General features: G+C 64.4%; 1 protein-coding gene across 1 annotated transcript; it reads right to left on the bottom strand.

The window, feature by feature from the left end:
- Window positions 1–14782: 14782 nt before the first annotated feature.
- Window positions 14783–55373, bottom strand: KIF26A (kinesin family member 26A). Its single transcript, XM_036844180.1, is given in 18 exon segments — window positions 14783–16021; window positions 16196–16346; window positions 16713–16733; window positions 16840–17045; window positions 17991–20934; window positions 21558–21720; window positions 22062–22224; window positions 22360–22543; window positions 22656–22918; window positions 23208–23301; window positions 23882–24094; window positions 28282–28471; window positions 34871–35061; window positions 41750–42184; window positions 54625–54705; window positions 54707–54835; window positions 54837–54872; window positions 55226–55373. Coding segments are annotated over 18 exon segments (5781 nt in total). The 5' UTR covers window positions 55367–55373; the 3' UTR covers window positions 14783–15845.
- Window positions 55374–69510: the final 14137 nt, after the last annotated feature.

The raw sequence follows: 69510 nt of genomic DNA, 5'->3' as shown, positions 1-69510 counted from the left end.
GGTCGAGGGACTTGCCAGGGGCCACACACCCGGGTGGCAGAGCCCTCCCTCTTCAGACCATCTGACCACTTCTAGGGGCTGGCCTCGCGCAGGGCTCTGCAGCGGGGACAGGGTGAGACAGACCCGGCACCACGGCCCAGCATAATGACGTATATGCTTCACAAATGGCTCACGAAAGCCCTGAAAACTTAGCAGCTCTCACTGGCCAAGAGGAGCCGGCTCCCAGCATGGTCCCTGCCTCCATACCTGCCTGACATAAATGAATGAATGACTGAACGAATGGACGAATTCTGTGTCTCAGCCCAAAGCTTCCTTCTGGAGCTGCCTGTGGGTCCCCTGGACTGTCTTAAGCATTTCAGACTAAACAGGTTCCCAAAGCAATGTTGGCAATCCTGTAGTCCCAGGGCTCCCACCTCACCAGCCTCCTAAACCAGAAGGGCTGTGGGTGAGGCCATGGCCAGAGGCCCAGCACGCCGAACACCAGCAGTGTGCTGGGTCCAGTTCCCCATCCACTGGTGGAGGGTCTACGGAGAGACCTGGAGCTGCAGGGCAGGGATGCTGTGAGGGCTGAACGAGGTCTCGGGTGCTCAGTGGACCGCAAGGGAGGTGGCCAGCACTCCGCTTTCCTCCCGAGGCCCCATCTCAGCCTGGCCACCCCGGATGGGCCTCCCCTCCCCTGGCAGCCAAGACAGCAATGGAACTGAACTGCCCGCCTCGCCATACACATCCCCTGCAATTACACCTACCATCCTTTCTGCCAGGAGGACACTCACCCCTGCCTGTCTAGTCCTCTCTGCCTTCCAGGATCTCACTAAGTGTCTCCTCTTCCAGGAAGCCTTCCCTGACTACCCCTGCCCCAGAACCTCCCTTCCTCCGAGCCCCCCCACATACGTTCTCTGACTTCTTTCCTGGCCTAGATTGCCTCCCAGACTGCAGGTCACTTGCTAGACCGTATGTCCTGCTTCTGGGGCCTACAGGAGCTCAGCCTGAGCAGCAGTGGGACAGGCACCTCTCCCCAAAGGCACAGCATCACTCCCGTGTTGATTGGGTTTGTGGGGCGGAGGCTGGGTCTCTGTGGAAGGCGCCCCCACCACCCTAGCCTTAGCCCGACCTTGACTGCTCACCGCACAGGGTATGGCGTCCCCCTCGGCCACAGAGCTCCCGGGGGCTGAGCTGAGCAACAGAGGATTCCATGCAAATATTTGTTTCGAGAAAGAGCAGGAGACCCTCAGGTGCGTCCACGAGGAACACATCAGACGGACTGCGAAATCCACTGCAGGATTGGTCGGCTCGACCACGTCGGGAAGCAGCTCAGCAAACAAAGCAATGACCAAAAGCAGACTAAAAAGAGCAGACCAGATTTCACGGGAAATACATGTTGTCTTTTTGAGTGAAATGCTGAGTTGCGAGTACAGAGTACCTTCTGGCCTGTCACTGAGAGACGCCCCCCCTTCCTCCCTCCCCAGGATGGAGACACCTGGGTCTCTCCCGGTCATGCCTGAGAGCCGAGGGTCAGGACTGGTGTGGCCATGGGGTTGGGTTGGAGGCCTCAGGGGGCAGTGGGGAGCCCAGGTCACCCCAGGTTCTGGGAAGAGGATGGCGTTCCCACAGTGGGGCGGAGGGCAGGGTGAGGGGTGGGTTTGAGGGAAGAGAAAGCACTGGTTTTGATCCCGCAGGCCTGGGGAGTCCAAGGGGCACAGGGCAGAGGCCAGGGGTGGGGGTTAGGGGCGACAGAATCACAGATCCGGGGGCATGAAGCCACAGGGCGGGGCAAGGTGGTCCTGAGGGAGAGGGGAGAGGGAGGAGGGCCACCAAAAGGACAGAGCAAGGGCACCCGCAGGGTGGGGCGGCTGAGGAACATCCAGGGAGGAGGGGAAGCAGCAAGGGGAGGGGCCCAGATGGCAGGAGGAGTGGCAGCACGTGGCACCTTCCTCTGCAGCCTGTCTGTGACCTCGGAGTGGGGAGGGGGAGGCTGGCTGGCCCTGAGCAAGGGGCCCCAACCCCTCCTCGATCTCCCCTGCCGGCCTTGCACTGGGGTGACCTCCGCTAGCAGGGCTGGGTCTCACCCTAGGCCCCGCTCCAGGGCTGTGGGGCCATTTGCAAGTCTAATTGCCCTGCTCCCGCTCTGCCTTTCACACCCCATATATTGGCACCGGAGCCAGAGCCGAGATGCCTGCCTGGGTGAGCTGTGTCTATAAGCTCACAAGTATGGGGGCCCCCTCCTCCCCCGACTTACAGCACAGGAGCCAGGAGGGAGAGCCCCCAAGGGGCAGGCAGGAAGGTGTGGGGAGAGGGCCTAGGCCAGGCTGGGGCCAGGGGCCTTCCTGGAGGAGGGGGCTGGGAACACGCAAGGACAGGGCTCTCTCCCCACTCTACTTCCCCACCTCCCGCAGCTCACATTGGGGCCACGCTCCACCCCGCCACCCCCCTTCCCACCCCCTTCCCCATCCCGGCCGCCCCCCAGGCTCCTTCCTGCAGCATCGGCATGGGAGCGGGGAGAAGAGTTAGAATGGAGGGACTGGGGTTCAGGCAGGGAGCGGGGAGCAGGTGGGGCCTCACTCCCCCAGGGCTAGGAATTGAGAACTTCAAGGTGGCCACAGCTGAGCAAGCGCACAGTGGGGACCCCGAGAGTGGCTCTGGGACCGCATAGGTCTCAGCCCTGCCCCCTCTCCTCCATCCTGCCCGCTCCACCCTGACTTCAGCCCTAGAAGCTTCCCCGCCCCTCCCTCACTGCCCCCTCCTAAGCCCCACACCTGCTGCCTCCATGGGGACCCCTGGCCCACCGCCTTTGGGGATGCCCTTGGGGTCTGGGCCAGTCTGCCCAGGACTCTAGGCTGGGAGGCCAGGGGCCCCTGGAGGTCCACCTGCCCCTTGCATGGCCAGCTGGGGCCAATAGAAGCTTCAAACAGAAAATCCTTGTACCAAACTCCAGCTTCCTTCAAGGGAAACTCCAAAGCAGCCCAAAGACCTGAGCTAGACCCTCAGATCCCCAGACCCTCAGATTCCTAAATCCTCCCACCCTCAGATCACAGACCCTGAGACACCTAGAGCCTCATTGCCCCAGACCCCCGACCCTCAGGCCCCCAGGCCCCCAGGCCCCCATACCTGCGGGCCCTGAGACCCTCAGACCCCAGACCCCAGACCCCCAGACTGTCACAGGCACAGAGTGCCCCCAGGCCGAGGCAGGAAGGTCTCACTACCCCAGGCGCCACCGAGGAGCAGCTGGGACAGGAGTTGACGGTTTGGGCAGAGCTCACGCTGAAGGCCTGGAGTAGATGAAAAACTTCTGGAAGCTGCCATCAGCCACCCAAAGGAACGGCCCCCTCACCTGTGCCTCACTCAGGCCTCACCTACACCTTCCTCCCTGCAAGGCAGGCTGTCCTGACCCCAGCACTGGGCGAGGGGACACAGGGCGCCTGCCAGTCGGGGGGCAGGAGACACTGCCCTGCTGCCTGGGGCCCCGTGTCAGGAGGGGGTGCTGATGGGGTTGAGAGGGAGGCACGGAGGCCAGAGCCTCCCAGAGAGCATGGCAGGTGGAGGCTGGCTCTGAGGGGGGGAGGGAGGCAGCCTGAGCCAGAACAGCCCCCCGACCCACCCCCTCCCACTGCTCCGACCCCTCCCCTCCTCCCACTGCCCCATTCCTGGTGCCTGGGGACAGAAAGGGGGCCTCCTGGGGAGAAGCCACCTGGTGATCTAAGTGCCAGGACCAGGCCTGGAAGCCAGACGCGTGGGTCCTGGCTCATGGCACCCAGGGAGGGCCGGCCAGGGAGGGCTGGGGCCGGTGACCATGGCTTGTGAGGACACTAAACAGGCCAGGGACAGAGCCCATCATGAGGGACAAAGAGAGAGGGCAGAGGAAGCAGACAAGGGCAGGGGGACAGACAGGACAGGAGAGGGAGGCGATGGAGACCTTCGGGCCTGGGCCCAGTCCTGACCCCTCCAAGGCCTGGGAGACCTTGGCACGACCCCGCGCCCCCCGCCTCAGCTGCCCTCCCCTTGCTGAATGAGGCTGTCCAGACTCTGCCGTTCGGAGCCGACAGCTGGCCCCCCGCCTCCACCAGACCCCAGGAAAGGAGCAGGAACTACAGGAACTGGGGGGCAGCCAGGAGCCAGGCCCCTCTCTGCCGTGGAGCCACAGGGGCTCTGGAGATGAACATTTCTGGAGAAACAAACCCAGAGGAAGGATGAGGAAATACTCATTCTTCAAAGGTGCGTGCCCCGCAAACGGCAACCACCCAGCCGGCCAGATGGCTGCCCTCGCCCTGGACGGTCCTGGGGCCCGAGCACCCACACCCATCTCCCGCAGCCTCCTTGACCCCTGCTCCTCCCAGCCCCGGGCCCCCAGCCCCTGGGGGGGCTCCAAACAGGAGGGGTTCCCCTGCAGAGCTTCGTCACCTCAGCTTTGACTGCCAGGAGCCTGGACCCCCGCCTGCCCCCACGGGAGACGGAAGGAGGGCTTCTCATCCCACCCGGCCCAGGACCAGCTCAGCTGCTGTCAGCCAGTGTGCCTAACTGGGGGAATTCTTAAATTACACTTAAAGACCCCCATGCAACCCAGCGGGGAGGCTGGTGAGGGGGCAGCTGGTCCACTGGCCTCCACAGACCAAGGTGCCCACTGGGCCCTGCTCTCTCAACCCCAGCGTCAGCCAAGGGCACCTGCCCAGCCCGGCTGCAGCACAGAGCCCCACCCTCTTCCCGGCAGCAGCTCAGGGGCCCTCCTGCTGCCCTGTTGGTCCAGAATCTGGACTCCTCATCCCAACAGCCCCAGGCATCCAGCAGTGCCAAGTGTGGGACACCAGCCCGCCCATCCTCTGCTCAAGTGTCACATGCTCACTGCTTGGACGGTCACCACTCCTGCCACTGAGCCCCTGAGCTGGCCGGCCGGCTGTCCCTCCAGGACCAGGGGAGGTGGGGAAGGAGGCCGAGAGCCGGGCTCCTGGTGGGAAAGACTCCCCCAACATCGGGATTCCAAGAACTTTGACATGACAAGCACAGAGCGTTGCAGCCAAACTCCCACGTGTGTGTGCGCACCTGCATGTGTGTGCGTGCGTTTATGTGTGCCCGTGCACGCCAAGTAATAAATCTGTCCTTCTGGGGGAGGCGTGCTTCCCACCAAGCTCATTATCTTCCTCAGCTTATTAACAAATCGCATGGCCTGACACGCGTTTCCCCCGGGACTAAATCTCCCCATCCGATCAGCATAATGTGAAATAAGTAAACACTGCGATGCAGCCGCGCTCGGCCAGCGGCCACCTCCCCGCCTGCCACCCGCCCGCCCCAGCCCTGGGCCCTGCCCAGGACTGGCTGAGTCTGGACCTTCCCCCGAGGGCTCAGAGCCGTGCCAGATCCCCAGCCCTCGCTGTCTGTCACGGCCCATGGAGGGGCCTGGGGTCCCCGGGACTGTCCCCAGGGCCTCCTGGTTCCCCTCGCACATCTGCCAGCCCTGGGAAACTGCCCCCCCGCCCCTGCGTGAAGCTAACTGGGGGTCTTCAGGGCAGGTCCTCGGGGTCACCGTGGTGTTTATAGGGAAACAGTGAACTGTGGGTAGAAGGGCCCACCCTCGGCTCACACAGGGCTGGAACATGAGGCCAGCCTTGCCCTCCCAGGCCAGGCAGGGGCACCAGCGCACTTGTCCCGCTGCCACTGCTTCCCAGATTCCCGATTCCCTTCTGGCTGATGGAGGAGAAGATGGTTTTCTCTCCAAGGAGGAAAGATCACGGCAGGGGGGCCAGCAGGGAGATGGGACCGTGAGATGCAACCCCCCCCCACCGGGTGCCTGGGACTCGGAGGAGGGGTCACCTGCCGGGCCGCCCAGCTCACAGCCATCTGCTTTGCTGCTCTGAGCCAACCCCACCCCAGACCTGGGGACCAGGAGGCGTGATTTCGGGGCCTCCCTCAGGCTGGGGTTTCCAGGCCCAAAGGGCTCGAGAACGGGAGTCCCCAGCTGGAGCTCACCAGGCCCTGGGGGCACCTCGGCATCCCCCCAGCATGACACAGCCCAGAACAGTCCATCCTTGGGAGATCCCAGGCCTCCCACTGCCCGGTGCTCCCCTCTGAGTGGACCAGTGCAGGGTCCGGAGGCTTGAGAGACACGTGAACATCTAGGCTCACGTCCCTGAAAGGGTCGGTCCTGCCCGGCCTCCGGGAAAGCCGGGAAACCCCCAGAAGGCCCCAGAAACCCGAGCCCAGAAGCGGATGCAGGGAGCAGAGATGCCAGCCCACAGCTGCCTGAGTGTGGCCCTGAAGCCCAGGCAGGGCCGGGAGGTGCCTGACCTCGAAGGACAGGCTCTGGGTCGCTGAGTGCTGCCTCGGTCCCCCTCACTGCCACCCTGAGGGACGGCCTGTTTGTCCCCTTCACCTTCCCAGTGAGGAGACTGAAGCTCAGGGAGGTGAGGCCACACCCCGCCCAGCAGCACACGGCAGGAAGTGCAGGGACGAGGCCGCAGACCTGGCTCTGTCCTGCTCCAGAAACGGAACTGGGGCAGCACTGTGCTTCCTGGCTGTGGGAGGGATGCCCGCCAGCCCGTGCCTGAGACCAGCCTTTTGTGAAAGGCTCAGCAGATGAGGGTGCTGGCTGAGCCTGGATCCCCCCCGAGGAAAGTCTCAGGCTCAGCCAGAAAGAGCCACCGGCAGACTATCACTTACAGAGGCAAGAGCAGCGCCCCCCTGTCTGCAGGGCGGTTTAGGGACCAGGACCCCAGAAATGGGCCACACATGTAGGCAGCGGGTGGTCTTGAAGTCGGGAGTGGCCAGCAGGCCTGGGGGCACAGTGGGCCCTGGTCAGCGATCTTCCCTGCAGCCCATCCAGGCAACGGCCACCCAGGTACCCAAAGGGGCTGAGGCTCTTGTCGGGGTTGGAGGCTGGGGGCTTGGTGGGAGCTCAAGGAGGGGTTGGTGAGACAGGCATGGAGGCTCAGGGGATTCCAAATGTGTCCTGCTAGGACAGTCACCGATGGTGACCAGCAGGGACCGGCAGGTGACATCACAGCTAAGTGGGCCCCCAGGCGGGTCAGTTTCCCATCCCAGGGCTGCCACTGCGCATCCCCTCGGGAGACCCGCAGGGCCCTCGTCCGAGGCTGACCCTCACGCTGGACCCACCACCCTGCCTCTAGCGCGGCCCCCTCCCTCCACGAGCTGCCCCTCCCCCTCGGCTCCACTCATCCCTGTAGGAGCCCCGGAGCTCGGCACGTCATTAGAACTGTGTCCACTTCTGGGCAAATCAAATCACCCAAAGATGAACGGCGAGAAATGGAGCCGGGACCTTTGCTCCTGGGAAGGAGGCCGCAGGCTCCCCGGGGGCTGGAGCGACACGGGCAACCCCCCGGGGGAGCCTGGCTTTCGGGGTGTGCTGCGCACCCCGGGTGGATGGGGGCGGGACCATGAGCCAGCCCTGCCCTGATGTTAGAACAACAGAGGCAGGCGCTTGCTGACACAGGTGAAGAATTGTGCACGTGGAGTCCCCGTGACCCGCACTATGGCCTTGTTGCCCTGTTTTGGAGATGGTGAAACCCCAGGTGCAGAGCTGGGATTCGCACCCAGGCGTGGCGCCAGAGCCCACCTGTACCCTTGACGCTCTGCCGGCAGCCTTGGGAAGAGCAGTGCAGGACGGCCTCCTCACGTCTCCAGGCTCCAGGCCACCACCCACAGATCCCTCCTGCCCCCGCGCCCGGAAAGCCCCGGTTCCCTGCTGCAGGACCTGGGTCCCCATCTTCTGTCCCCCTTGGCTCAGCCCAGCCCAGGGCTGGGCACACAGGGCTTGGAAGTCCCCACCACTGACTGTGTCCCACGCGAATTCCTTCCTGAAGCCACATTGCAAGGACGTGGAGCAAGCACCAGCCTCTTCCCGACCTCAGTCTGGGGCCCAGATGGTGGCTGATCCGGGCCCGGTTCAGGGGACACAGTGTGGCTGGAGGATGGGCAGGCGGGGCCGGCTCAGGGGACACAGTGTGGCTGGAGGATGGGCAGGCGGGGCCGGCTCAGGGGACACAGTGTGGCTGCTGGATGGGCAGGCGGGGCCGGCTCAGGGGACACAGTGTGGCTGGAGGATGGGCAGGCGGGGCCGGCTCAGGGGACACAGTGTGGCTGGAGGATGGGCAGGCGGGGCCGGCTCAGGGGACACAGTGAGGCTGGTGGATGGGCAGGCGGGGCCGGCTCAGGGGACACAGTGTGGCTGCTGGATGGGCAGGCGGGGCCGGCTCAGGGGACACAGTGAGGCTGGAGGATGGGCAGGCGGGGCCGGCTCAGGGGACACAGTGTGGCTGCTGGATGGGCAGGCGGGGCCAGCTCAGGGGACACAGTGTGGCTGCTGGATGGGCAGGCGGGGCCGGCTCAGGGGACACAGTGAGGCTGGTGGATGGGCAGGCGGGGCCGGCTCAGGGGACACAGTGTGGCTGGAGGATGGGCAGGCGGGGCCGGCTCAGGGGACACAGTGTGGCTGGAGGATGGGCAGGCGGGGCCGGCTCAGGGGACACAGTGAGGCTGGTGGATGGGCAGGCGGGGCCGGCTCAGGGGACACAGTGAGGCTGGTGGATGGGCAGGCGGGGCCGGCTCAGGGGACACAGTGAGGCTGGTGGACGGGCAGGCGGGGCCGGCTCAGGCTGTAGATCATCCCCGTCCAGCCCCGAGTCCTCAGCCGAGGCTCATCCTGCCTCGTAAAGATGCCAGCGAGCCTGGGGCCAGCACAGGCAGGCCCACAAATCAGCACCAGGCGCTGGATTTAGAGCGTCACCCCTCTGCCAGGCGGAACAGCCTCCCCAGGTGGCCACCAAGGCTGCAAGAAATACGGCCCCACGTCTCAGCTGCTGGAGAAACAGGAGAGATTTATTCCAAACCAAAGAGGTCTGTGTCCGCTGTCTGGGCGTCTCAGACACAGCCCGGCAGTGGCTCCCTCCACTGGAGGGGAGATCAAGGCACAGGAGGGGGACCTGCCCGGGACCCACAGTGCCACGTCTGTCTCAGGCCCCATACCCAGGGGTCCATTCTGGGGGTGCTCGGGTCACCAGCTGCCCCCAGGTTGGGAGTTTTCTCTCGGTGGAGCACCTAGGTCGTCTTCAGAGGACATTTGAAACCATTTATTAACCTGGACCATGTTTTCCCAAATAGCTGAGAAAAGCAGGAGCCAGTGGGGGGAGAGGCTGCCTTCCTCCAGATTGGGGGTGTGGGCAAATGGCTGTCCCTGGAGATGGCTGGAGGCGGTGGGCAGACCAGGTGACCAATGGCAGGAGGCCTGGCTGCCCAGGGGGTGGGGGGCATGTCCCAGCTCACCTGACATTCCCCAAGTGATGAGAGCGTGAAGGCGGGTATAGGGTGACCTCACCCTGGAGCCGCCCTGTGGGTCCTCAGGGACGTCACTGCCCCTTCTCCAGCCCCGGGGCCGGGCCGGGTGGCCAGGTCACACCAGCTATTAGACCAGCATCGTCGGCACTGAGGCTGCAGCCCCAAGCCCTCGAGCCAGCAGGCCGCCTCCTGGGTCAGCCACTGAGTCCACCGTGAGGCCCAGAGCCTGGCACCCGGCCTTGGAGGAGACGGACCCAGCCTCGGGCAACCCCCAAGGACGCCATCACCACTCCCAGGTCTCCAGCGCTGCTCAGAGTTGGGGCCTGGGTGCCTCTGCCTGTCCCCCGGAGCCCCCCTCGGCTCCGGGAGCCCCAGGAGGGGGCCTAGGCTGACTGTTCCCCCCACCTGGGCACTCGGAGACTGCAGCGCCCCCAGGGCCTCAGCCCTCACAGCTGTCATTTCAGGGGCTCGGGGCCTCCCAGTGCTGGAGACCCAGGCCCACGGGCACAGGATGTCCAGTGGGAGGCTGGTGAGGACACTGTGGCCACCGACACAGAGTCAGCAGAAAGGCCAGGCCGGGCGGGGCGGGGCAGGGAGGGCGCCCCGAATTTGCCACTGGATGTCTGGCGGGCCGCCCATTCCAGCCTGGGCCACCTGGGGAGGGCACAAGGGCCTCCATGCAACCATCGAGGACTTTAAAAATGACTCTGGCCAAATGCAAGGGCTCCCAGTGGCCAAAGCTGGAGGGATTTTAGTAACAAAATTAAGTAGTATTGGATTATAACCCAAAGTATAAAATAAATATCCGCAAGTCCATACCAGTAGACGTAAGTGATGGTATAATTAACAGCTATTAACAGATAATTCCAAATCATTTACGTAGGTGCCACCGCCCTTCCACGGTGTTACCCTGGGTGGGACCCTGGACCAGAAAAAGGACATTAGGGAAAATCTGAACAAAGAATGGACTTCAGTTAATAATAATTATCATTATAACAAATGTACAACACCACATTAATGTAAGATGTTAATATTAGAGGAACCTGCGTATGGGGTATATGGGAACTCTCTCTACTATCTTCTGAATTTTTCTATAAATCTAAGATAAAGTTTATTTTCGAAAGGTGATTCTGAAACAAATACAGGATAGCAGGAGGCTAAGGTTTGGTGCAGCTGGGTGGTGGGTACATAATGAAACTCTGTGCTTGTCTCTGTGGGGGTTGTTTCTCCAAGTAAAGAGGGGGGAGGGGGAGGGGAGAGGAAGGGGGAGGGGAGAGGTGGGGAGGGGGAGGGGAGGGGAAGGGAGCGGGGAGGGGGAGGGGAGGGAGGAAGATATACATTCATGAAGGTCTCCAGGTCCGGCTACCAGGTCCGGCTACCAGGCCCGGCTACCTGGCCCGCCTTTGTTTGGAAGGCTGAGCAGAGCATTGGTGGTTTTTAATCTGGGATGAAGTAACCTGGTCAGAAGGAAGTTTGAGGAGGACCCTCTGGCTGCCCAAGGCTGGAGTGGGGCGTGGAGGCAGGTGGTCCCCGGGCAGGGCAGCGGAAACAGAGGGAGGGTCCACAGGGCAGGCTCCAGGTACAGGGTCTGCGGAGGCCCCACCCTGGCTCCCACCCCCTCCCGGAAGACCCCTCCCCGAGACCTCCAACGTCCCTGTGTGCCCATCTGCCCCTGTGCCAGGCCACGCTGGGCTCTGGGGAAGGGGAGACGCAATGCCCCTTGGCCCTTTGCCCCGCTGGTAGGGAGATAGTCCCTGGGCCTGGCCTTAGTGTCCCCAGCCACAAGGGGCTGGGGGGGCACAGGCCTTCCAGGGTCCCCAGCCCTGAGTTCCGAGTGGGGAGGGGCCTCCCTGAGCTCTTGGCTGCTCCATCCCCACCCCCACCCCCCACTCTACAGACCTGACCCACAGGAAGCCGGGCTTCTTGGCCAGCCCAGGGAATTCCTTCCCGGCCCCCTCCCAGCCTCCTGGGTTTCCTGTGTGGAAACGGGCCCTGGATCCCGCCTTGGTAAACACAATATCAGGAGGGAGAAGTCACCCTTCGAGCTTCCTGTTTGCTGGGAGCAGACTCCAGGGCCAAGCCCCGGTCCCCAGGGGCTCCGGGCACCCTGTTGGGGCAAGTAGCGGGGTCTCCACCCGTGAGACAAACCCTCCCCCACCCAGGGCTGCAGGGAGATCCCACTGGGGTCCTCGAACTCCCCTGGGACCATGGGGCCAGGGATCCCAAGCGAGTGTCATGCACCCCAAGACAGGTCGTGCATGCACCCCTGGATGGCACCGTGCACCAGGAGGCCGGCCAGGGGTTTTGGCACTGGGGGGAGACCCAGGGGTGGGACAGACGCCCAGCCATGAGCACACAAACGGTGGCATAAACAGAGGCGGGAACCAAGGCCGCTGCGCTCTGCTGCCCCTGCCCCAGACCTCAGGAGAGCACCAGGTGCCCCCCAAGGGGCGGGCGGGCGGCGGGTCACTGCTGTTTATTTAGGACCCATCACTCCACCCCCGCCAGGCCACAGGGCTCAGGCCCAGTGGGAGCCCCACGGGGGCGGCTGACGTGACCTCACCCCCATTTCCCAGGGAGGACACAGGTCAGGAGGGGACAAGGCCCCACAGCTGGCGTCACTGGGGCCAGAGCCCAGGAGACAGATGGCCCCACGGGCAGAGAAGGGCCCGAGGCAGGCAAGAAGCCTGCTGCAGACCGGGCTCCAGAAGGCCCTGGGCGGCCTGCCAGGCTCCCACACCTCTGCTGTCACTGCTCTGACCCCTCCCGCCACCGTCCCCACTGCTGCCACCCTCCCCAGGGCCACGGCTTGGGTGACCACAGGAGGCGGCTCAGAGGACCGGACGCTCGCTCTCGAGGATCCAGACTCTTCCCCTGGCACCTGAAGCACTGGGCGGGGCTCAGCACGCCCCTTGGTCCAGATGAGGCCCAGGAAGGAGGGGGCAAGTCTCTCCCGGGGGCCGCGGGCCCAGTGCTCAGTTCCCGCCCCGCCAGCCCGCCCACCCTCCCTGGCTCAGGCCTGTTCCCAGCCACCGCTGGGCCTGGTGAGCCCCCCGCCCCTGGTCACCCAGCCCAGCCCGACCCCCCCCCCAGCCCCACCTCCCCACGTGGCCTCCTGGTGTCCAGGGCTGGGGTGCGGGGCGGGCAGAGCAGGCCTGAACTCACAGAGTGAGTCAGGCGGGCACCTCGGAGGCCGCAAGAGACCTCGCCTGGGTGGGCTCATGCCCCTGTCCCGAGCGGCCCAGGCAGCCCCCCGCCCTCTGCTGCCACCCCAGACTCGGCTGGTCCGGCCCTCCACCGGGCACGCCCCTCTTCCTCCCCTCCCAGGAGGAGGGACCTGCCCACGCTGGGTGTTGGCTTCCCCAGATGTTGAATGAGAAGGATGCCCACAGAGCCCTGCCTGCGGCATGACAGGGGGCGGCCCGGGCTTTGCTCAAGGAGCTGGGTCCCGCGCCGCTGCAGCTTTCCCATCCGTAAAATGGGCATTCTCGTCCTCACAGCTGCTCCCCCAGCCCGAGTTCCCAGCCTGTAATGACAGGGCTGAGGGCTTTGATGGTCCCGAGGAAAGACCGCCCAGGCTCCCAGGCTAGCCCCAGGACAGGGGCTTCCCGTCCAGGAGAGCAGGCACTGCCCTCCCGAGCCTCCCCTGGACTGGGGGAAGAGGGCTCCGCTGGCCCCGAAGGTCAACTGCCCCAGCCTGGGCCTGCTCCACAGAGAACCCCCACCCAGGACAGGTGCTGGGGCGGGGGTCCAGGAGGATCAAGGGCAGGAGGGGCCTCCTCGGGGAGAAGCAGGCTCTGGGCCCCTCAGTGACTGGGGGTCAGGTAGGGGAGCAGGGGTTTCTATGCGGAAGAAAGGGACCCACCCAGCATGCCCCACGCACCATCCCATCCCCCACACGGCCCAGGTGAGATGGTGCAGGGCATGCTGGGAGCAAGAGCACAGCCGTCAGAATGGATCCCAGGCTCACAGGCCAGCCCTGGTCCCCGAGCATGGAGCCCTGACCCACCCAGACCCCAGCACCGCCCTGGTCCCTCAGGATGGAAGGGCCACCTAGCCGGGCCAGCACCTCCACACAGCAAGGTCAGACCCTGGATCACCGGATCCACAGACCAGGGGGGCTTCTCAGCCCCTCCTTTCAGATAACAGGCCCTGAAAGGAACTATCTCCCCATCCCACCCTAAGTCCCACCACACCTGTCCCAACCCCCGAGAACCCCCCAAATTCAGTGACAGAGAAGAAGGCTTGGGAGGCATCAGGCTGGCCTCAGAACAGAGAGGGAGAGCCTGCAGGGTGGGGTGGGGGGTCCAGGGTCCCGGTGCCTCTCAGCCGACGTGCGACCCCGATCCCAGGGGCCCCAAATGCCATCGACAGCAGAGAGCAAGGAGGCAGCCCGGGGCGGGGGTCTCGGTATGGGCGACCCTGGGGCTGGACCACGGGGGCCACACGGCCACACGAAGGACCGGGCCTGTTTGAGGACAGGGAGGGTCCAGGGAAGCATCTTGCAAACTGTTAAGTGCTCTCGGTCTTGGACCTGCTCTGTCCCAGAGGGACGCTCCTTGAGGCAAGACCTCGTTCACTTGTTCGCTCGTTCATGCATCCAGCATGTGCCCCCGGGGCCCCACTGGGGTCCAGCCCTGTGCCCGATGAGGGGGTGCAGCCAGGACTCAGACCCCACCACGCCCCCGAGGGGCCCCTGCGAGGCCGGCAGACGAGCTAAGACCAAACAGGGTGTGACGTGCCGCGCGGATGCAGCACCGGGCAGCCAGGCCACCAAGGAGGGGCCCTGACACTCGCCGCCCGGAGGGGGAGTCCCAGGCGTACGTAGGCGCTGCGAGAGGCCCGGCTGGCTGGGAGGGGCCTCGAGGTGCCCGCGTGGGTGCCTGTGGTGGGGACACCCAGATGGGGCGGGGGCGGCAGACAGGGAGTACCCAGGGCCGTCGGGTAGGGCGGCCTGAGCACAGCAGAGAGGGGCGGAGTGGGGAGGGTGGCTGTGCTAGGTGGGGACCCCCTCCAGCTCAGGGGGTCCTGAACCTTGACGTGCCCGTGGAGTGTCTGCTCGTCTACCTCCTGGAAAGGCAGGTGGGGGTCTCCCGAGGGGTCACCATGGCCGCTGCCAGGATTTGCCCAGCTAACATAACCTCTGGGAAGGGGGCCAGGAGCCCACCAGAAAATGCTGCTTCCCATCAGCCCAGCCCCTGCCCCTGGCTCCCTGCCTCAGGACCCCGAGAGCCGGGCAACTCAAGACAGAGTGGCTGGGGAGGGGGACAGAGAGGAGGTGGGGGCTTGAATCCCAGCCTGCAGGAGGACCTCCTCCCGGTCAGTGCCTTCTCGCCTACAGCGCCGGTCCCTGCAGGGGCTGCCGTAGGGTCTGTGGGCAGAGGGAGCGTCCCCTGCGGACCCCGAAGCCCCCGGATCCCGCAGCCGCATCCCTCCAACGTCCTGCAGCCCCCTCGCCCCAGGACCCTCAGAGGACTGCACGCCCAGTGAACTCAGGAGCCGCGTGAACAATGGATGCATCTTTTATTCACAAATAAAAGCTGCAGCAAGATATTATCTACACATTTGTACAAAGGTTTGGACAACCCTAGAAAATACACGACGATCAGAACACAGAACCCGTAGTGACGGGAATGTCCCGCTCGTCAGCAAGCTCACCCCTGGTCTACATTTGGCAAGAAGTGCCTCCCAAGGACCCTCGCCCTGCTTGGGGAACCCCCAGAAAGAGTCCGGCCGGAGTGACACCTTCCATAGAAAACCATAAAAACATAGATCATTTGTCTTCAAATTTCGACTGCAAATACCTCATTTATAGGCAAAACGATATAAAAATACGAACCTAACAGAACCTTTACAAAACCCTCCCCCTCCCCCCCATTTTTGTGTGTGTTGGTTTGTTTTTTGCTTGTGGTTTTGGTAAGAATTCCTGCCGTGGAAGAAGGCGCCAGGTGCCTTCAGCTCAGCCCTTGGGCGCCGCCCTCCCGGTGACCTCAGAACAGAACAGGTCCTGGGGAGAGGAGGGTCGGCCATCCCCGCCTGGAAGACCCCACCGGCTCAGTCTGCGCAGAGAACACATGCAGGCCGAGGGTCTGGAGACCACCAAGGCGGGCTCTGCTGAGAGGAAACAGCTATGAAAGAAAAGCAACCCTGAATCCTAAACCAGAGCCCGGCGAGCCCGGGGCTGTCTTGCTACATGGAACTGCTTGGCTGTAAAGAAGGCGCGATCAGATCAAACAGTCGGGCCGGCGGCCCCAGCGCACCGTCTGCTGGTGTCGTGAGTCCTTAGCACCAAACGCGAAAAGGAGAGAAATCCAGTCCAAGGTTAAAGGCACTTGCGTTGCTGTCCGGGGGCGATAGTCTTCCCGTGTCTCGCTCGCTCGCTGCTCCGTCCACGTGCTCGGCCGGCCCCTCCCCTGCCTCACGCTCCATTGCCTCCAAGACCCGCGGGTCCCCACTCGACCCTCCGCATCCTCGTCCCTCCAACCCCTGCCACATCCTCGCTCCATCCCATGTCCCGTCCTCGAGCCCCCGACACCCCCGTCCCCTCCCCCGTGTCCCAGTGCCCAGCCTCAGACGTCCACCTCCTGCGGCCCCGGGGCAGCGGTGGCGGCGCTGATGTCGAAGCAGGTGACCATCATGACGCGGGCCTTGCACAGATTCACGCACTGCTCCAGGGCGGCCGTGGCGCGCTCCAGGGCCGCCAGGTACTCGGCCGACTCGGGCTCCAGCTCCGGGTCCACCTCGACTAGGGACGGACGGCAGACCGCTGGTCAGGCCGGGGTCCCCGCAGGGCCCAGGAAATGCTTCTCTCCCTCCCAGCCTCTGGGTCCCCGCCTGGGGCGGGGTGAAGTGGCTGGACTGGGGGCGCAGGTGGGGCGCACGCCTCCCGGGGCGTGGGGGGATGAGCGGGGAGACTCACACTGCTCCAGCCAGCGGCCGGGCTCCACCATCAGCCGGCCCTGGGTCTCAGCCAGCTCCTCGCGGAGCGTCTCACGCTTGGCCCACACCTCCTGCAGCCGCTGCTGCCTACGCTCGGCCAGCCGCAACTTCGCACTGACGCACACCGGGCCCTGGGCGGCGGGGACGGCGGCGGGTGGGCTCAGGCACGGAGGACGGCCTGCTCCCAGGGGCTCCGTGAGCCTCGCTCCACCCCCGGGGCCCGGGCAGGCACACAGCAGGGCCTCAAAGGCGGGCAGGGGTAGGACCTGGGCCCCTCCTGCCCGAGGGGGCTCACGCCACGTGCTCCCAAAGCAGCCCGTGCCTGTCTGGAACGCGGGCCCAGGACGAGTGGGCACAGCGGTGGGAAGCACGCCCACACCCCGGCGTAACTCCAGGGCACGAGAGCGGTGGCCTCAGGACCCCTCCAGCCCCCCACTCGGCCCACAAGGGCCATCGGGAGATGCCAGGGGTTCAGGGCCGAGCGGGGCCTTTCCTACCTTCTCTGCATTCTGGGAGGGCTGTGGACAAGAGGGCAGGGTGAGGTCAGTGGGCTGCCCTGCCACACCCCAGGGGCCCACCCTGCCCTCCCAGGACCGCCTGCCCCCGGCCTGCCCCAGCCCCGACCTCGGCCGGGTCCTCCCCCGGGGGCAGGCGGTGCCGCTGCAGGCGCTCCACGTCATCAATCTCGTACACCTTGATCTCGAAGGGTTCCTTCAGCGAGCCAGCCAGGGGCAGCGGCAGGTCCACCCACTGGCCGGGGAGGCTGGGCTTGCGGCCCAGGGCAGCGGCATCGGGCAGCGGGGCCGGGATCAGCCGTCGCCGCTGCAGACCTGCAACAGAGAGCCGGGCGCTGGGTGAGCAGAGGCCGGACCCCAGCCCCCAGCCCAGGACCGAGAGGGGCGCCGGGCTGCGGTTCTGACAGGCAGAGCCCACGGGGGCCTCCCAATCCTGAAACGCTCAGCCTAGCGCCGGCCGGAAACCCGGCCACCCCTGCCTGCCCCGTGGAACAGATGGGTTCCTGTCCGCCGGCCCCTCCCCCAGCCGCCTCCCGCCTGGACGGCCACACCCTCCCTACTGGACAGCAGCCTCAAGGTCACACCCGCCAGCCCTGGAGGCAGCCCTCCGACACCCTAAGGGGCCACGCGGCTTCCTAATCGCAACCGTCTCTACCCTGGACAGACTCCCAAGCCAGGCCCACGCTTGTGGCACCACCCACATCTCCCAGCACACCCCTCCCTGCTCCCCACGCCGGCCTCCTGCTTTCCCAGCCCACCTTCAGCCAGGGCGTGCCTCCCCTGCCCCTCCGGAGGACATCAGCCAGTGGCCAAACCCCCCAGCCACACACAGCATGAGAAACAGGCCCACCCTACCCGGGTCCCCAGAGACAGAAGGTCCAGGAGGCGGAGGCAGGAACGGCACAGCAGGGGGCTCCCAGGCAGCCGGGCACCAGCCCCGGAGGGGAGCCCCAGGCTTGGAGCCCCAGACCCAAGTCCTCGCCCAGCTCCCCCCGCCTCAGCAGGGTGCCCCGTGTGAGCCCACCCCTGCCACCCGCTCCGAGGGGACGGGGACCAGCCTCAGAGGCAGCGTGGGGATCAGAGAAGGGCACACGCCGGGCGCGTCCACAGACGGTAGGGGCTGCACACACCTAGAGCCTGAACAGCCCCAGGCACGTCTGTGAAACTGTCGAGGGCCGCGTACACTGGGATCCACGGAGGTGGTGCCCAGCTGTCAAGTGCGGCCGGGCCCGGGCCCTGCGGGGGCTGGGCCACACCCACCTGTGGCCCTCTTCTTGGGGGACTTGAGGCTGCGGGAGCGGGCGCCCGGGGACGCGGCCCCGCTGTCGCTCATGGAGTCGGGGGCCGAGGAGGCGCTGCCGGTGGCCTCGCTGTCGCGCATCATGCTCTCGTAGCCGCTGCTGCCGCCGCTGTGGTAGAAGAGGGCCGTGCGGCCCATGGCGGGCGGGAGCTCCCCGCTCAGCACGCTGCTGTTGTCGCTGCCGTGGCCGCTGCTGTAGCGCTGCGGCCGCCGCGGGGCCGTCACCTTGCTGTACGGAGAGGGCAGCACCGGGCCCACGGGCAGCCGCTCCTCGGACACGTTCACACCGCTGTCGTTGCCGCTGTCCGAGTCGGCCGAGCCCCACAAGGGGCCACTTCGGCCGTGGCCTCCGCCGGCTGCCAGCTCGTTGACACGGCTGTGGGCGGCCCGGAGCGCCTGCTTGGTGCCCATGATGGTGCCCCGGCTGGCCTTGGCCCCAATGCAAGGCACTGCTCGCGGGGCGACCCTGGGGCCCGTCACCGGGCCCCCAGGGGTCCTGCCCGCCGCAGGGGCCAGCGGCTTCACCGAAGCACCCAGAGCCCTGGACCCGCCTGCCGCCGGGCTGCGGCCCTTGCCCCCGCTGGTGGGGGGCTTGGGGGCCCCCACGCCCTTGGCCGGGCTGCTCCTACAGGCAGGAGCGGGCCCAGGCGTGGGGCTGGCAGGCGGCACACCCAACCTGGGCACGGCCCGGGCCGGCCTCCCGGGGCCTTCCCTGGCCTTGCTGCTGCCGTGCGCCAGGCCCTCGCACCGCTCCAGAGACCCGTGAGTGGCGGGACGGCACCCCGCCTCCGCCTTGCCAGCCCGGGCCTTCAGGCTGGACGTGGCCCTGGGGATGGAGTGGTCGGCCCGGCCGCCAGGCCTGGCCTCCCCCTCCCCTCGGAGGAAGGCAGCAGCCCCGGCCCAGGCCAGGCTGCCGGCCTGGGGAGGGGCCGGCGCTGGGCTGTTCTTGTGCTCCAGGCTGGACTTGCGCACCGGCGGGGCCGGGGGGGCCACCCCGCCAGGCCTCGGGCAGAGGTCCCCTTTGGAGGCCACACTCTTCTTGCTGCTGGAGGCGGCCTTTGGGCTGCCCGGGCAGGCCGCTGCCTCGGCCGAGGCGTCCCCGAAGGATGTGGAGGGCGTGGTCACACCCAGCGTGGTGGCCCCCCTCCGCAGCGGTGGGATCTGAGCCACGGCCTCTGGCCTGTGGGCTGCCCTGCCCACCTCACAGCCGTCCACCACCCTCCGGGCACAAGCCAGCATCGGGGCCAGGCTGGGGCCCCTGCTGGCAGAGGCCAGGGGCAGCGGGCCACATTCGTCCGCCCGGAGCAGCCACGGGTCCTCGAAGAGGCCTCCGGGGCCAGGCGGGCCCGGGGCCAGGCGGGGGCAGCCCACACGACTGGCCGCTGAGGTAGTCCTCGGTTTGCGGGGAAGGCTGGAGTGGATAGTCTGTGCCGGGGCGGCCCCCCGTGGAGACGCGGCGTGGGGCTCCCGGCCAGGTCGGCTGGCAGCTGCCGTGGCCTCCTCCGTGGGACAAGGCCTCTGGGCGGGGCCGGGACTGTCGGGTCTGTCACGCTCTGAGAACTGAAAGCTGCCGTCCTCCAAGGGGCCGTCCAGGGTCGGGGAGCCCAGAGGGTCAGGCCCCGCGGGCGAGTCAGGGCCGGAGGGGTCTGGGCTGGCCCGCGAGGGAGGCCGCGGGGCGGGGCCGGGGCTGTCGGCCGCGCACACGCTGACCTGGCTGAGCCACGAGCTGATGGAGGAGCCGCGGCTGCCGCCAGCCCCGGCCGCCCCGTCCAGGGCCGCCCCGTCCAGGGCCACACCGTCCAGGGCCGCCCCGTCCAGGGCCCCACCGTCCAGGGCCGCCCCGCCCAGGGCCGCCCCGGGGGCCTGCGAGGTGCACGCGTCGAACTCGTCGTTAATGCTGCTGATGATGCTGACTGGCCTCGAACCCGAGGCCAGGGCCTGCAGGGAGCAGTTGCTGCTGAGGCTGGCCAGGCTGGAGGGGCGCCCGGGGCCAGCCAGCGCCCCCAGGGACAGCTCCTCCACCAGCGTGAACACCAGCTCGTCCTCGCCATTGAGCTCCACGGGCTGCTGCAAGGTCACCGTGGTGGTCAGCAGGCCCCGCTCCAGACGGCGGCCGCGTGCGGATGGGCGGGGGCAGCCCTCCTGCCCACTCCTGCCCACGGGGGGTGTCCGCACCACACCCACACCGTCGGCTCCCCCAGGCTCCTCTGCGGCCCCGCCAGCTTCCGGCTGCCGAGGCAGTGGGGGGGCCGGGCTGGGCAGCGGCCTCCTGCCTCTGCCCCCCGTGGCCTTATCCGGCACAGGCAGCTCAGGCCTGGCACTGCCGTCCTCTCTCTGGTCACCACCAGCCTTGGAGGGCTCCGGGGCCCCCCGGTGGGTATCTGGGCCGGGGCTGCCGCGAGGCGTGCTGGCGGCCAGTGGGGAGCCCACGGCTTTCCTGGGGGCCGCGGCCTCGGGCAGCGAGGGCTTCCTGCCCCCGCGGGCCGGGCTAGCCTGGGCTCCGCTGGTGCCCCCCAGGCCTCCTTGGGGGCCCTCGCTGCCGTGGATGCACTCCAGCCGCTCCTGCAGCTCCGCGAAGGTGCTGCAGCGGAAGTGGTCAGCATCACGCGGGCCCTGGGAGGGGCGGCGGCGGCTCAGGGAGGGGATGATGGGCACAAAGTCGGGGGGGCCCTCGCTGTCCGTGAGCTCGCGGTCCGACAGCGCCGCCCCCCGCGGCCCCACGTAGATGACGGTGTCGCCGGACTGCTCGCTGCTGGACGAGTAGTCGGGGTCGCCGGGCGAGCTGGCAGCCAGGCGCTCGGGGTCTGGGGCTGCCGAGCGCGGGTGGAAGGGTCGCAGGCGCGGGGGGCGGCGGGCACGGCCTTCCTCGCAGGAGCTGTCCCCCCCCGAGGAGCTGGACGCGTACTGGGGACAGAGCAGGCCCACCTGAGCGGCCTCCCCGCCTGCCCCCCCTTCCCCTGCACCCCAGCCGCACACACCGCGCTCCAGTGAAGGAAGTGACAGCGCAGCCACCGGCCGTGTCCCGTCAAGCACTGGACCGGCACGAAAGGTCTCAGGCCCCGAACATAACCGGACCTCCTCAGCAACTTCCAAGGAAGCGTTAAGCCGAGTCACAGGGAGGTGAGAACACGTGCCCTCAGCACACGGCGAGTAAGGGCAAACCCAGGATTCAGACCCAGGGCACCCCGGGGCGCCCCTAACTCCACCCTCCGGCCCGACGGAGAGCTGCCTGGGGCATGCCCTGCTGGACCAGGCCTGGGACGGGTACGGGCCACGGGCATCCCACCAGGCTGCCCTGAGCACACACCTACCCCTGGGCCAGGCGGACAGAGGCCAGACAACCACAGCCCCCAGTGCGATCAGGTCCGGTTCTGCTTGGGGCGACCTCAAGCGTGGGCCCCGCCGCCTCTGGGCAAGGCCATGTGGGCACAGCCCTGTGAGCCCAGGGCACGCGGGGCCCCAGCACCCCCACCATGCAGGCTGGGGCCCTCGGGGAGAGGGAGGGGCAGGCGGGAGGCGGAGCCAACCTTAACCTTCTTCCTACGCAGGCGGTGGAGGTGGGCGGCCAGCTGGACGGTGCTGAGCGTCTCGGCGTGGCGGGCAGGCGCGTCGGAGACGTGGGCGATCATGGTGGTGCGGCAGTTGGCGGTGGCCAGGGTCTCCCGCAGCAGCATGGTGAGCCTGTGCTCCCTGGGGGCCGGGGAGGGGCGGGGGTCAGGGGCTGAGGGCCCATGAGGGATGCCGGGTGGCAGGCCGGGCGTGTGGGCTGCCGCAGGGCTGGAGGGAGGGAGGTGGGCCTCTTGCTGGACCAGGGCCAGGCCTGGAGCCTTGGGGTCGGGGCTGACCCCCACCTCTGTTCCCCATGCCCTGGGCGCCAGGACCCCTCCCCCAGCCCTCGGGCAGCAAAGCCCGTCAGGTGATGGAGGAGCAAAGAACCGAGGGGCTCAGGGGCCACAGACACACTGGACACGCCTGATGTGGGCTGGGCTGGGCTGGGTCCCCAGGGCCCCGGCCAGGAGCCCACCACTCACCTGTAGGGCACGTGCTTGGCTCCGCTGACCAGGGCCAAGATGACGCTGCCCAAGGCCGACAAGGACAGATATGGCGGGCCCCCGGGGGCCTCCCCACCCCTACCGGGTGCCCCCTCACAGCTGCCGAAGTCGATGAGGTGCAGGCGGCTGCGCCCTCCAGACACTGAAACCACAGGGCAGGAGGGTGAAGGCTCGGCCGCAGGGCACCCAGACCCTGCCCCGCGGCCCACGCCCGGGACAGTCCTGCCAAGAGGGAAGGCGGCCGGACCCACACCACGCAGGCGCCACGGCCACCTACTTCCACCCCTGCCGCATTTCTCCACACGGTACTGGTACACGTGCAGCGTGAAGAGCATGTGCGAGCTGCCCAGGGCATCCTCGCCGCCGCTGGCCCGGCTGGTGCTGCGCGCAGCCAGCGCCGCGTCCAGGTAGAAGGCCGCCTTCTCAGCCGTGGGCGCCCGCAGCTCGCTCTGGTTCTGGAGCTGCCGACAGACGGACAGCGGGGACGGCGCCTGAGCGGCTCGCGGCCGAGCCGCCGCCCCGCGCGGCCCCCGAGCCCGCGGCCCTGCTCCCCGCGCGGCGGCCTCGGCGTACCTGCGCCCCGCAGACGGGGTCCTCCCGCAGGTGCACCCCCGGGGACTGGGCATCCTGCAGGCTGCTGGAGGCCACCTCGGCCAGCAGGTCCCGCAGGCTCTGGTCCCGGCCGCACACCTCCACGGCCGAGACGCGGACGGAGAAGCGGGCGCCCACCCTCTCCTTGCGCTCGTCAATGAGCCTGAAGAGCCAGGAGATGGCGCAGGGCACGATGCCCAGGCTCTGGGGCGAGCTGTCCTTCCCGATCATGGTGTAGGACTTGCCTGGGGGCCAGCGTGACAAGCCCTCAGAGCCCAGCCAGACCCGGCAGCTGCTTCCCTGGCCCTGCCCGGGGCCCTCAGGGCCAACCTGGGGCCACTGAGACCCCAGGGGCCTCTTCTGACCCACTCCATGGCTCTACCTTCTAAGCCTACAGGGTTTCAGCTTCCTCTCCACAAGACCCCGCCCCAGGTGCCCACCTGCTGCCCATATGGGATATGCCCACCCCCCACCCCACCCCACCCAGAAATGGCACCCAGCGACTGCAGAGAGGGGATGGTAAGGGGCATTTACCAAGGCTCGTGTGGCCGAAGGAAAAAATGCAGCCATCGGCCCCGCTGACCACCGACTGGAGCACGTCGGCCACTGTCCCCGAGCAGACCTCGGCCTGGGGGAGGGGCACAGAGTCAGGCGGCCACCCGGCCTCCCACCACTTCTGTCTCATCACACGCAGACAGTGAGTCCACGAGGTGGCCGGGAGGGCACCCAAGACAAAGGACACAGAAATCTCCACGTGGACACACGACACACACAGACCGGACACGGACACACACACACAGCGTGAACCAGCCAGACACAGCTGACAGGCACACGCAGTGTACACGCACACAAGACAAAGGACACAAAAATCTCCACGTGGACACACGCACACACACGGAAGTCACAGTGCCCTCGCGGCCACGCCGGGCACAGACCACGCCGCACGCACGCACGGCACACACGGGACGCGTGGAGGAGCAACTCTGGGAAACAAACCACCACTCGGAAAGCTTCCATGGGGCGTGGGCTCTGAAAAACCTGGCCTGAGAAGCACGCCAGGAGCTGGGTGGAGACACCACGAGGGCCGGGAGGCCAGCTAGGAAGGGGAAACCCAGCCGGCCCCCTCTCAGCGCCTCCCCCCACCCCCCAGCCCTGGCTCTGCACGAGGAGGCCCCGCCCCCGCCCGAGGCCGCCACTGCCACCCTCACCTGCTCCGAGTCCTGGGGGAAGACGGCATCGAAGGCAAACATCTTGGGAACGGCAGCCGCGGTGGCGTGTCGGGGGCCCGTGCTGCCTGGGGGCCCCGTGGCCGGGTCATAGAGGGTCACCTGCTTCTTCCTCGGGTCCACCTTCAGGAAGGACGTGGGCTCGGCCGAGCGCCGGGCCCCCTGCGCAGGCCAGATCCGCAGCGTGACCTTCACCTGGGGAGGCGGGCGGGGCGGGCATCTGAGCGGCTGCGACGTGCAGGGCAGGAGGAGCCTCACGCGCGCCAGGACAGTGGGCCAGGCCCCGGCATGGGGTCCCCGCCGCAGGAACGCGGCGCCGGCACCCCAGCTCCCGGCCAGAGCGCCTCCCGTACGAGGTCAGCCAGGCAGGGAGAAAACGAGGGCCAGCGAGAGGAGGGGCTGGCCGGGAACAGAGCACGTCAGCACAGAACCGGGAGCACGGGGGGGGGGGGCACAGGACGGAGGGCGGGCGGGCCAGAGGGAGCGGACCCCAGCTGCCCCCATGAGCACAGAGACAGAAGGACGAGGACGGTACCCCGAGCGCACCCCCCTCGATGTGGGGCTCCTCCACACCCTCTCGCTGACTCCGAGGCAGAGCCAGCACCAAAGGAGCTGAACCCAAACACACAGGCCTCTGAGAGCAGGGTCACCCCACACAGGCACACCCCAGGCCCGCCAGCTCCCCGCTGGACCAGCCATCATGGCGACCCACCCCCCAGGCCCGCACAGGCTTCAGAAGGGGGAAGGAAACGCACTCAGAGAGGTCGACTGTCTCACCCGCGTCACACAGCCTGCCAGTGGGTCTCCTGAAATCCCAAACCCCAAATCTGAGGGCGGAGAGAGAGGGGCAAGCAGATCGGGGCAGCAAGACCCGGCCCAGCCAGATAGGAAGGCACAGGCCCCGGCCCCGCCCACAGGGTCCCCTCAGAGCCCCACGCACGCTCCTCTGAGGGCGTGTCCTCCACCCCTGATGCGGAGGACAGGGGCTGCCTCAGAGCCGGGGCCTCCCCACACCCCCCGACTCCCGACCTCGGGCTCCACGCACAGCAAGGTGCAGCCCCGAGGAAAGACAGCCGTGCACCGCGGCCGGGCAGGCCCCGCGAGCAGCTGACTCCCTGCTGAGGGGAGGGACAAGTGCCCCACACCCCGGCCCCCCACGTGTCCGTCCAGCCTCACCTCCTCCAGGGAGCCCTTCCTCCCAGCTCCCAGCCCCAAGCCAGAGGCCTCCAGAGCCCTGGGCGCCTCCTCGCGTGTCTGCACCCCAGGCGCGGGGCAGGCAGGAGTGTGTGGAGTGAAGGAAGGACGAACGCACGGAGGGGCACGGGCCTGATGCCTGCGGTGCCCTCGGGGAGAAACGGGATCTGGTGCTTCCGACCCCAGAGCCGCTGGGAACCCCAAGGACACCTGGGGAGACTCAAACCCCACGGACACCTGTGGCAGGCCTCCGGGTCAGCAGGACGCCAGAGGCAATCCCACCGGCACAGAACCCGGGAGGAAGAGGGCAGGATGATCCCAGAGGACATGGGGATTCTGAATCCCCAGGGCAGGGGAGATGGTGGAGAGACGGAGGCTGGGGTGGCACGGGGGCCCGGGGTGGCGACAGGGCTGGGCTGAGCTCAGGGCCCGACAGGCCACCAGGCAGCCTCTGCGAGTCCCCCAAACACAAAAAAAGATGCAAGGCTTGCCCGTGCTCCCCACCCACGTTCATGCCAGCTCCGGGGGCTGGACCACCAGCCCCAAGGCCCTCACGGGTACAGAAGGCTCAGAGGGGAGGGGGGCCAGGAACCAAGATGCAGGAGCCCAGAACAAGCTACACTGCAAACACCCCAAAACCCGCACGGAGAACCAACACCCTGGGCCACGCATCTTGTGTGTGGCCAAGGGGGGCCAAGTGCTGACAGGGCAAGCCACCCTGGGGGAGGGCCCCTCCCAGGAGAAGGCACCAGACTCCGGTTTCCGCTGGAGGACACCGCCCTCCGCTCTCCGGTGAAATCTCCGATTTCTCCACTACAGTGTAAATCAAATTACCAGCCTCATCTCAGAGCCAATATTTTTCACGGGTTTAATTGTAAGTGACAGATACATAACTCCGGCGAAATTGGTTTACCGTGGGTAGTTCACACGAGGCACCATCTACGTCCCTTCGGCATGTGGCAAATTGACATGCAAAATCGCGCCGCGTAAGGAGAGGGGGTCCTCCGGGGAGATGCGGAAAGACATACTTTTCTATTGAGCTCCTCCAAACCTGGGCTCCATTAGGCGAGAATCGATTCTCTTATTCCCCGACGACATGAACAAAACTATTTCATTTCCAAACGCCACTGCCAAGCAGATGAAAATGTGCACTTCCCAGTAATTTTGGGCAATTTTTTTTCAGCATGAACTCCTGGCCGCTTCAGGAGCCAAATGGGTTCTGTGGATTGGAGAGCGTTCTCGGCGGGGAGGGGACATCGCGTGCGCCAGCCCCACGCCACGCGCCACCATCCCAGTTAAATGCCCGGGTCACTGTCTGCGAGAATCCTTTCATTACCACAGGGAAATGACAGGGTCTTCGCGCCACACAAGCATGTCTCCCCCCACTAAATGTTCAGATATTGCAAAGCCCCACTGAATAGCTGCCAGGTAGGGAAAAAATACATTTTGCATAAAAAGGGGCTTCCATTCCTAAGAGACGGCCCAGGCAGTCGTGGGGGGAGGGGCCGTCATACCGCAAGATGATGAATTATCTTAAGTGGCACATTAATGTCAGGAATCGAGTATAATCTAACTTTCTTCTCTCTGACAATATTAAATGCCTTTCAGGAGGCATTTCTAACTATGTGCTATTCGTGCAAATAACATCCAGGGAGCTGGGGAGGGGGCTCTGGGGGACACGGTGAGAGGACCAGGACGGTGGCCACGGGCTCCCTGCCGCAGGGGACCAGGGCACAGCGGTGGTCTGCCGGAGAGAAGGGAGGAGCCCCCGCCCTGGAATACTTGGGTGGGGGGCCTGACCCCAGTGGGACGGGGAGGCCTGCTGGAGCCCCAAGTAACACGGTGGCAGTAAGAAAGCAGGGTCTGTGCCACGAGGCTCCTCAACCCTCCAGCCACCCAGCCCCTACCCCAGACGGGCCGAGTGACCAGGCCCAGAGTTGCTTAGAGCCCCTTCCCCACGGCCAGCTCGCGGTGTCCTCCCTCTGGCCCCGGCACTCCCACCGCCCGAGCAGGGCCCAGATTCCCCACTTCAGCAAGCTCCCGAGGGACATGTCTACCTCCATCTCAGGGTGTGTGGGTGACGGGGTGAGGGAAGGCTTCCTGGACGTCCGGACACAGGGACTGACCTCCGGGAGGCCGAGCACAGAGGCTACAGCGGGAGGGCCAGGGGGAGGGTGGGGTGGGGGCCTGGGGAGCAGCTCGGGCCTGGGCAGGGTGCCCCCTGCAGACCCGTCGCTAGGAGCAGAAGCCCCCTGGGGTGTGTCCTAGGCGGCACGACAGACTGAGTCCAGGGGTGCGTGGAACCCGCCCCCCCAACTCTGCAGGGGTTGGGCTTCTGGGCGCTGGAAAGGCTGGACCCAGTGCCCGGTGGGCGGCCGCCACTCTCAGAGGGGCGCAGAGTGGGCAGAAGGCCAGGGAAACGCGATGGGGTGCACGCTCAGGGTTGGGGTCCAGTCCTCACCCCAGAGCCGTGTGGCCCTGGTGACAGGCCCAACCCCGCTGTGCCTTGGTCTCACACCCTCCAGAGGCACAGAATCCCCCCACTAATGCACTCACACAGAGCCGCACACGCAGGCCCCGACCCAGACTTGGGGGGCAGTCACAGGCAACCCAGATGGGGCCAGGACAGAAACCCGGTCTCAGCCGAAGGCCACAGGAGCCAGGAGGCAGCCAGCCCGTGACTGGGCGAGGCCCTCCTCCACTCTGGGCCTGCTTCCCCGCCTGAACCCAGGTAGCATCCTGACTCAACTCCCCCACTTCTCACGTCAGGCTGCGGCTGGGGTTTGCCGGGACTCTGGATAGCTGACGGATCCCACCCCTGCCCCCCGGACCCCCTGAGGGCAGCATACCAACAAAGACGAGGCAAGGGGGCTCCTGGGGCCAGACCCCACCCCTGAGTCCCGGGAAGCCCTGGCCATCCCGCCCCACACTGAGACCAGCCCGTGCCCCTGGGACCCCCCCCACCCACTCCCTGTAGGCCCACCACAGTCTCCCAGGCTCCCTGCCGCCACCTGGAGCCGTCAAGGTGGGCCTGGGCCTCCGTCGCCCCATCTGTACGCTCACCAGCCTGGTCCAGCCCAGGAGAAGGAAGCATTCCCTCCATCTCCCGCTCCCCATCCCGCACCTGCCCCGACACCCCAGCCTCGTGCCACCCCCCAGGGTCACCCCCAAGTCAGGGCAGGGCCTACCTTTCCGACACTGCTGGGGTTGTCCTTGGCCTTGGAGGTGGTCCTGAGCAGGCAGGGGGGCACAGGGGGCGGCCACAGCTGCAGGACCCCACTGAAGTCCGTGGGGTAGGTGGAGGCTCCGCGGGCGGCGGGGGCCGGCGGCGGGTGGGGCTTCTTGCGCTTGGAGGCCAGGCTGAGCTTCTGGGCAGCCCTGGGGAGGGGAGGGGAGGAGAGGGCAGGGGCGGGAGGCGCGTGGGGAGGGGAGGAGAGGCGGGCGGGCGCTCAGAGCTGTCCTACCACCTGCCCCGCCCTAAATGCGGCTACACAGCCCCAGGTCATTCCCCCCCAGCCAAGCAGGGGCCCCCGGGGCTGGGGCCGCCACGTCCAGCCCCTGGCAGCTCTGCCAGTACAGGCCAGGCGACAGAGGCCCCAGGCAGACACGGGACCCCGGCCCCTCTCCACACCCCACACTGAGGGCATCCCCTTCTCCCCACCCTCTGCCACCCCAAGTCCCCGACTCAGCAGCTGGGGCAGGACGGCACATGCTGGGGTCAGCAACTCACAGGCTGTATGACCCACACGTGGTGACTTAGCCTTAGTTAAGCCTCTGTGCCTCGGTTTCCCCATCTCTAACATGGGATGACATGACTACCAGAGGCCCTCATGTATAGCCCTGAGGAGCGAATGCATTCAAGGCACCCAGCAGAGGTGACACAGACAGGCCTGGGTCCAGATGGCCCTGGGTCCAGATGGCCCAGGCCTTCGTCCGCCCCCCACCCCGCCTGCCTTCCCGGCGAAAGGGGCTGGAGGCCAGAGTAGGGCCGGCTCAGGGCTGAAAGAGCCTGCCCACCAGGCCTGCAGGCCGCCGCCCCGCCCAGCTGCCCCTCTCCTGGTCCTGCTGCGGCTGCCCTCCTTCTCCCAAAGCCCCCAGGCCCCTGAGTCTCACCTGTGCTCCTCAAAGGGGCCCGACAGGAGGGCCTGCACCCTCCGGGCACACGGCCCCTCAGCCCTCCTCCCACTCGGAGGAGCTACCGGCATTTTGCTTAACTCCTCTCATCTTTCACAGGAGTTGTCTTTTAAGAGACCCCAGGGACCGCTTTCCTCCTAGCGAGGTGTCATCAAGGAAAATAAAAGTAATCTACGGTGCGGGGCGGACCCTTACTAACGCAGTGGGGCGGCTGGTGCACGCCCGCAGGGGGCGGGGGCCTGAGAGCGGAACCCACGAGCTGCCCAGACAACTCGGGCCGGGGCCCTCAGTCGGAGACGCGGCCCCGATTCCTGCCTGAGCCCATGCGCCCTAAACCCAAAACCGCCTGAACAGAGAAGTCCTGCATCCTGGCCCCCATCCACACGGCGCCCAAGGATCGCACACGGGGCAGAACGGGCGCTGACACTGTCCCCCAGGCACAGGGTGAAGGGCCGGGGGCAGAGGAACTCAGAAGGGAAGGCCAGGGGAGGCAGCTAGAGCGGGCAGGATGGGGACCAGGGGACCAGCTCCGCTCCTGGGGCTCCTCCTGCCCCGCCCACCCCCAGCCCGGCCGGCTGCCCTGGACCCCGGCCATCCTGGGTTAGGCCACAGCTTGCCGCCAACCACTCCCACGGGAAGAAGCTGCAGCCCGACTTGGAGGACCTGGAGGATGTTAGGGTCCAGCAGGCAGCCCCATCCCCGGGCGCTGCCCCAGGGCGGGGACACCCAGGGCAGGTGGGCTGGCCCTCAGCCTACCTGGGCGGGGCGGGCTGGGGAAGCGGGGACACGGACTGGCGCCTGTGAAGGCGGAGGAGGCCCGGTGGACCGGGCTCCCCAGCTCCACGTGTGCACAGCGGTGCTGCCCCAAGGACCTGGGGGAAGGGGGGCAGCACAGGGCCTGCCCGGCACCAGCCTGTCCTGGGGGGCACCAGCTGGGCCCTCAGGGTGACTGGATAGGTCAGCAGACCCCCACGGCCGAGGTGTGTCCCCCGCTCCCGTCACAGCTGCCTCCCTACTCCTCCCTAGGTCGGGCAGGGCCACCCAGGGTCCCCGAGGCTGGGGGTACCACCCTGAAACCCCCAAGGCTCAAAGGGACGTGAAGGCCAGGACGACGGGTAAGGCGCTGGGGGAGACAGGACAACATCGGGCTGCGGAGGCCACGACCAGAAGGCAGTGCTTTGCCTGGTACTCAAGGCCACAGACGGCTCTGCACCCTCTGTGACCCTCTCAGGAACCAGGGTGTCCGGCACAGACCTCAGCCCCCTCCGTCCCCCTCAGGTCCCAGCAGCAGAGCATGGGGAGGTGTCCTTCCCCGCTGGACACGCCCAGGTCTCGCCTGGACGGAGGCTGGGCCCGGAGCCGTCTGAGGTCCCGCCAGCCCCACGAGGCTGGACCGGTACTGGCCGGGCGACTCTGCCCCGTGGTCTGACCTAACTCGGGGCACCCCCTCCTCCCTCCCTGGCCCTGGGTCAGCCCCCGCGGGGCTGGGAGCTGAGAAGCTGCGCCCAGCCTGCCCAGCCCTCCAGGTCTCTGCTCTTACAGGCTTGCCTCACCGGGCATGACTCAGAGGCCTCGGGACAGCACTGTCTCCTGTGATGAAATCCAGCTCCCTTCAAAACCGGGACAAGCCCGTCAGCCACTCGGCAACTGCACCTCAGCTCACACGGTCTGGGGGTGGTCTCGGGAGGGTCCCAGCCTTCTGGGTGCACAGACCTGGTTTCCAGGCAGTGGGGGTGGGGGAGGAAGTGATGCCAGGCTTCACAGTGGCTAAGAGAACACACAGGCACCACGCTCAGGGCCACGAACACCCACTGCATTGTTGGGGAGCAGGGATGGGGTGCGGGGTGCTCAAGGCAGAACCCGCAGGGGGCGTGTGGGCACGTCTGAGTGCTCTGGCTCTAAAGGGGAGACTTGGAAAAGCAGGAACTTCACCTGCACGCGCAGCTCTCCTCGTCCTCAGAGGACACCTCCCCCGGGAAGCGTGCCCTGATGCCCCCACACTGGGCTTCCCCAAACCTTGTGCCTGCTGCTACCACGGGAACCATTCCACGCCCTGAGCCACAGGTTTACACGGCTGTGTCCCATCAGGTGGGGGCTCTGGAGGGCAGGGGTTTGCCAAGCCCAGGCCTAGAACACAGGGAAGCTCAGGATGCGGCCGTGAGGGAGGGAAGGAGGGAAGGAGGGAAGGAGGGAGGGAGTGAGGGAGTGAATGAGTGAGGGACCGAGCTCCTCCAACCTCCCTCTGAGCCCCCAGCCCTCTCACCTAATCCCAGAGGCCTTTCCCCAGGCTCACTGGCCCGGGTAATTAATTCACGTAAACAGAAAGGAAAACATTTGCCTTTTTACAAAGAAAAATTGCCTCTTCCAAACAAGAAGGTAATTTCACAGGCAGTTGGCCTTGATGGTGAGGCCCTTAATCACCCTGAGGAGACACACGGGCCTGTTTGGATGTGGGTGGGGGTCAGTTACGGCCAACCCAGGGCTTCCTGCCTGGGCCGCCAGGAGGCCAGCGGACCAGGCCACATGCCACATGCCACGCCCCACGCCTGCATCCCCCCACCTCGGAGCTGCCTGCTAAGGGGGCCTACGCCTCCGAGGCCGAGGCCCACGGTCCTAGCAGCCCTGACCTGGACCCCTGCTCCCTGCCATGGCCTGCTTGCATTTTCCACGTCACCTGGGAACTTCACGCTGAGGCTACGAAGCTGCCTCGTGCACCCTGCAGGTGAGGGACACCTCTCCGCGGGGCCCTCCTGCCCGTGCGCCTCTGGGCAGCACCCGCTCTGGCTCTGGGCCTCTGCCAGGCGCCACACCTCACGTTCCGTGGCCTGGGCACCCGGGCTGACATTCCGTGGCCTGGGCACCCGGGCAGATGTGGGAAAGGGGGCTCCGCTGAGGCTGCAATGGGGCGGCGGGGGTGCCTATGAATGCAGGGGGCTCCTGCCGCCGAAGGAACCCACCACTCCCCCTGCCCTGCACCTGCCCAGAAGACCCCCAGCAGTTCTTCCCACGCCATCTAGATTCAGGGGTCCAGGAGGTGAGCCCCGGAAAGGCCCAGAAGTGCGGGGAGGAGAGAGCGTTAATGGACGCATCTCGGGGGAGGGGAGGCTGCAGAGACGGGAAGGACAGCGACATCACACAGCGGGGAGTGGGAGGACTCGGGAAGGGGGAGTCAAGGTCACCAGAGCCTCCGGAGAAAATGTAATTACCGGCCCGGCCTTTTCAGGACTCTGGTGGGGGATGGCACACTGAGCTCCCGGTCACAGCTGTGGTTGCAATGCCCGAGCGACCCACCCAGCCCAGCAGAGGGGTGCAGGGCGCCAGGCCTCACCCATGTGCCCTACGCCCCGTAACAAGACCCTGGGCACCAAGCAACCCACAGAATCACCCCCACCTTGGCTTGCCCACAGCGGGGCTCGGGGCTCGGAGTGGGTCGGGAAGGCCCGCGGCTAGTGTGCCCGCAGGGAGTGCTCGGGGCCAGTGGAGAGACCAGCTCCTGGCCCCACCCTATCCCGCCTCCACTTGGCAAACACCGGACTCCTACTCAACCCTCAAAGCCTGTGTCCTGCGACACTGCTCGGCCCCTTCAAAGGTTCCATGCTGCCGTCAAAGGCTGACAGACCCCACCCCGACCCCCGACTACCAGAAACTTCCGAGGGGCAGGGCACGGGCTGGGTGTCAGCTTTGCCCCCCAGACGCCCAGTGAGGGATGCAGGTGGAAGCACGGAACATGCGCTCAGCTCGTGCCCGAGGCCCCCCAGGGTCCGGCAGCTCCTGGTCTGTGGGGACTCTGGACAAGCCCCTTCCCCCTCTGAGCCACAGCCCCACAAAACAAAGAAGGGCACATACAGCTGAGAGCACCCCACCTCACCCCAACAGTGAAGGGTGCCACAGCCCCAAAGAGCAGAGGGTCTCGGGCCCAAATCAGGCACGAGCTGGAGACGGTGTTCCATCAGCAACACCCACCCCACGACGTGGCCCATGACCCTCCGGAAGCCGCTGTGACTGGGGGGATCCAACAGGCTGGAAGTAACGGCAGCCGGCAGTGCCCCCCCACCCCGCCCCACGCCTTGTAAACCAGCCCCCAGCCCCCAGCCTGAGCGCTTGTTTCTATGGTAACTTCCCAAGGTCAGTGGAGGCAGCCTAGCTCGGCTGGAGACAAAAGGCGCACCCCTCCTGCGGGCCCTGGGTCGCTAACGAGCCAGTGTGGCCCCCAGACCCCCGGAGCTGGTCTTCCTCGTCAGAGGGTCTCAGGCTTGAAATCCCCCTGCGAGCACGGCCCAATAGAGCGCGGCCGCTGCCCAAAGCCCAGGGGCAGAGACTACCCGGGCCAGGACACCTCCCGAGGCCCACTTTGCCCCTCTCGTCCCCTCCACAGGGCTCCCGGGCCCTCCAGGAAGGCCCCACCCGCCCCGCAGCCAGAGTCCCAGCCGGGCTCTCTGCATCTAACTGGGGCGGCGAGCCCGCACCGGGCCACGATGCTGAGCTCACCAGCCCGGCGCCCCCCAACGCCCCACCGCGTGCCCGCCACTGGGCCAAGCGGACGCGGCGCAGGCTCCTGGGACCCGGGGACCAGCTCATCAGCGCCCGCAGGGGCTGCTAACGGGACAGTGACCCGTGCTGGGCCAGCCATCACCCTCATTACCACCGTCACATCCTGCATTCCCCACACCGCAGGGGGAAGCTCGGAACCCAAGGTCATTGCCGGGGGGAGCGCAGGTGGGAGAAGGGACCCCCTGCTCCCACGCACCACTCCCCCCCACCCCACACCTTGCTCACACAGCGCCCCGGCCTGCCAGGCCTCGTCCACGCCAGCCGACGGCCCAGAACCTGGTGTCTGCGGGGCCACGCAAGGCATCCCGGGGAGGCGGACGGAGCAAACGCTGGGCTCCGGTCGGCCCCACGCACTGGAGCTCGGGCCTGGGACGGGGACCCACTCGGCTCCTGCTGACGGTGGAGCCGGATCTGACAGCAGAGCCGTGAGGGGATGTGCCAGCAGCTCCCCAGGAGGGGGAGCCCGGCAGGCGGGGTGTGGGTACAGCCAGCCCCCAGGACAGCCTCCCCAGCTCACCCCAACCTCCTCGGTCGCCCAGGGATGCTCCCCCGGGGCCCGTTCACCCCTGTGCTCCCCGACTGCAGGGACAGCTGCCCTGAGACCTGCCTCGTCTGCCTCCCATCCATGGCCACCCTCCCCCTCCCGCCAGCGCTGGCTCAGGGCCGCCCGAGGACATCCACCGTCCACAGCTGAGCGTCCGCCCGCTGGGCCAGCGTCCTCTCAGGGCCTCACAGACATCAGCGCGCTGCACCTCTGAGGAAACTGAGGCACAGAGAGGACAGAGAGGTTACGTGAGTTGCCCAGGGTTGCACAGCTCGGAGGGGCAGAGTTCAAACCTTGGCTGTACCCCGCCCCCAGGGCAAGAGGCCTCCACTCACACTGCCGTCGATGTGGCGCCCTGAGAGGCCAGCCGGACGGAAGGACGGCTGCGAGCTCCCCTTCCGCTCGACTGCCGGCAGCGCGAGGCCACAGATCTCCCCGGGAAGGCCCGCAGCCGCCAGGTCAGGGGCTGAGGTCCCCAGGCCCCCTCACGCTGTCCGCGTCCAAGCTGCCCCCAGGCCAGGCCCCGGCCCTGCCCCAGGAGGACGTACCTGAGGAAGAAGGAGGCTGCGGCTGATGGGCCCGTGGAGGCCCCCGCTGGGGTGCCCGGGGCTGGGGTGACCAGGGCCGTTGTGCAGGCCCCGCCGCGGCTCCACGTCTTCGACGCGCCATCAGGGCCCGCGGAAGGGGGGCCGTCCCGGACCGTGTCTGCCACCGCCACCGCGGCCACCGCCGCTTCAGCCTGGAGGGAAGCAGGGAGCCCGCATGAAGGACAGGCACCTGTCCCTCACCGGGGCGCCGGGGAAGCAGGCCCGTGCACCTCAGAACCCAGCAAGCTCCCTGGGCCCTGCGCGCACGGGACCAGCCGGCTCAGAGAGTGGCCGGAGCAGAGGTGGGCACAGATGCCCGCCCAGGGCCTGGACTTCCCAGCCCCTCCCCCCCCCTTCCAGTTCCAGAAACACAGTGACCACAGTGGTCAGGACCAATGGACAGGGACCCCCCCCCCTCACCCCTGGGCCATCTGTCTGGGAGCACCCAGAGGCATGATTGAGAAGAAACCACAATAAATATTTGTCACGAGCACTAATTGCCCCATGTATGATAATACATTGTCTTCCTATCATCTGAAATACTACTCTGGCATTTCCAACTAATTAGTTAAAATAAATTCCGGAAAGGGAGACAGCCTCCTAACGAAGCACAAAGGTAATTAAACGCTCCCCGGGACGGCGCTGGCAAACTTGAGATCCGGCCACTGTATATTACGTTCATGCGCGTGTGTCGGGCCCTGGACCCCCAGGGCAGACCTGGCCCTGGAGGGGGGTGGACGTCGGCCACCCCAGCCCCATCCCCTTCCCCAAGGGCCCCAGCCTCCAAGGCTCCCCAGGCACCACAGCCCGGTCCCTGGGGCTTCTGGCTTCACTTGGCCCTGAGCCCTGCCCGAGGCGTCCTCTGTACCTGGATGAAAGGACAGGGGTCTGTCTGGTGACCCTGCCTGTGAGGAACCCAGGCAGCAGCCACACTCTAGAGGGCCTGGCGTCCTCGGGGTCTCCCAAGTGACGCGGCCACAAGCCAGGGTGGCACTTCGGCAGAATAAGCCATCATGGGCCCCAGGAGGAATGTTCTGGCAGGAGGTCCTGCCGCCTCACGGCAGCATTCCTCCTCACCACGGCAGAGGGTCTCACCCCACCCAGCCCGTGGTCAGCACCAGCTCCCAAAACCCCCCTAGGGACACAGCAAAACCATGTCTGCAAAGGAAGTTCAAAGGGAGCCCCAAACCTTAGGCTGGACGGACGCCAAGCACCCCCACCTGGCCCCCCTGCAGCACCAGCAGCACCCCCAAGGCTGCAAGGGCAGGTCAGTGGCAGAGAAGGGCCAACCTGGAACAGTCCGGGCCCTCGCCAGGCACTGTGCTAGCGCACCACGCCCTGCCACCTGCCTTGCATCTGCCTATAGGGCAGGAACTCCTATGCATCCCTCAGAACCCAGCCCGGCCAGCCCTCTCCTTCTCCAGGCCACTCCCTGTGCCTGCCCTGACCTCCCCCAGCTTCCCCCAGTCTACCTAGTGCTGCCCACTCACAGAGAAACAAGGCCAGGCTCAACTACACAGCACCATAGTCTCCCATCCCCCAAGCTTGCATGAGCACCTAGTGCATGCCAGGAATCAGGAGGCCCCGGAGGGAGCCTCTACACCTGCCCGGTCTCCTCCACATCCACGGCACCTTGCCTGGCACATAGTAGGTGTTCAATAAATCTGTCCTCCAGAAGCACAAGGCGTGGTAGGGACACGCGGAGCTCATGGCCAGGAGGTGGGCCCTGCGCCCCAGAGGAAGGGGGGGCTGCAGGAGCAGAGGGGCACCCGCTCACGGGGAACATTTCACAAGCGGGGGGGTGGTCAGCCAGGACTAGACCTGGGCAACGGGAACCAGATGCTGCTTCTCCTCCAGGCAGCTGTGGAGCTCAAGGCAAATGTGAGTGACGCAGGGCAGCCAAGGTCCCCGACAGCCTGGACGCTGCCTGCTTCCCCTGCGGCCTTACACGCACGTGACGTGCGATGCTCCCGCACCTCAAACGTCAGTCCCCTTTGTGTCACTTGACATACGTGCTCCCCATGAGAGATCTAAACTCCTCTGTCGAGCAGAGCGGTGGGGGACAGGACTGACGTTAAAAGCTGCGTCACCCACGGGGCCTGGCCTGGGTCTGCATGAGAGATCTAAACTCCTCTGTCGAGCAGAGCGGTGGGGGACAGGACTGACGTTAAAAGCTGCGTCACCCACGGGGCCTGGCCTGGCTCTGGCTGAGCACCCCTGGGAGCAGCACACGGCGGGGGCTCCCGGGGGCCGGGGCAGGGCTCACCCCGCAACGCCCCTGGTACCCGCTGCTCCACCCGGCCCGAGGCGGGGCCCACGTCCAGCGGCCCAGGCTGGCCCGGCTACGCTGGCCGGCAAGGCCGCCTGGACGGCAGGGGACAGGGCTGCGAGGTCACGGCCCCACACGGCCCTCCACCCACTCCCTCGGGGCCCAACCATCCCACCTCCCACGCCGGCATCTCTGCCTTCAGCCAGAACGTCCGGCCCCACCAGCAACGGTGCAGGCCACCCAGCCTGCCTACGGCCGGCCGAGCCCCACACTGACCTGTCGGGGGTCCCGCACGCGCCTCGGCTCCGCCGGCCCACGAGCTGCCGAGACCCGGCTCCGGCCACCGGGAGGCCGCTGCCGATTCCTGCCGGAAGCAGAGCCCAGACGCGCCAAAAGAAGCCGAGGGGGCGGGGGAGGGCGGCGGGAGGGAAGACCACGACACGACACAACACGGGGACGGCAGACAGGGGGCGAGGGCGGGGGTGGGCGGGCGGCCAAACAGAAAACGTGATGGAGGCGCCACAGCAGCAACGAAAGAAAAGCATGAAGAGAGGAGAGCGTGAGGAGGGCCCACCGTCCCGGGAGGCCCCGGCAGGAGGCTCCAGATCTCTCTACAGGGTGCCCATGACGGGGCGCCAGGGTTCCAAGGAGCACGGTTTGGGAAACACCAAGCTAACCCATTCCTTAGGAGCCCTCTGGGCCTGAGTTCCGTATCTGCAAGATTGTGGCCCGTGAAGGACAGCGTTCCCCAGCTCCTCAGGATAAATACCTCTCCGGGGGCTACTTCGTGCCCAGAGGAAAGGTGGGGAGGCAGAGGAGGAGGTGGCTAAGGGGCGGCCAGAGCTGAATCTTGCCCTGCAGGGGGGCACGGGTGGCATCGTTCACTGGGCATGTGCCGGGCCCCCTTGAAGCTCTGCCTGGTCACCCAGAGGGCCCCGGGCTGGGACTGTCCAAGCCTCTGCAGGTGCCTTGTCCCGCCCCCATGTCACAGAAGCAGCCTCACATGGAAGTGGGGGGCCATCTGTCCAACTTCCACTCCACAGGTGGGTAAACTGAGGCCCAGAGGGGGTACCAGCAACGGGTTAGCCAGGTCAGAGAGACAAAGCTCCCTCCATCCCACATCATTTCGGCCTTGTCCCCGAGGACAGGTGAGCACCCACCAGGGACCCCGCCAGGGTTCACGGGAAGTGGGGGGAGTCAAGCAGACTGGCACAGAGGCAGCAGGAGCAAGGTCCCCAAGCCGGGGCCACCCAGCCTCCATGGACAGAGGGAAATCCTGGCTCCACCAAAAATGACCTCACCTCCCACTCAAAGCAGCGTGCAGCACCTCCTCCAGGAAGCCCTCCATCCTCCCTGTCCAGGCCGAGCCTCCGCTGCCCCAGCCCCTGCGGCAGGCTGGGAACCCTCTGCTCCAGGTCCTCCTCCACGAACTGTGGGACCCTGGGTAGGGCCCGGCCCGTGTCTACAAGACTAGGGAAGGTTCGCACAGGCTCTGCTAGCCTGGACCCAAGGTAGCCGCACCCTTCACCCAGTTACTCAGTCCCGCCCTCGGCCGCCCCAGGCGGTGCTACCTCTAGCCTACCGTGGGGTCAGGAGGCCAAAGCCTCAATCTCTTGGCATCTGGCCGTAAAATGAGTGCAGATGTCCTGTGAACATCTGACGGGGCCCTGCCAACATGGGGGAGACACCACGGTTCACAGCTGTGTGCCCGTGGAGCAGGCCAGGGCAGAGCACCTGGGGTGGCCCACGGGCACCTCCATCCCCCACGGTGGCAGGAATGCCTCTGCCTGACACAGTCTGCAAAGCAACTGCCCGACGGCCCCGCTGGGCGGCTCCCACTGCCGGGAATCCTCACCGGACACTCGGCAGGTGAATGACCCGGAAAGGGCCGAGCTCTGCGCTCTGGACGGGGAAGTGGGCTGCAGTCTCGACAACAGCGTGGCTGGCCGAGGCTGCTCCATCTGGACACTGGGCAGCCACGCGCACAGAGTGACCCCCGGCTGCCCACGGCGCAGGCTCCCAGCCACAGCGCCGAGAACACGCCAGGCCCTCTCCGCCCGCCTCGCCCGCCCAGATCCAAGTCTGCCTAGAGACCATGGCACCCAGGGCCGCTGATGGGCTGTGGTGGAGATTCACGGCACGTCTCTCCAGAAGTGTTTAATTCTAGAGCCTAACATGCAGTATTTTAACACTCCAGGGCCACCTCTAATGATCAATGCCCCGGTTCAGGGGAAATCACCTCATCTGAGTCCAAAGGTTCTATTTATGGTTCTAATAATCTCTCTATTGATCGCCAGGACTGTTGTCTAATTATAAATCCACTCCCGCCCACCCTGAATGCAATCAATGCACACATAAAACCAACAAGGAGCCTTAAATGCTCACGTTTTACGGTGTGCAGGCCGCCGGCGGGGCTGCCCAGCAAGAGGCCAGTGACCCCACCAAAGCGCAGGGAGGCTGCACCAAGGCACTGTGCCATCCCGCCCTCTCCCACCTCCACTCACCCCACTCCTCCACCTCCTGGAGCCCTCAGAGCCGCGGCCAACCCCTCTCTCCACCTGCAAGACTGCGCTCAGCTCCCTCCCAGGTAAGGAGCCCCCGGGCTATTCCCATCAGCCTCCTCTGCCCCCATACACTTCTCGCTGGGCCCACTATCTCTGACACTTCCCTCCAGGCCCAGCTCAATGCCACCTCCTCCAGGAAGCCGCCCAGCTCTCTCGAGCCCCTCGGCACATTCCTCCCGGGCAGCCCAGCTCTCGGGCCAGGAGGCACCATGGGACTGGCACGGCAGAGGCTGGCCTCCCACTTCTTGGCCTCACTCAGGACTTAACAAATGCAGGAGTCGGAAGCAGTGAGGCCACACCCAGGGTGCGTTGTCACACCAACTGGAGGCTAGTTCAGACCCAGAAGTTCTTCCCGGGAGCCCCCTGTGCACCCCAGGCTACTGAGGGCCAGGGAGGCCCCAAGGACAGGGCAGCCTCAGGCGGACCAGCTCCAGCAGCGAGTCACAGGGGGCCAGCTCCCAGCAAGGGCAGGGTCTCGCCAAGGGCCACCCTGGAGGCGGCAACGTCCAGCCAGCACATCTCAGTGCCTTCAGAGGGGACAGCAAGCCCAGAGGCGGGGGCAGGGCGGGGGTCAGTCCCGCCCGGGGGCTGTATGGACTTTGCCCCAAGAGCTAGGGGCCCTCCTCGTGCCTCCCTGTCCCACAGCCCCACGGGGCACGGAGACCCCAGGAGACGTCTGCCTCGTGCTCTGTTTCAGAGACACTTGCTGGGCGAGTTGGTGCGGCTGGCGCTGTGGCGACTGGAAAGGCTTTCACAGCCACCTACCGGTCTCCCTGCCCCTGGGGCTCCACGGGGGGCAGACGATACAGCCACAAACGCTTGTGCCACACCGCCACCTGCTCGCCGCCGGCCGTGACCCCACCCCCCAGCTCTGTCTCCCAGTAAGGCCTCCCCACCTCCATGCCCACAGACCAGTCCCTCTGCTTACAGGGTCCCTTCTACTTTGTCACCTGGTGAGCCCCTATTCTGGGCACGGCTGGGCCCCCAGGAGAAGGCACCCCACCCCCCCCCCCCAGGTCGTGCAGGGCTTGGGCCTCCTGGGGAAAGGCCCTCCCGGCGCCCAGAACACCTAGTCCCACGTACCACCAAACCCAAACCAACTCCCTCCAGCGTCCCAGGAAACCCCCGATCCGATAACCCACCCTCTCCCGACCCCCTACCCTGGTACGCCTTCTCTTAGAAGGAAGACTGGGGGGGCACAGAGGACACTTGGGAGAAACTCCCACCAGCGAAGCCCTGTGACCAAGGCGGGGCCGGGCCCCCAGCTCCGCCCTCCGGAGCTGGGGTCATCTCAGGCCGCGGGGCCCTCCCTGAGCACACCCAGCCCAGGTCCGTGGCACCCCCGGCACCCCTGGTGCCCAGAGCTGGTTCCACGGAAGCCATGCCACTGCTGTGGGTGACAATCTGGTGGGCCTGAGGAGGGGAGCCCTGGAGCGGGGAGGGGGGTATCCTGCAGTCACCCAAAAAGAGGCGGCTCCTGAGAGGCCAGGCCCCGTGTAAGCGGGAACGGGGTCCCCGCCACCTGCAGGCCTCCCGCTACCCTCCGGGCTCTGTCACCTGTCCACGGGGCAGGGCTGTGTCGCCCAGGGCTGCTGCACTCCAGGCAGGAGAGCCTGGACGGGGAGTCACCAGGGGGAGATGTTGGATGACGGTCTGATCTTGTCCCAGCAGCCCACAGGGCCCTTCCGTCAGCCCACGGCGCCACGCGTGCTCTCAGAGTGGCCAAACCTTCCCCAACCACATGCCTGTGCCAGGTGGAAGCGAAGCTCCAGGGGACACAAGAGGACCCTGCCCCCCAGGGACCCTGTAGCCTGACTTGAAGGGGGTCTTGGGAATGTCTGGGGCCTCCTACAAAAGGCGCAGCCCCCCTGCTCCAGGGGGAGCCCTGCTGCAGGGCACCCACTGAGCTGGGCACTCAGTCCCAGGGAGCGCCCAGCCCTGACCGGCTGTAAGCGTCCTGCCTGGTGTCCCAGGGGGCCCACACCCCACTGCGCCCCAGGCACTCACCAGGCACGTCGGTGGCAGGAAGCTGTTGACCCTCGAGACGCTCCACATGCCCTCTAGGCACTGCTGGGCCTGGATGGTGACCGTGCTCAGTGCCCCGCCCAGGCCAGCGGGCGCCACCGACACCTGGACGCTGGGCCCGGATGGCCAGCCCAGCCCCTTCCTCCTGTCTGGCCCCGCTCGGCCCAGCTGCCGCCCCACCGGGCCCACCGGCGCCGGTCCATCCCTCGGGCTGGTGGCGGCGCCGGGGCTGGGGGGCATGAGTCCAGGGCCTCCATGGGGGGCGTCAGGGTCCTCGCGGCTGGCGGGCACCTGCAGCGGCCGCAGGGCCTCCCGTGGGAGCTGGGTCAGGTGCGTGGTACAGACGTCACAGCGGCGCTCAGCCTCCGGGCGACACGCAGGCAGCTCGTCAAGAAGCAGAGCGGAGAGGCACGGGTCCTGGGGGAACAGGGGACAAAGGGACAAAGGGATGAGTGCCTGGGTGCCAGGACTCACCGCCTGGTCCTCACGTCCACGGCGCCAGGCCAGCGTGCGTGGCGGCCGCTGCACCGTCCATAGCTGCTAATGAGCCCCGAACGGTGTCGTCGGCACACACCCAGCAGGAAATAATCATCAGGGCGTGAGACTGAGGCTCGCGGTGCCCTTGACAACTGCCCGGCTCCTCCTGCCGTCCTCACCACGCTCGCTCACGGATAACGAGGCGTTCGCACGCTCCCCGACGTGCAGCCAGCGGCCAAGGCCAAGGCCGCCCGGCCGAGGAGCAGCCAGGGGGCCGGCAGAACAAGGCATCCACGGCAGGCTGGGGGCAGCCAGCACCAGGGCCCCGGCTGGAAGCAACGTCTATTCCAGAGCCAGTGGAGGTGGGGCTGGGGGGCTGGAGACCCTCTCCCTGCCTTTGCGGCATCTCCGGCCCTGCTCCACAGGGCCGAGCTGGCGATTCCAGGTCCACGGGAAGACAGAGGCCGAGCGCGGCCAGCAGAGACAGGAGGCAAGGCTCAATGGCCTCCACGCTCCATCCCGGGTGTGGACTTGGTCCCGGCAGCCCACCCCTGCCTTGCACTGAGGGGGACACACGGGTCTAACTGCGAGCCTGGTAACCAGAGACGGCTAAGAAGAGGAGCTAGGGGAGCCCAGAGGAGGCCCTCGCCTAGCCTGGAGGTCAGGGAGGGCTTCCTGGAGGAGCTGACATCTCTGGAAGAAAGAAGAGGAGGAGAGAGCCAGTCCTCAGAAGGAAACTCACTGGAGGGAAGCTATCAAGAGTCCCATTCCCAGGGCCCAGCCCCTGCACCTCGACCACCCACCAGGCTCTGCCTCAGCCCCTCCCCAGGGCAGCCCCGCAGGGCTCCGGGTCTGTGCTGGGACCAGCCCCTCAGCATCTTTGCCCCTTCCCCGAGGGGCAAGCCCCAACCACAGGTGCCTGGCTGGGACATCCCCTCAGCAGAGCATGAGCCCAGCCCGGCTGTGGCTGTGACCACCCAGGACTTTACCAGTGCCACCTGACAGAGCAAACCCCAAATGCGGGCCTGGGTCTCCAATTCAGCCAGCTGGTGGACTCGGCCGGCCCCATCCCTTCCCATCACCACAGCCTGGACCCGCTGCAAATCTGCAGAGCCGGGGCCTGCCCCCCTCCCTGGCCACACTTCTCCCAAAAGGTTCTAGGCAAGGCCCGGCTCCAGTCCAGCGGCCCTCTTGGCCAAAAAAGGCCTACGACCTCTCCAAACCCTCAGATGCAGAAGCCGTAAGCACCGTGCAGAGGGGGTGCCTCAATCATCCCAGCAGGGTTCCCCGAGCCTGACCTGTGGCCGGCCTGACCAGTGCCCACAGACGCCGGGGAGGGCTCCAGGGGGTGACAGCTGAGACAGAGTGGCCTTGCCATGGAAGTACACTCTGCTGGTCCAGCATCAGCAGGCCATCGCTCTGCGTCTGTGTCCCCAGGACAGGCAGACCTCGGAGATATTTCAGTTTCGGTCCACATCACCGCAATAAAAGGAGTATTGAAATAAAGCGAGTCACATGAGTTTTTTGGTTTCCCAATTATAAGAGCTATGTTTACACTACACTGTAATCTGTTCAGCGTGCAATAGCATCGTGTCTAAAAAAAAACAATTTAACATGAAAAAACAGCACGGATTAAAAAATGACGCTGTCAGAAAAACAGCGCTGACAGACTCGCTGGACACAGGCTTGCCACAAGCCCTCGGCTCGCAGAACACACCGCACCTGTGAAGCGCAGTAAAGCAAAGCACGTCCAGCCGGGTGTGCCTGTGCCGCCCCACGCTCCCGGCAGGCTCGGCCATAGAGCTGCCCCCTCACGCGCCCCCCGGGCAGGCCGGGTCGAATGACAGCGCGACCCCAGCCAGGCCAGGCCTTGCCAGCTACCTGATTTACGGGCCACTCCGGAAGGTCTGGCTTTTCTCCGGCTGGGGCTGGCGGGCCCCAGAGCCTCGGAAGCGCCCGGGATGTCTGGTCCCCATCAGCGACACCACCCCCGCCTGCTACTCCCCCGTGGGGCCCCGGGGAGGCCCGGAAACGCCGCGGGGACCCCACTCGTGTCGCCCGTGGGCCACAGATGGAATCCAGACGGCGGCCCAGCCACGCCTGGCTCACACGGGCCCGGCTGTCACTCCATCCCCCACCCCCAACCCTGCCAGTTTTCCAGGCCCGGCCCTGATGACTCTGGTTTTTCCACTCAGCGGGAGACAGCTAATGGTGGGCTGGTGAGAGGGCAAGGGAGGGCCGCCCGCTAGAGCCATTAACCCCACTTGAAAGGCGGCCCAGACCCCGCCCGCCCCAGGCCCAGCCGCCCATTGTTCTAGGGCCTCTGCTTCCGGGGAGCAAACCTGACATCCCCTCCACGGCCTGCACGGGAGGCGGCGGAAGGAAAGTGGGAAGCGCAGGGCGTGGGGGGCTGCTGACGGCCCTGGGCCTGCACCAGACCCCCACCACACAGCCACGGCAGCCCCCCGCCCGAGCGCCGCCCCCAGCCGGTCCCTAGGAATTCAGGTGGGGCGCCAGGGAGGCCCCAGCGGCCCCAGGCCTCAGGCCCTGAGCATCAAAGCCCCACGTGGGAACCACAGGGGTCTGCTCTGGGGGGAGAGAGCCCCCCGAGCTCAAGCACCCCCCGCACAGGGAGACAAGCCCAGGGCTGCCCGGTCACCCGCTCGGTGAGCCAACTGCAGGGGTTTCCGCGCTCGTGGCCCCCCCAGGCCACAGTCTCCCGAGTCCTGCTTCACAAGTTCCCAGGAGGGCCAGGCCCAACACACCCGGGCCCACCCCATGGCCAAAGCCCCCTTGAGGGGCCAAGTACCCCCTCGCAGCGCTGGCAGCCGAGCCCACCCCTTGGGGGACCCTCACGTCATCACTGCCGACGGCCTGGTTGATCCCCCGGGCCTCGAGGGGCTCCCGGCGTGGGGCAAGCCCGTCTCTCCAGCCTCTGTCTCCTGTCACACACGTGAGATGGCAAAGGCCAACAAGGAGGAGGGACGCGCCTGGGGTGACCACACGGAGAGCCCAGTGGACCCTGAGCCCCTCAGACAGGCCAGGCAGCACCGGCTGGGCCAGCGCAGGGGCCAAAGCGGCTGCTCGGGCGGCAGTCGGCCACTGAGCAGCCTGGGACAGTCACTGCACGCTGGTCACTCAGAACCACAGCCCACGCTGCAGGGACCAGCCTGGGGACCGCAAGCTTTGGGCAGGACAGGCCTAGAGCCCGGATCCCCGCCCCCAGCACCCTGGCCCGGCGCTCGGGGCTCCAGGGAGGGGGCTTCTCCTGGGAGCTGGCGCGGGCCACTCCCAGGATGGGCACCCTGGACCCCAGAAGGTGAGGGGTGACGGCACCTTCCACACCACCTGCCGACCCCTGGGCAGCCCTCGGGGAGACAAAGGCCCCTCCCCACTCCTCAGCCACCCCCTCCCCCCAGTACAGCCAACAATCCTCAGACCCCAGGACAGGGCGGGGAGCTGGGGGAGGCCCGGGAGGTGCAGCCCTCCCTTCCCCGGGCCTGGTCTCCTCTCCCAGCCCTGGGGCAGCTCCTGGCAGCTCCAGGGTCCACAGGCCCGAGCCCCCAAGGGGCCACAGCCCCAAGTTCCAGAATTTTAACCCCTGAAAGCCCCGGCCACCGTGCAGCCTGGCACCCACCCTCCCCTCCGGAGCCCAGCACCTGCAGAAAGACAGTAGTTTCCCTGCTGCAAAATATTACTTTCAGTTTCCTCTTTGCGGTCTAATTAAACAGATATTTTACTTGCATTTGGGAAATGTTTTTCTTAATTTGATTCAATCTCACATTGCGTACCGCCTACCCTGCATGCTGCCTGGCTTTCAGGGAGCCTCCCCGCACTTAAAAATGATGACTTCTCATTCTTCGCTTTGTTTCTGGGCCTCCAAGTTGCTTTAAGTAATCCTTCCATTTGCTCCTGTGAGGGAGTCCTGGAGGGGGCCGCGCTGCCCCACCATCACCACCAGGAGAGGCTTCCCCAGCCCGGCTGGCCAGGCCCCCCCGCAGGGCAGGAGAGGAGCCGACCAGAAGCCCCCCACCCCACCGCCACGGATGCCCCCCTGGGAAGGGGTGGGAAGGGGCTCTATTCTCCAATTCAGAAAAGCCCCCAGGCCGCAGGGCTATGAGATGACCCTCTCTGAGCCCCCATCACCCCGTCTTTTAAAAGGGCGCCCTGGCACCCACTGGCAGGGCGGCTAGGAGAGCACACGGGCCCAGAGGCCAGCCACACGGTCCGGCTCGACAAGCAGGCGCTGAGCAAGGTCCCACCAGCCACAGCTCCCTCCGCCCCATCCTCCCTTCTCTCCACAAACAAAGCAGCTGGGCCGTGACCCCGCGTGGCCCCCTTTTCCGGAGTTGACAACAGGTCCAGGAAGGGACCCCTGGCTGCCGGGCCGGGCGCTGCCCTCCCAGGCTCTGCTGTCGAGGACATTCCCAGGTCGTGTGCAGCGGGCTCGGTTTCCAGCCACGCCGCAGCCATCCCAGGCCCTCCCTCCCTCCTACCCAGCCAGAGCCTCAACAGGGGCCCGGTCCCCAGCCCCAGGCCCCACCACCTGCTGGGTCCAGTGGGATGCCTGGAGACCCAAACCCGACCCTCCCTCTGCCAGCCAGGCCGCCAGAGACCACCCCGGCCTGCAGGCCTGCAGCTCTGAGGCCCCAAGCTGACACGGGGGGAGGGGCAGGGGGGCCACAGTCTGGCCCACCCAGCGCTGCCCAGCACCCATCCCCAAGGCCCTGTGCCAGGCACCGGCCAGCTGGGCAGCTCGGGGCACACACTAGCTCATTGAGACCTCCTCCCCTCAATGGCCCCCCTATCCTCCACACAAGGCCACACAAGGGTGGCGGGGGCCCCGGGGGGCTAAAGGCCAGACAGGCAGGACGGCCTCAGCGGGTGAGGGTGGTGGAGAAGCAGCCGCGGGGTGGGAGGGGGTGCCTGGAGCCCAGCCAGACACGACCTTCAGTCCGACTGTCCACCTCCGGACGCGAGCACAGCCTGTGGACCTCAGTTTCCTCATCTGGACAATGGGCCGTGGCAGATCGCACCCCGCAAGCCCAGCCACGGCCAGGGCCCCCAATGCCACTTGGGGGGCTCTGAACCCCAGCAAAAGGGGCAGGTGCAGAAGCCGAATGGGGCCCCTGCCCCCAGGTGGCCCCAGGTACCGTGTTCTCCTGCACACAGGGCCACCCCCGCCCGCCAGCCCCTCCGACAGAAGAGCCCGGAACTACGGCTCTTTATCAGAGAGCTTCCCAGGACACCCCAGGCCCCACTTCTACTCCAGGGCTGGAGCCCAACTGCACTCCACCCCACCTCCCAACCTTCGACCTCATCCTGCTTTCCCCTCGTCACCCTACAGGGCCCCCAAGACACAGTCTCCACACGTGCTCCGGGCGTCCCCATCCTCGAGCTCTTGATGCTCCACCCCTGGAGACCCTCACCCCATCTCTGGGCCAATTCCAGCCCAGAGCAAATACCACCTCCTCCAGGAGGTCCTCCTGGGTGCCCCTTTCCAGAGTCCTCCCTCCCAGGACACTTTGGTTAAGAGCACAGACTTCGGGGGCGGGGAAGCCAGGGTGCGTGGCCTCGGGCAAGTCACTCACACCTGTGTGTCCGCTATTTCCTCCCCTGGCGCATGGGGTGGTGAAGCTAAGCACATAATTCCCAGAGGCCTGCTCACTGGTGACAGGTTTTGAACAGGCCAAGTATGTGGGGCTGACGGGGATTCCAGGAAGCAAAACTGGGCTGTGGCCTTGCACCGAGGCTGTGTGGGGGAGGATGGGGACGGGGAGCCTAGGACAGGACAGTTAGGAAGGAGCCGACCCTGCAGCCCACACCCCCCGAGCAGGGCACGGGGCAGGGCCAGCGCCCGGCACGCTCCACCCGGAAACAGAGGCAGTTGCGCGGGCCAGCCAGCCATCACACGGGATCAGAGGTGAACGCACACGGCGGTGTAAGGACATCCACCCGAGGCGGACACAGCAGCCTGTCGCTGGGCCGTGTAGGACCATAAATCCGCCAGCCCCAGGCGCCCAGCTGAGCCCACCCACCCCTGCCCCAGCCCAGCGCCCACAGCCGAAGCCTGGGATGCTGCCCAGGGGGGCAGGGACCAGACCAGATGAGTCCGGGGAGCCCCCCCCAGGAGCCCTGCAGTCCACGTGGGTCCCTCGGCCACAAAACGTAGCACCAGAAGCGAAAGCGCCCCTTCACCTGGAGGGGGCCAGAGTGGCTACTCAGCCCAAGGACGCTGTTCCCAGACAGGGCAGCTGAGGCCCTGCCAAGAAGCGACCACGCCACAGGAGCTGGGGCCACAGGAGCTGGGGGAGAGAGGCTTGTCCGCCATGCGTCCACCCAGCGGGAAGGGAGATCATGGGGCTCAGAGGTCAGGGCTCAGGGGTGGATGACCAGAGAGCGGCTCCCAGAGGCTCCCAGCCAGCCCAGACTGGCTGCTTCCAGAAACCTGACAGGGGACAGCCTGGCCCTGCATGCCACCCCCCACCACACGGGCTCCCTGTCCCCAGGAAGCAGACGAGTGGACGGAGGCCAGACGCACTGAGGGACACTCGATCCACTTCTATCCTGTTTATTTATTCATACCCCGCACCTTCTTGCACAAAAACTGCGGTGGCTTCCAGGAACTACTCGGCATAAATTGGAAGCAAAACCACGTGGCTAGAGACAGTCATGTTAGAGCAGCCAGGAACGATCAGTTCCCACAGACGTGTGAGAAAGGGCCCATGCGGTTGGCGGAAGCTGAAGACTGCGTTTGCTGTGAGCTTCCTGGCAGGCAAAGGAAAAAGGAAAACAGACTTTCCTTGCCATTCAAGACAACAACCAGCTCTTCCAACTCCCAAGTAAAAGATCCCTTCAGGACACTCGAGAGAGCCTTGAGAAGGCCCCAGACCCCCTCCTTTAAGCCATGCCAGACCAAGACAAGCCCCCAGCAAGGCACTGAGCAGCCCGAGGTACAGGGGTGACACCCTGACCCTCCCCTTTTCAGCAGAGAGGCAGTGAGGAAAGTCACCACAACTCACTCCCCTGCTCAGCCCCAGTGCTGACTGCAACTGAACTCCCCTCAAGAAGCTCCCTCCTGCAAGACACAGAGCTCCCTACCCCAGACCCCGGCCGGCCCCCAAAGCCCCATCTCCGCTCTGGCTGACATTCAGAGGGCAGGTGTTCAGGACCCGAAGCTCAGTCCCGCCTCCCACTGCCCACCCTCACTCCCCGAAACCCCAGACCAGCAAGGACCCAAGACGGGCACACGGATGGGACCAAAGGAGGTTCTCAGGGACAGCAGGGGACACCAGCTAGACCACCGCCCACCTAGGGAGGAGGGGGCCAGGGCAGGGTGTGGAGGGGCCGGCCGAGGTCTCGCAGAGGCCAGGCGGCAAGGCCAGGCCTGACCGGCCTCCTCCCTCCCCCGGCCCAGGCTTGGTCCCCGCGGCCTGATCCCTCCCCCGCTGAGTCATCAGTCCCCTACCAGCTGGGAGAGCGCCCAGCAGCCAGCCCCAGGGAGCACCCGCCCCTCTCACACCTCCCGGCTGCCTCTGGAGCCTGCCAACACCTGGCTCAGCTGGAGAATGCCGCTGACACCAGGTGCCCCGCCCCGGGGAGCACCCCCCAGAAGCCGGTGGAGCTCAGGCCAGGCCCCAAACAGCATGGGGGACAGGGGCCCAGGGACTGTGACCTCAGTTGGCGAATGTCCAGCACCAGCCGGGCTAAGCCCCTGCCCCCCCGGGACCCCACCACGGCACACCAGTGCGGTCAGAGCTGGGGGCGGTGGGGACAGACCACGCAGGCTTCCTGGGGGTGGTGACAGAGGCCCACCACCCCCGAGCCAGACCCCAGAGAGAGATGGGAGGGTCTCCAGGCCTCTAGCCTTAGGAGCCTGGTCACATCACCCCGAGCTGTGCCCGGGGGGAGCCCACGGCCTCCCGGCAGCCTTCAGACTCGCTGTCCAGCTTGGTGAAAAACACGAACCGGTGCTGGGGCTGCAAGGGTGGGCAGTGGTCCTGGAATTCGCAGGGCCGGGGAGGACGAGACCCCCCTGCCCGGGTGAGCGAGAGATTCGCAAGGTCGAAAGGAGAACTGATCACTTTCCCCATCCGAGCACTAATCAATTCAGTGCCGTATTGACACGTGGAAGTCACGGGTTCCAGAAGAGTCACCACCTCCACGCGATGCATCTGGGCGGCAGCTGGAGCAGATCCCCAAACAGGATCCCTGCCCCCCACGGCTGCAAGGGGCTGGGGACCGCCATCCTCCACAAGGGGCTCATATGGGGCGGTGGGGAGAGCCGAGATCCAGTCCAGCAGCCCTCGGGGTGAACACAGCAGGGTGTGGGAGGCAAGGTCTGGTCACTCAGTCGTTCAACAAACGTTTCTGGGTGACCCAGACTCCATGCCTGCCTTGACAGAGCTCCTGGCCTGGGGGTAGCACACTGGCCACAGAGACCACACAGTGGCCGTGCAGTGTGGGAAGGGCTGAGAAAAGGCGGGGCCAGGTGGCAGCAGGGGTGGCCTCGGGGAGGATGGTGGAGATGTGGGGGAGGGAAAGCTCGGGGGAGGGGAGGAGAGGTTCACTGCACACGGAGGGCCGCCAGGCTCTGTGCCAGGAGCTCAAAGTGAGGCCACTCTGTGCGGTCTGAGTCCCCCACCACCGTCAGCTGCCCAGGCGGGGCTCAGGGCAACTCAGGCTGTACGGTTCCACCTAATGAGCACGGGAGGAGGGGGGGGAGTCTGCCAAAGGGGCACGGGAGGAGGGGGGGGAGTCTGCCAAATGAGCACGGGGTGGGGGGAGGTCTGCCAAAGGGGCGCTGTGGCAGACCACCATGCAATGAAGAAGGGGCACCGTGCCCAGGGGCTGTGCCTTTCGGGGGGCCTCAGTCTGGCCTCAGTCTGGCAGGGCCCAGCTGGACAGCAGGACCCAGGACTGGCCGGGGACCCTCCTGAGGGCTCCACGGTTCAGAGAGTCCCCTCTGGCTGCCCTGAGGGTGGGCAGCTGTGGGTGGGCTGGGCCGGGGGACAATGAAAGGGGCCTGCAGGAACTTGGTGACCAGTTTGCCAGGGAAGGCTGGGGCCTCAGGTTCTGACTCGGGGGATAGAGTGGCCAGTGCTAAGCTGGAGGGCGCTCAGTCGTGGAGGAGAGGAAGGCCCGGCTTCGGTCCCTGGGTGGGGGGCTCTGGGAGCTCCCAGCAGAGGCCTCTCAGAGGTAGGGGCAGGGAGAGCAGAGCAGGGAACCGGCAGGACCACGTGGGGAGGTCGGGGCGGGGGGAGGGGGTCTGGGGAGAAGCAGGGCATCTGCAGCGGGGCCCACGGGAGGAGCGGCCCATGGAGGCCACAGGACAGTCCGAAGGGCATGCTCCAGGCCACGCAGGGGTCCGAAGAGGTCACTCAGGGACAAGGCCCTGGACCCTGGTGAGGGCAGAGGTGGCTCCGTGGAGGCCCAGAGGCCCCAGCCTGACATCCCCTCCACAACCAGGCCCACCGCCCCTCTCAGTTCAGGCAGGACGGTCTCTGGGCTCCAAGCTGGGCAGGCAGAGCACGTTCCCTCCCCCACGGCCCCCAGGGACACCGGGGCTCAAAAGCAGGGGGCACAGTCCTATCTGCTCCGCATGGATGAGGTCCCTGGGCGGGAACCACAGTCATCCTCACTGCCCAGATGGGGAAGCTGAGGCAGGTGCAGGGAGAAGGGAGCAGAGACAGCAAGGGGGAGGCGGGCCCTCCACCCAGGCCGCCCGCCCACCTCCCATGGACACCAAAGACCTGGGCACAGCATGACCCCCAAGCCCACATCCCAGCAAAAGCAGCAAGGGCTGAGGCACACGGGCCAGCCTGTGCCAGACGCGGCCCAACACGCCTGTGAAAGGGGCGCGAAGCCGGTCCCAGGTACAGAGAGGGAAACCGAGGCCACGAGCTCTCAGCAAACCTGCCCAAGGTCCCACAGCCCGGAGCTGTCAGCTGGCAGGAGGGTGGGCAAGAAGCCAGCGTGGAGTCGAGCCCCGGCAGGGATGCCTCGGGCAGAGGATGGGGTGGCCGTGGGCTGGCTAAAAGATCACGTCCCTCAACCCTTGCAAGCCTCCCTCCCACCTGAGACCAGGCAGGGACCCCCAGGGGCAAGGGCCTCTCGGCCAGGCTGGGGTCCCAGCTCCACCCTCACCCCAGGCCATGGGAGCCCAGCAAGCCACCTCCGGTCCTGGGCCTCCCCAGATGCCCCAAGCATGGGACTAAGTGAGATGACAGCCAGCAAAGTTCTCTGTAAACTGTGAAGTGCCGTTCTCACAAAGCTCATCTCCTCACGATGAGAAACAAAAAAGGGCCCCCTAGGGAAAATTCTAGAACACAAACTCTACATTCCAGTGCCTTGTCAGCCTCAGAGTAGAGCCCAGTGCCCCTGGACCATCGGGCCAGACTCCTGGGAGGACCCCCTGGGGCTCACCCAGAGCCGGGCACACACGGGTCCCCCCGGCTGCCCCAGCCTCCCTCCCAAACTAAAAGCAGAAGCAGCTGCACAAGCCCATCCCGGGCACCATCTCCCCAGCCTGCCCTGCAGGAAGCTCTGGGGCAGGCCGGGTGAGGCTGCAGGCTGTGCGCGAATCAGCCTGGGTCACACAGGACAGTGACGCCCGCCAAGGCCCCAACCACTTTGTCCCATGTCCCACGGCCCGGGTGGCTCAGCCCAAGGGCCTGAAGTCCCCTTGGGCCCATTCCCACCCTCTCTGGAGAAACAGTGGATGATGGGGCCCTCCTTTCCTCAGGCACAGCACCCTACAGGTTGGACAGCACCCCAGAAGGGCCCCTGGAGGCTACCCCCATCTGACAAAGGAGGAAACGCAGCGGAGGAAGAGAGGCCAAAAGAGACCAACAAGGCCAGAGACCCTGGTTTGCTGCGTGAACAGGCCGCTGGGTGCCAGAGACAGCTGGGGAAGGGGGTGAGCCCTCCCCTGGCACTGAGGGGTACCCAGGGTCAAACGCCAAACTCGGGGAGGCCAGGAGAGGTGGGAGGTGAGCACTCTGGGTGGTCCAGAGCCTTCCCTGATGGGCTGTCTGCAGGAAAAGACCACTGAGACCTCCCAGATGAGGGACCCCGAATCCACCAGCGACCGGTGTGACCTGCAGCTCTCTCCACCAGGATCCCCTGCCCACCTGCGACCCACCGGCCACATGTCCAGCACCACCAGGCAAAGCCCAGCTCAGTCACTGAAGTCTCTCCTCTCTCTGGCCTCAATTTCTCCTAACGGGGTAGTAAGATGGCCCTGTGGCCCTGTCAGGCCCCCAGGAGTCTAGCCCAAAACACCCTCTCCTGGGGCCCTGAAGGTCTTCTCATGTCTTTTCAACCAGATTCAGGCCATCTGGGGCACAGAGCGTGGCAAGGGGGCACCCTGCTCAGGGCAGCAGATGCAGGAGCGTCCAGCCCCACCCCAGGACGGGCCACAGGTCCCCTCCCCTGACCGCAGAGCGAGGGTGCCCAGGACACAAACCAGACTCACATCCCCACTCCCAATGCCACGGGGAACAGCGCTGGACCCGGGAGGCCAGGGTCTCGCCCAGACCGCAGGACCTCCTCGAAGAACTATATTTAGATTCAATGGGGATTATGCAGCCTTACTTCCCAGGACAGCTTTCAGAAAGGCTGCAGGTCAGGCGGGAAGGGCTTCCTCTGGAGACCACCCCCCCCCCCCAGCCCCAGCTTCCCAGGCTGTGCAAACTTCCAGAGCGCATTGTTCCTGGAACAATGGTCTCCGCTCCTTCCAAGACCAGGGCAAGCCCATTGGCTGCAGAATTCGGCAGAGCCCCCTCCCCTGGCCAACACCTTGGCAGCTGGGGCTGGAGCCTGGGGAACCAGATGGGTGGCCACTGCCTAAAGTGGCAGAGCCCCAGGCTGTGGGCCATACGCAACTCTTATCCATGGCCCTGGGAGGGGCCAGGGAGGGGGCCCCCCTCACAGCAGCTGGCCCACCCTCTGGTCCTCCAAGCCCTCCTGCCCCAGGTGTGCATTTTCCAGACACTTGGCTGAGGGCCCAGGTGCCCCAAGGGCGACAACGCACCAAATAACCTCTTGCTGCTGGCAAGGCAGGAGCTGTCCCGCCCAGGGTGGAGGCCCTGCCATCTCCCCCTCTCCTCCCCCTCCCAAACACACACTAGCTTCCAGCTGTGGGACATCTGCAGGCAGAAACGCTTGCCCAACTCTCTCCGATCAGACAGTGGGACCCTCTTAGGATGAATGCTCCAACTCACACACAAGGTGTTACAGACGGAAAACCCGAGGCCCAGAGAAGGGAAGGGATTGGCCAAAAATCCACGGTGGAACCTCGCCTCCTCCGGGCCCCAAAGACTCCCAAGTTCCAGCATGGGCCCCGTCCCAGGGGCCGGCCTGAGGAAGGGGTCACTTACCCGGAGGGGTGTCCCGGGCCCGCCGACCAGCTTCCACGCCTGTCTCTTGAGCTCGGCGAGCTTCGTGTGGCAGTGGCGGCAACCAGCCGCCTCCACCGGCGGAGTGGCCCTGCTCCGCGCCCGCCCCGGCGCCCTCGGGCGCAGGGCGGCTGCCGCATGGGTCCTGCTCGGGCCCGGCTGTCATCCTCTTGCGGGGGGGCACCTCCAGCAGCTAGCAGCGGCTCGCGGGCCGGGCCGCCCTCTGCCACCTGGTGGGGGAGGCAGAAGGGGACAGTGAGCTTGGGGCCGCTGGGCGGCGCCACCCCCGGTACCCAGCACCGGAGACTCCAGACCTCAGAGCGACCCAGACCGAGTGACGCACTCGACAAAGTTACGAGCGCTGGGCGCGAACCTGCAGCGCACCGTGTTCTTTCATCCCGGGAGGTCTTCATTGCCCGCCCCCCCCCAGCAGGAGGCCCCGTCGCCACCCGCGCTCCGCTCCAGGCCCGGCCCCCACGGGGCGCCGCGCACTCTGCCAGTGTCCTCTGCGTCCCGGGCTCGCTCCCGGGCCGTCCGCCGGCCCCCAGTCGCCCGCCTCCCTCTCGTGCCCCGCTGCGCGTACCGCGGGCTGCGCCGCACACAGGGGGGCGGCCGCGGCTGCCCATGGCCGGGGACGCAGGAAGGGCTGGGCCGTCGCTTCGGGGCCACGAGGGCTCTCCGGGGGCGCCGCGGCTACGTGATCCGGCCTGGGGGACGCCCCCATGGCCCGGCGGCCGCTCCGAGTTCGCGGCGCAGGCAAGTGGCTGAGAGCGCGCGGTGGCTGCGGCGGCGAGCGCGCTCGGAAACGGGGGCGGGGCCGGGGACTCCGGGGGCGGGGAGGGGCGGGGCTCCGGGAGAGCTGTCCCGCCCCGCCCAAGCCCTCGCTCTGCAGTGTGTGGGGGAGGGGGTCCCGCAGCGCCGCGCGGCCGCACCCACTCCGAGGCCCCCAACCTGTTAGGCGAGTCCCAGCCCGAGGGAGGGGCGCTGGGGGCCGCGGTGAGATACCCCGTACACGCGCGCGTATGCGCCTTCCTGCTCCTCTCCTGGGACACTGGGGTCTCCTGGGAGGCCCCAACCCACTCGTCACTTTACAGGCGAGAAAACTGAGGCCGCGGAGGGGAAGGTCTTGCCCAAGGTCACACAACGAAGTGGCAGCGAACCCCGGCCCCCAGGCTCCCGATCGCTTTTTCCTGGAAATCCAGCGCACTCCGCGTGTCGGTGGCCACACTTTGGGTCTGTCACGCGTGGGTGAGTATCGCTGGGCTCTGCGTCTCGGAACGTGCAGCGCCCATGCCAGTGTATCTGTGCCTAGGCGAGTCTGCAAACGGCACGCGAGTTTTGTGCAGCCGCGCGTGTGCAAGAAGGCCGGTGTGCGTGCCGTGCGCCCGGAAGAGGGAGGAGGTGGCCCTGGGGGTGTGCGCGGGACCTGTTTTCAGCCGGCCTGGCAGATGGGAACTTAGCTTCCGGAATTAATTGCCTGTTAGTCCCCGGCTGGGAGGTCGCCCCCTTCTCCGGCGACCAGTTGCTCCCGCTCCAGCTCAGCCCTAAGTGTCGCCGCTATCCGAGGCGGCAGGCGGCTCCGGGTCCGGCTCTGGGTCAGCCAGAAATCCAGGGTCGGGCTCCGCGGGCGCGGCCACCCGGTTTCTCGCGACGCGAGCGCCCCCTGCTGGCCGCCGCGCACCCGCCGCCGCGAGGCTCGGAAGAGGCCCCGCGCCACACGTCCGGGGCGAAGAGGCGCGCCGTGGGGGGGGGGGCGGCTAGAAGGAGCGGAGCCAGAGCAGAGGGCGGCTGGAAAACCGCGGCCCGGGCGGAGACCCCAACCGCAGCTCCCCGGCACGCAGTGAGACCCTCACACAGATTCGAGCCGCTCCCCGCCTCTCCTGAGCCCCTCAAAGCGACTCCTTCTTTATGTTTTGCCCACCCTCCTTTCACTTGAAAGGTCTCTCCACGTACGCACTCACTCCCAGAAAAGAGTGGAAGCGGGGTGGATCTGCCCCTCCTGGCTCTCCCAGATCGTTCCTGGCCTGCAAAGCGGCGAGGGGAGCATAAAGTGGGCAGAGGGTCCCACTCTCACTCCACGGTCCCACGTCGTCAGCCCTTTCCACTCGGCCTGGAGGCCGAAGCTCTTCCCTTTTCCTAGCTCCTCGAGCCTCCTGAAGGAAAGGGGGCGTCACCACCGTCCGGATCTGGGTACCGCGGGACAAAATCGCAGCCCCCGCCCTCAACTGCTCTGGGACACAGACACACGCATACGCAGGCCCGGGAAGCGCGACTCTATAGCACGCTGACGCTCACATTCCTCACCTGCACCTCCAGAAACACATCGGCCCCAGGAGCCCTTGTCCTATGCCCGGGGCCGGCCACACCCGCAACTTCGTTTGTCCGCACGGCTGCGGCGCTTCCAGAAGCACAACGCTCACACCCTACACCCGGTTCCCGGGGACGGCAGACACAGCCCCGCGGACCTGGACCACCTCGGGACTCAGGATCAGCCGCGAGACCCCCGGCCCCCTGCCTCGCCCTCCCCAGCAAGGCGCGCGGTGGGACTCGGAGTCCCTGCGCTGCGCTCCTCCTCCCTCGCCGACAGTCCCCCGCTCAGGACGCCGCGCTGAGGGGAGGGAGAGAGAGAGAGATGGGGCAGCACTAAGGGGGAAAAGTGCGGCCCCGGCCTGCGCGACGCTGCTCGGGACCTGCCGCCTCTTTCCCGGGCGCCGCACCCCGAGACGCGGGAGCCGCGCCGCAAAGTCGCGGGACGGCGCCTCTGCCGCCAGCCGGGTCCCGCCGCCCGGCCCTCACCTTGGCTCGGCGCCGCAGGAGGTGGCTGGTGAACCCCAGGATGATCTCCGAGTCCAGGCAGAGCGCCCCCATCTCCAGCAGGCTGGGCGCCTTGCGGGGCGCGCCGCGGGGCGGCTCGGGCGGCCCCGGCAGCGCCATGGAAGAGCGGAGCGCGGGGAGCGCAGCGCGGGGAGCGGCCCCGAGCTCCTCCCGCCGCCGCCGCCGCCGCCTCCCCGCCCGCGCGCTCACTGGCCGCGCGCCCGCCTCCGCCGCGCCCCGCACCGCGCAGGGCAGCCCGCCAGGTCCCCAGTCCTCCGCGGCCCGCGCCGGCGGCCCCTGCGCTAGCTCCGCGCCGCGCGCCCCCGCGCTCCGGCCCCGCCCGCCCGCGCCGACAGCGCCCCCTCCGCCGGAGCGGCGAGCCAGACTCCCGGACACGCACACCCGAGGAGGAGGGGCGGGGGGCGAGTACTCTGCTGGCCCTGGGGCGGAGGAGGATGGGGGCCAGGACCCGGCCTGGGTCCGCACCCCCTTGCTTCGCGCGCCTCCTACCGGGTGCTCTGGCCGGGAAGCACAGGGTCCGGGCGGCAGCGCCTAGCGGGATTCCGCGAAACCTCGGCGGACAGGGGGCGTGTCGCGGCCCCTCCCACTCCAATCCGCCCTGGGGACTGCGCGCCTTGGGGGGTCCCAGTCCCTAGACATGTGTAGGCAGCCCAGTGACCTTGCGCTCCCCCCTCTGCCCATGCTCCACAGCGCTCCTGTCTGGGGCCCCTCCTCGGAAGCCCCCCATCCCACACCCCAGCCTCGGTCAATGGACTCCTACGGCCCGTCCCGCCAGGACCCCAGAGCGCCTCCGGGACCCCGATTCCGCAGCCACCTGCAGCCTTCTCTGCCCTTGACCTGAACCCCTCCGGCCGTTCCTGGAACTCCCGCGGGCTGGAGGATCCCTGCTATTCGCCAGGCGCGACCAAATTTCGGAGTCCGTGGCGGGACGCTCGGGGAGCAGGGGGTGGGTTCTACCAGGATACAAACTCAGGCCCGAATCCCGCGCCCCTTCAGTGCGCAGCCCCCAGTCTCGCAAGCTGACGGGCGCCCTCTGTGGGCGCAGGCCGGGCGGCGGGACGCCTGCCTAGGGAGGGTGGAGGCCCGGGACAGGGTCTCCTAAATAACCTAGGCCCACGGGGAGGTCTTTGGGAGTTAGGGGGGTGGGTATTAGGCAACACTGCCGGGGGAGATGGACCTGAACAGGATCCGGAAGGTAAGCAGGCATAGAGAGAAGACCGGAGAAGCGAGGGCCGGGAGGTCACAGCGCTGGGCCCTTTCAGAGGCGCAGGTGCGCAGATGGCCTGACATGACAGCTGGGCTGGAGTGCTACGGCTGGGCCAGCCCCGCAGCCCCCTCTGCCCCCTGGAAAGGACCATGGACTCGCCCTACTCACCCCTCTTCCGCCGCCGGGAGACCCTCCTGCTCCACGGGGTTCCTCCCCTGACACTCCAGTGGCTACTGGAGGACACTGTCTCCACCTGACTGCACCCGACGGGCTCATCATATACACCTTATCTGCCCGGCACAGGGCTGGCCATTACCACTGCTCTGCCCCACCGGGGCCTCGCGTCAGGAAGACACCCCAGGAGGAGCTGCCCGCCTCCCGATCCCCATGGCCACTCCTGGCCTGGGGCAGAGATCAGGGCAAGCCATAAGGAGGGCCGGAGTCCCCCACTCCCCCTCCTCAGCCCCTCCTGTCGGCCACTGGAGGCCACCCTGGGGACCTCCCACCCTCCTCCCTCCCCACCGCTCCAAGACCCTGATCCTGGGGGGCTTCCTCCAGTGGACCCCGCTCTTCTGGGAGGGGGCTGCCGCCATCTCAGTGGATTGATTCAAGCCATCGTGGGGATTTTTTTTAACATTTAATTTACCAAGCACGCCGCGGCCAGTCAGAGCTGTCCCCGGGGAAATCTAGGCCAAGGGAGCAAAGGAGAAAAACCCCTGCAATTGAGTGCAGCTCTGACAGGATTAATTGCTGGACTCCGCTTCCGATCAGACCCCGCATGGCAGTGTTTCAGGAAGGCGGGAGGACACCAGGCTGCAGTGGTCAGATTGCTGCACCGGGCACGGGGAGCCTGAGCCCGCCATGCCACCGGGCACGGGGAGCCTGAGCCCGCCATGCCACCGGGCACGGGGAGCCTGAGCCCGCCATGCCACCGGGCACGGGGAGCCTGAGCCCGCCATGCCACCGGGCACGGGGAGCCTGAGCCCGCCATGCCACCACCTCACCACGACCTGCTGGGGACGTTGGGAAGCCCCCCCAGCTCCACATGCGGCCCAAGTTCCCGTGGGTGGTCTCCAGCCCACCCCCAGCCAGCCTTTCTAAGAGGGGCCAAGCCCTTCCAGCCAGCAACTGGAGAGCCGAGCCGGCATCCTGACATGCGTCCGCGTTGCACTTTGGAAGATGAATGCCTGGCAGCAGCCTCTGTGATGGTGGCCAAGTGGACCAGTAGGGAAATGCACAGCAGATCCTAACACTCGATCCTCGCCGACAGTAGACACAGGTCAAAGACCAGGGGTCCTGGAAAGACGCCCAGACACAGTGTGCAGCAGGGTCAGGTTTGCGTTTCTAGAGAACATTTATTCCCATAAAGGCCTGGACCTTTCCTGGGAGAGATGCAAGGCACAGGTACGAGTTGTTGCTTCTGCGGAGAGGAGAGGGTGGGCCAGGGAGAGGCTTCTCTCCACTTGCTGTCCCCCCGTGTGGTTTTAACTCTTGCAGGGCTTTTAAACCATGAGTGCGGGTGTTTAATAAAGAGATCAAGAAGGGTTGCAGTGCCTAAGCTGCCAGAGATGAGATGATCTGAGGTCCTCGAACTAGGACCCCACTCAGCACAGAGCAGCCCCTCCCTCCCCTCCATGGGCAGGGTGGGGGAGGGAAAGAAACCTTACCCCCTCATCTCAAGGGGGGCTTGGGACCCTCCCAACTTCCCCAAGTCTGGTCAGCTCGCCAGGCGCCCCCTCAGCACCCCTCCAGGAGGCTGGGGTCGCGTCTGGGGTGGGGGACGGGTGCCTCAGGAGGGCGGCCTGTGATGACAGCCCCACCGTGTCCACAAGGGAAGCCCACCTCGGCTCAGGGCAGGGCCTCCTGGCCAGGTCACCTCCCTCCTCCTCCTCAGCTCCAGGGGGGTTGGGGGAGACAGGCTTCAGCTCAGGAGAAGATCAGCCATGTTTCCAGTTCTCCTTCGGGGCGGCTGAGTGCTGGGGGCCACTCATTTAATTTTCACAACAACTCTAGCAGGGGGTGTTATTGCGATCCCCAGCACACAGATGAGGGAACAGGCAGAGTGGTGAAGTAAGTTGCCAGAATGCATCCCAGGCCGTCTGGATCCAGAGTCTGTGCAGGTAGCCCAGGGCCTGGCCTCAGTAGTGCAGCTGTGGAGGGCAGGACAGGGCCTTAACCTGGGGGCTCTCAGCTGGGGGTCAGAAGCAGGAGGCGAGGAAGATCACATCCCCACCCCATCCCCACCCCCACCCCTGCCGCAGTGGGCTGCAGGATAAGGGTGTGTCAAGTAGAGAGAGAGAGACCAGCAGAGTCAGGCCGGCTCCCTGTAGAACAGGGACCCTCACTGGTCACTGGGCCAGCCCCTCCTGCCCTCTGCCCCGCACCCCTGCCCAGCACCCCACGCCAGGAGGAGCCCCAGGCCCAGAGAGATGGGATCACCTCCAGCACTGTGGTTTCAGCACCTCGGCCAGCACCGGCAGAGGTACTAATGTGGCTCAAGGGCCCGCCCCTTGGCCCTTTCTTCAAGTCACGTGGGGATGGGCTCAGATAAGGGCAGTGGAGGAGGGGGGCTCCTGGGTGTTGGGTTTTCCATCATTCACTTGCTCATTCATTCACTCAGTTCAATCACCCTGGAGTCATCCTTGACTCCTGCTTGCTCTCGGCGCCCTTGGGTCCTATCCATCAGGATTTCCTGTTCCCTCTCCCTTGACAGAATGCCCGGAGTCAGACTGCTTTTCACAGCCTGCGCTGCCCATGCCCTGTTTTGGCCACCATCATGTTTACTGCAGTGGCCCCTAACTGGAGCCTCTGTGACCACTGCCACCTCCTTGGGTCTGCTCTCAACACAGCAGCCAGGGGTGTCTTCGAGCAGGTGGGTGAGATCACACCACCTCTCTGCGCAGAACTTTTGCTTCCCTTCTCATGCCCTGGGAGCCCCAGCGTCCCACAGTCTCACCGACTCCTTGCTGTTGCTGAGCACGGCCCCTCAGGGGCTCACTCCTGTTTCCTCTGCAGGGGACGCTGTTCCCCAGACAGCCACTCTGCTCTCTCTCTCTTTTCTGGAAGGTCACCTTCCTGGCAAAGCCCTCCTTGCCCACCTTACCTAAAACCCCAAACCCTCCCAATATTCCCCAGCACTCCAATGCTTTCATTTTCCTCCTCAGCACCTACCGTGCGTTACTATGAATGTTTCTTATTTGTCTTGTTTATTGCCCATCATCCCCATTAGAAAATCAGCTGTTTCTCTCGTACCCGACACAGAGTAGATACCCACTGATAGTTGTTGAAGAAATAAAGGCATGAGTGATCCCCAGGCATGCTCTTTGTTGCTAATTCCTGTGTGAGGTCCCATTGCAGAGGGGCTCCTGCCCTCCATCCCCTTCCTGGGGGCAGCCCTTCTGGCCCCCCACCTGGATGTCTGCTCTGGCCTCCTCACACTGCTTCCCACCCGATCCAGAGCAAGGCTGCAGGGTCACACCCTGACCCTGGGATGACTTGACCAGACCCACCCAGCCCAGCCCTAGGTCAGCGGGTTTGACCAGCCTGAGGACACTTTCTGGCCCAGATGGAAGCATTCCTGATCTGTCTGCGCCTCCCCAGCTCCTGAGAGGAAATGTACGTGGCACTGAGTGGTCCCCAGACCCTGTAATCAGTGGCCGCACCGTGACAGGAGCACTCCGGCCCTGCAGCCCAGCCTGCAAGGCTCCCAGCCCCAGTAGAAATTCTGAGCGTTTCTGAGGTGCCCCACGGAGAGTGGTGGTCGCTCAGCCAGCCCGCAAGGCACCCAGCCTGGGCCTCCTCCTCTTTGGACTCCGCTCCTTCAACTTCTTTTGTCCTCTTTGCCTGGACTTCCCCCTCATAGCTGACCAACTCCAACTTCAGGGTGCACTCAGATGCCGCCTCTTCCAGGAAGGCTTCCAGCCCTAGGCAGAACTAGTCCCCCAGTCCTGGTACTCCTGCCACACCTGGCATGTTCCTGTGCCCCTCCAGGGCACAGGTGTCACTGATTCCCAGGTGTCAGCGAATGCTTAAGGAAGACAGGAAACCAGTCAGGAAGGTCACCAAGTAGCAGGAGCAGACCCCTCCTCCCCGACTCCCTGGTTGATGGGGTCAGAGGGCAGGAACCAGGACTCTGGGAAGCCAATCCCCTGTGTTCACACAGCCACAGCGGCAATGGGGACACTGCCACTTGTGGCCGGCAGATGGCGCCCCTTGGCCACAGTCTCCGGTGAAAAAGAATGCATCAATATTTAAGAGAGAAACCGTCTGGTTTCCCTCTTGTGCAGATAGGAAAACTGAGGCCCTGAGAGGGGCAGGGGCTTGCTTAGACCCCTGAGAGTGAGAGGTGCCAGCCCTGAGACCTCTTCAGCATCCCCTCCACGTGCCTCCCTGTGTCCCCCCCACCCCCACAGGCCTCAGCCCACCCCTGACTCCCTCCTCCTCCCTCACCCCCGTTCTTGCTCCCTCTCTCCCTACCCCTCAAAGACCTGGGCTCAACCTCTAGCTCGAGGACAGGCAATGACCAGGGTAGAGGGACACATGGGGGCAGGGGGTGCAAGCTGGGAATCTCTGGGAAACCCCTAGTGCAGCTGCATCGCTGCCCTGCCAACGTGCCAGAAATGGCCTTGCTGCCTCCCGAGGAGCCCGTCTGGGTGACTGTCCCACACAAACAGCTCCCTACACCTCTCCAGGGCAGGGGCAGAGTCCGGCTCAGCTCTGGATCTGCAGGAACCAGGGCTGGACATGAAGCTGCCCTTGTGAACACAGGTTGGGTGTGTGTGTGTGTGTGTGTGTGTGTGTGTGTGTGTAATACAGCTTACACAAGAGTGTACAGCATGATGGGCCACACACACTGAGAATGCAAACAGTATGAGCTGGTATGCTGGATGAATAAAGATGGGGGTGCTGAGGGAGCCACGCCCTCCAGACCCCAGGGTCCAGGCACACCACTGACCATGTCGAGGACAGCTGCATGCCTCATGAACCACCATCCCTCACGCATCCTGGGCATGGCCATGGGGGTTCCTCAAAGAAAGAAGAGAAGATGTTGTATTCCATGAACTTAAGTACAGATGCAATTCAGAGAACAATAAGAGAAGCACTTGGAATATAAAACTGTGATAACAGAAATAAAATTCAAAAGGATGAAAGGTAAAGTCAAGGAAATATCACAGAAAGTAGAAGAAAAAGAAAGAGAAAAATAAGGGGAGGAGGAGAAAGAAAAAAAATTACAGGATTAGAGTAAGAAGTTCAATATCTGAATAATAGTAGTTGCAGGAAAAAAGAGCAGAAAAAATAAGGGTAAGGAAATAACGAAAAAAAAAAAAAAATCCCAGAACTAAGGACTGAGGATTTAATGACTTCCACAATAAAAAAAAGAAAGAAAGAAAGAAAGACCAACATCTTTGTGAACTCTCAAAACAACACCAAGAACAAACAGAAGATACTAAAAGCTTGCGATGGGGGGGAGGAATCCACATGTCAAGCAAGAAGCAGATTGGCCTCCAACTTCTCAACAGTAGCAATGGAAACTAGAAGAGAATAGAGCAGTTTCCAAAACCCTGGGGAAAAATTATTCCCTATCTAGAATTCTATATCCAGCCAAACTATCAACTGAGTAGAAAAGTAGAATAAAGACAAAAACTTGGCCTTTGATCTTTCCCTTTCTCCAAGTTCCTGGCAGATGGGCTCCTCCCAAATAAAGAACTAAACCAAGGAAAAAGAGGACATGTGATCAAGGAAATGGGACTCCAACCCAGGAAAGAGATAAAGGGCATTTCCAGGGTGGTGAACAGAGGTTTACAGGTGTCAGCTGAGTCCTAAGGGTCCAGATTGGAGCAGGCATTCAGAGCACTGTACAGGGAGGCCTTAGAAAGAAGGAAAGAAAGAAGGAAGGAAAGGAAGGAAGAGAGGGAGGGAGGAGGGGAGGGAGGAAAGGAGGGAGGGCGGAAGGGAGGGAAGGAAGGAGATAGATTACATAACATATTTGAACACATTTAGAAGAGATATAAACTTCCATCATAACTATGCAAATTAAAAAATGAGGCAATTTTTTTTTAATTAAAAAGCTGTACCAGAAAGGAATTGTGACATAGTATGCTAACTTGGGGCAGGAATATATAGGGCAGGAAGCTCCTGTTTTTCTTAACAAGTTTTATTATTATTTATTGACTTTTTAAATATATAAATGCTTAAAGTTCACTTTTAAAAGAAATTTGTTTAATTTAGAAATGTAGATGAAAGTGAAAACATACTTCTGAATAACTCTAGAGAAAAATCCCAATGGAAATTACAAAGAAAGCAATTGAGTGCTTTATACCACCACCCACGGTCTGAGACCAAAGTGACTCCAAGGGAAAATTAAATCCTTATCTGAATGTTTTTTAAAAGGAGGAACAAAGACTAAAGAAGCCAGACTTCACAAAATGTATGGCCAAGTGTCGCCTTGCCCATGGCGTGTCGCCTTGGCCTGTGTGCTGGGGCATCTTCCCAAGACACTCTTCAGGCACGCTGGGGACTTGGCCTGGAGATAAAGGAAGGCTGAGTCTTGGAGGGGGGGGACAAGGTACCTGGAGCATCCCCTCTGCCGCGACTGAGCTGGGTCTGCCACTCAGAGACCCCAGGAGCCACTTCTGGAGGTGGTCACCTCCACCCACTCCTGCCGAGGCCAGGCCCTCAGGGAAGTTGTGCGTATGCGTGAAGAGTTACACGTGGATCTAGGTTGGCTCTGACGGAGCCTCCATGCCCCAGCACTGAGCCAGTGGAACATCTGAGCCCCCAGGAGAATCCAGCATCAGGGGTGGTAAGCACGAGGAGTCCAGGAGAGGTCTAGCTCCAGAGGAGAGCTGGAGACCCACCTTGTGTGTCTGTAACAACACTGTCGTCCCTTGGGGAAAGCCAGAAACATTTCTGGGAAAGGACCATGGCAGAGAATCAGCAGACCGCTAGTGTTCTTGGGGTAACGGGGCAGGGGGGCTTTTTGAGCCAAGATAGAGCAGCAGGGACCAGATTCACACTGCCACCAGAAATATTCAAAAAGGGACAAAATAGATGAAACAACCGTTCACAGACATAGGCTCTCAGGCAGGACAGGACAGGGACCCCTGAGAGAGGAGAGCAGGTGAGGCAGGGCCTGCGCTGGCCCAGCCCACTGGCCAGGGAGAGCTGACGGGCCTCAGCACATGGAGGGGGCACCAGGAGGAGCTCTCAGGCATCCCCGGGCAGAGGGCACACCGTCGGGACTCTGGGGAAGCCAAGGCTGCGCGAGTCTGCAGGGCAGAGTCTCAGAGAGAAGAGCTGCCAGAGCCACCACAGCTCTGGAGACCGGCAAAGGGGCCCCTTGAGTCTCTAGCCCGGTGCCCGTCAGCACGGGAAGGAAAGGACGTTCCCCAAGGCCAGAGAAGGAGCCATTGGGAGGGAACGGAAGGAAAGCTGCCTGCGTTCCAACCACGTGGGAACCAAGACAGATGCGTACACGCCATGTCCGCGGCAGCATCAGTCCCGGCAGCCCAGAGGTGGAGGCAACTCAAGTGTCCGTTGACAGAGGAACAGGTCAGCAAGCTGTAGTCCCTCCACACAGTGGGACACTGCTCTGCGCCTTGAAAAGGCAGGAAACCCTGACACCTGCCACAAGATGGATGAGCCTTGAGGACATTTGCTCAGTGAAATTAGCCAGTCACAGAAGATGGAAATACAGGACAACTCTGCTCATTTGAGGTAACTGTCTTAACTCTTAAAGACAGAAAGTAGAGGGACTTCCCTGGTGGCCCAGTGGTTAAGGCTCCATGCTCCCAACGCAGGGGACCCAGGTTCGATCCCTGGTCGGGGAACTAGATCCCGCATGCTGCAACTAAAGATCCTTTGTGCCACAACAAAGATCCCACGTGCTACCACTAAGACCCAGCGTAGCCAAATAAATTAATAAATTTTTTTTTTTTTTTTAAAGACAGAAGGTAGAACGGTGGTTCCAAGGGCTGGGAGGAGGGGAACGAGGAACTATTATTTAATGGAGACAGAGTTTCAGTTTCACAAGATGAGAAAAAGTTCTGGAGGTGGATGGTGGCGTTGGTTGCACAGCAATGTGAGTGTACTTAATGCCACAGAACTGTGCATTTAAAAATGGTTAAAAGAATAAATTTTATGTATTGTATATTTTCCCATAATTAAAAAAAATTTTTAAACATGCTGGGAATGGTGTGTGTTCCCACTGACCAGAAGGAATAAGCCTCATCGTTTGCAAGGTGTTGGGTAGAGGACTTGAGGGCTGCCTCATTGTTGGGGCAACAGAATAAAACAGAATAAATGTTGAACAGCTCCTGCTTAACAAAGCTAAAAGCAATCCTCAGAAGGATCAAACTCTCTGCAGGTAGCTCAACCACATCCCGGGACAAGGCTCACAATGTTTGTAAGATACAAAATTATCCAGCACCCAGCAGCGTTTAAAGCCACAATGCTTGGCAGCCAATCAAAAATTACCAGACACACAAAGAAACAGAAAACCACAAAATGAGGAGAAAAATCAGTCAATAGAAACAGGCCCAGAGAACCCTCCTACACTGTTGGTGGGAATGTAAATTGGTGCAGCCACTGTGGAGAACAGTACGGAGGTTCTTTTAAAAACTAAAAATAGAGTTACCATATGATAGAGCAATCCTACTCCCGGGCATATACCCAGAAAAGATGAAAACTCTAATTTGAAAAAATACATGCACCCCATTGTTCATAGCAGCACTATTCACAATAGGCAAGACATGGGAGCAACCTAAGTGTCTATCAACAGATGACCGGATTAAGAAGATGTGAGATATATCTCTGTGTATATATATATATCAGAATACTACTCAGCCATAAAAAAGAATGAAACAATGTTGTCTGCAGTAACATGGATGGACCTAGAGATTATCATACTAAGTGAGGTAAGTCAGATGGAAATAGCATATGATATCACTTAAATGTGGAATCTAAAAATATAATACAAATGAACTTACTTACAAAACAGAAACAGACTCACAGACATAGAAAACAAACTTACAGTTATCAAAGTGGAAAAGGGGGATAAATTAGGAGTTTGGGATCAACAAATACACGCTACTATATATAGAATAGATAAACAACAAGGATTTACTGTATAGCACAGGTAACTATATTCAATATCTTGGGGTTTTTTAATTCTGGGTTTTTTTGGGTTTTTTTTGGCTGCATCAGGTCTTAGTTGCGGCATGTGGGATCTTCGCTGAGGCACGCCTGATCTTTCGTTGCGGCACACAGGCTTCTCTCTAGTTGCAGTGTGTGGGTTTTCTCTTCTCTAGTTGCGGCGTGTGGGTTTTCTCTTCTCTAGTTGTGGCGTGAGGGTTCCAGAGCGCGTGGGCTCTGTAGTTTGCGGCACGCGGGCTCTCTCGTTGAGGCTCACGAGCTCAGTAGTTGTGGTGTGCGGGCTTAGTTGCCCTGTGGCATGTGGGATCTTAGGTCCTTGACCAGGGATTGAACCCGCGTCCCCTGCATTAGAAGGTAGATTCTTTACCACTGGACCGCCAGGGAAGTCCCTCAATATCAATATCCCTATAAAGCAAAAGAATCTGAAAAAGAATAGATAGATAGATGGATAGATAGATAGATGTATGTATACACACACACACATAACTGAATCCCTTTGCTGTACACCTGAAATGAACACAATACTGTAAATCAACTATACTTCAATAAATAAATTAATAAATAACACACACACACACACACACACACACACACACACTCAAAGAAACAGACCCAGAAATGATGCAGATGATAAAATCAGTTCACAAGAACATTAAAACTATTTTTGTAACTATTTCACTAAGTTCAAGAAGATCTAGGAATGCTTAAATACATTAAGCAGAGATGACACTATTAAACAGACCCAATCGAACTTCCATAGATGGAAAATATAATGTCCAGGACGACAATTACACTGATGTAATTAATACCAATTAGACACTGCAGAAGAAGCAATTATTTAGCTAGAAATAGAAACTATCCAAAGTGAAACACAGAGAAAACAAAACTGTAAACAATGAACAGAGGGACTCCCCTGGTGGTCCAGTGGTTAAGACTCCATGCTCCCAATGCAGGGGGCCCGGGTTCCATCCCTGGTCAGGAAACTAGATCCCCGCATGCCGCAACTAGAGATCCCTAACGCAGCAACGAAGATCCCACGTGCCACAACTAAGACCTGGCACAGCCAAATCAATCAATCAATAAATAAATATTAAAAAAAAAAAAAACAATGAACAGAGCTTCAGGGAGCTTTGGGTCAACCTCAAATGGCCTAACAGACACCATCTTAAGAAGCTAGAAAAGCAGAACAAACAAAACCTAAAGTAAATAGAAGAAGGGAAATAACAGATAAAAGAGTGGAAATCAATTAAATAGAAAACAGAAAAATAATAGAGAACATTAATCAAACTCAAAGTGGGTTCTTTCAGATGATCAATAAAAATGATAAACCTCCAGCCAGGCTGAGAAAACACAAAATCATCAATATTAAGAATGGGAGGGGGGACTTCCCTAGTGGTCCAGTGGTAAAGAATCCACCTTACAATGCAGGGGACACAGGTTCGATCCCTGGTCAGGGAACTAAGATCCCACATGCCGTGGGGCAACTAAGCCCGTGTGCCACAACTACTGAGCTTGTGCACCTCAACAAGAGAGCCCACATGCCACAACTACAGAGCCCATGAGCCCTGGAAACTGCACGCCACAGCTAGAGAGAAGCCTGCATGCCACAACAAAAGATCCCTCATGCCTCAGTGAAGATCCTGGTGCCGCAACTAAGACCTGACACAGCCAAA

The sequence above is a fragment of the Balaenoptera musculus genome, chromosome 2 (assembly GCF_009873245.2).
Source record: "Balaenoptera musculus isolate JJ_BM4_2016_0621 chromosome 2, mBalMus1.pri.v3, whole genome shotgun sequence".
Classification (NCBI taxonomy): Eukaryota; Metazoa; Chordata; class Mammalia; order Artiodactyla; family Balaenopteridae; genus Balaenoptera; species Balaenoptera musculus.
The sequence above is the reverse complement of the archived record's forward strand: the minus strand, read 5'-3'. Positions and strand labels throughout refer to the sequence as shown.